The following is a 71,909-nucleotide window of genomic DNA, read 5'->3' on the forward strand; positions in this document are numbered from 1 at the left end:
TTCCATTTATAATTGATCATTATCAGCTGATCAACTCAGTGAGTTCAGTGAACTGAGCTGGGCTGAGCAAGAGATAGGAAACAACATGAGCCCGTGAAGGTGACTCCATGCGCCAAACATGGCAGACCCTTTCGGGCCTCACACTTCTGGACATGGACCCCCACGAAACAGGAATTGTTATTTCTCATTTATTGAACACCTACAGTCTGCCAAGCATTTCCCATGCACTATCGCTCATCTTTGCAGAATCATTTGTTTTGCTATCCCTAATTTCTAGATAAGGAAATAGACACAAAGAGGGGAAGTGACTTGCACACTGACATGCATTGTCACACAGGAGGTCAGAGGCCCACAGACATAGTCACAGACTGACATGCAGAGACTAGCACACATCCAGTCACACACCCAGCATACAGCGTCACTCATATTGTCGCACACCCATAGACACAGAAGGCACACCTCATCCATTCCCTCCCCCACCTACCCACACGCCCTCATTCACACACAGCCTGGTCCCAAGTGATGTCTAGCGCCTCAGGGCTGAGACCATCCTTCTCAGCTCCTGGATCTGAATCCCTTCCCAGGGCCCTCCAGAAGCCTTCGACCCCCTTCCAGCACATTCTGCACCTCCCTTGGCCATCTGCCCAGCCCATCACAGCTCCCAGATCGCAGGTTTGAGGCCAGAGCAGATGTGAGAGGCATGACTGAGGGTGGATAGGACTCACTCAGCAGAAGTTTGCTACTATACAACCACTGGTAATGACTGCGCTCACACTTTTTTATGCATTTCCATATAAAATTACCTACTCTGATTCTTGGGAAGAATTCAAATGAGAACATCCCACAAACAATGAAACCGGCTGGGTAATGAGGAGCCATTGTCTATTCTCAGGATCTGAGTATTCCTCACCCCAGAAAATGGGAATTTAATTACGACACACAGAAGCCTGATGTTGCTATGGGGCGTGCTAGAAGCACAGGAATCAACAAGAGACCTGCGCACATGTGAGTGTGAGTGTGTGTGTGTGTGTGTGTGTGGGCACACACGCACGTGCGTGTGAATTTCTTATTCCGTGCGAGTCTATAAGGATGTGTGTTTGTGTTGTGTATGTGCTGATGTGAATGTGTGTATTCTACTTTTCTACATCAGTAGAATAGTGGAATAGACTCAAATTCCCCTCAAAAATTCGTGGCTTAAAGCAACAATCATTTTATCATAGCTCACGGTTTTGTGGATGGGCAATCCAGGCTGCCTTGGCTAGGAAAATCTCCTCTTCCGTGGCACAGGAACAGAAATGGCGATATTTAGTTGGAGGGTCCCAGATGGCTTCTCTCACAAGTGGGAACCTCGGCAGGGATGAGAAAAGCTGGCCTCTGCCAGAACTTCGACGAGAACCCCCTGCAGCAAGACAGTCTCAGCTGTTACACCTCTCCAAGATGGCTCAGAGCTCCCAGGGAGGTTCCTGATGGGGCGGACGCTGCAAAACTTCTTGTGGCCGAGCCTCGGAAGTCCCAGAATGTGGAGAGAAGCTACAGCGTTTGGACAGGTTCAAGCCTGGGACTAATGAGAGAGCACGATCCTCTCGTGGCTAAGCCACGTGCAAGTCCCAGCACAATTATAGCCAAAGGCTATAGTTGTAAGCTTGACCTTACGGTCTGAACCTGTGGTCCCACACGGCTGAGTGATATGGGCTGCGGGAGGTGCAGCAAGTACACAAAGCTTAATCAGGTGCATGTAACTGCGTAGATTCGAAACCCACGAGAACGTTGTAAACATCTTGACCACGCCCTTACTTTGCCTTGTGGAATCTGGCTATAAAATAAAGACTCAGCTTGCAGGCCATGGCACTGTCTCTCCATCAGAGAGCAGCATCCCACCTAGCCCCAGCTTTATTATCTTGTATGTCTTTTCTAATCCTTCACCGCCCCCACTCAGGTTCACCCACGGCTGTGCTAGCGCAGCACACCGGAGCATACATGGCCACATGCTATGAGTAAGAAGGTCTCTAGACCCACCCAGGTTCACAGGGAAGGGAATTAGGCACCACATTTCTCAATAGGAAAGGTGGTGGGAACTTCGCAGCTCTGTGATTCACACTGCAGAAGTGATCGTGGTGTGGTGGGAAGAACCTGTGTTTAAGAGAGCGTTAGAGATGGGTCTGTTCCCAGTGCCTCAACTCACCAGCTGCACGCCCTTAGGCAAACTACGTAATTCCTCTGAGCTTCAGTGTCCTGATCTGTCCAGGGCTGTTGTTGTGAGGGCTTACATGTAAAGTTCAGGCAATGGAGTTTAGTGAGCACCTACTATCTGCTAGGTGTCCAATGCATGTCCATTTCCTCCTGCTTTCCCGGTCCTCCTGCCCTGGGGCACACACCTGAGGGGACACTTGGGATGGGGGATGGGAAGGAGAGGCAGACACTCCTCTGAGGCCTGCAGTCGCATCAGGACATGACCCACAGCATCCTGGCTCCCGCCAGCCTTCTGATGGGCCTGTCTACACCATTGCCAAGGCCCAAGGTGAGCCCTGGAGCGTCCACCATCTGCTCCAGCTGGGCTGAGGGGCGGCTTCGTCAGCTCAGGGCTCCCTGGCTAACAATGGCGTTAATTTTTCATTTGTTTGTTTGATTTTCTGCAGTGAATGAGGAATGCTAGAACAACATCTGGCACCGCCCCAGGCTGAGGCACGCAGAGCAGCAGTGGCAGCGGTGACAGCTCAGAATACAGCACTCTCATGGCCTGCACATCCACACATCCACTCACATCCACAGACTCTACACACATGCACACACATCAGCATACATGAGTGTCTGTCCACATACACAAACATAGAATGTATGTGCCTATGTACACCATGTGTTCATGTACGTGCGTACACACCTATGAACCCATACATGTGTGGGCATGCTTACATGCGTAGGCACACATGTACCCACAAATATGCATGCTTAGGTACACAGCCTTGCACACATACACTATCATGGTCCATCACCAGGATTGGGCCAAGGGCTCCCAGTTCTGAGCCAAAGCCTGGGAAGCCAAGGTCACAACTACCAGGAAGCCCCTGTCACTCCTGCTCTCTGTGCCCGGTTCAAGACAGGGGAAGCCAAGCCTGACCTACAACCTGAAGTGGGAGGCCAGCTTCCCTCCCCTCCCGTGGGGATGCAGGTTCTGCTTCTCCCCTCCTGCCCCTGCCCTGCTCCTCCCCAGGTCTGACCCAGCCCCTCCCTCTCCTACAACCCGATGTGAACAGTGACCCTCTCTGCTCCCAGGACCCTGCTCACCACACACCCCATGCTTAGAGACAGGTGCAAGGGGACAGTCACCTCCCTCCATAAGTAATTCTTTTCCCAATCATAAGGGAGGGGGGTTCCTGGAGAACAGCGCCGAGTGCCCAGCCAGGGTGGACCCTCTCGGCTACCACATCCCAGCTCCCCTCAGGCCCTGTCCGAGTGGAGCTGTGGGGCTGTGTGTCTGCGTGTCTTTGTGCCTGGGTCTATCTGCGCATGTGTGCTTATGTTTGTGTGTCTGTGCTGCCATGTCTGCCTTTGCATGTCAGCGAGTGTCTGCATATCTATCTGTATCTATCTGTGAATCTCTGTGGGTCTGTGACTCTAGATGTACATTTGTTCTCTGCATTTGTGAGCGTGTCGGTGTGCCTATATATATCTGTGCTTGTGTGTTTCTAGACCACTGTGTGCCCTTACGTCTGTAGGTATCCTTATATATTTATGTGAATCTGCAAAGCTGTGTATGTCAGTGTATGTCTGTATATGTGTATCTCTGTGCTTTGTCCTTATGTATGCCTGTGTGTGTGTGTGTGTGTGTAAGAACATGTCAGTGGGGGTTGGGAGCTGGGGCCAAGGCAGGAGGCAGGTCAATGTCAGGCCTGATCACTGGTTTCTCCAGCTCTGACTCCACCTGGGCCCGGGTGAACTGCCAGGTAGGTGGGAAGAGGGCAGCTGGAGAGAAGGGAGCTGCCCAGACCAAAAGTGGGCCTCTGCCAGCTGTGCAGTGTGACCACAGAGGCAGAAGGCATTGGGGTGGGTCTGTGTCTCTGAGACCCCTGAACCCCACCTGGCCAGTGGGCACCGGGGAACCCTTGCACGTTGCTCTCTGCAAGTCCCCACACCACCTTTTGTGGTCTTCTTGCTGCCCCTCTCAGAGGGCCTCCTCCTCTTCACTCTCATTCTCCCTCCCACACATATGTGTGTGTCATTGATCAACTATGCTTCTCTCTCATTCATTCTTTCCCTGGCAGTGTGTGTGTGTGTGTGTGTGTGTGTGTGTCCACATCTCACACACGTGACCCACAGACCATGGGTCTATGTCCTATGGACACTCTTTATGAAATATTTTGCCACACATATTTCACTGGGGCTCCATTAGTCTTTCTTTCTCCATCTGCTCATCCTCCTTCCCCGCCCCCCCAGTGTTGGCAAGAGCAAAATCCTTGTCCTAACAGCTGTGGTGAAGGTTTTGGATTGCTAGTAATAGAGCCCAATGGACAAGCACAGATATTTGTAAAGCAGGATGTTATAAGAATCTAGGGATGTCTTGTGAAACTCAAGGGCTAAGCCAGAGCTCAACCTCAGAAGGACTGTAAAGCTGATGGGAGCCCGGCACCTTCTCTCTTTGTAGTCTTCTCTCTATGTCCCCTTCCGACTACTTCTCTTCCAGCCTCTCCATGCACATGACTAACCAAACTGCCCCAGTTCCAAAGATCACCCAGGCTGACCAGCGTCAAGCAGCTCCACAACTTTTGAAAGCAAATCTGAGTGACCACCCTTGAGTCATGTGTTCCCCTCTGGTCCAATCACATTGGCTGGGGGCGGAGTCACACAGAAACACGGTATGCCCAGCAGTTCTCTGACAAAAGGTCTAAGGCAGTGGTTCTCAACTGTGGCTGCACATTAGAATCACCTGGGAATCTTTTTAAAATCCTGATTTCTGGGCCTCATCCTCCAGAAATTCTGTTTCTTTGTTATGGGGTGGGGCCACAACATTAGTAACAAAGAAAAAGAATTTCTGGACGATGAGGCTCAGAAATCAGGATTTTAAAAAGATTCCCAGGTGATTCTAATGGGCAGTCAAGGTTGAGAACCACTGCTATAAGAAGAGATATCAGAGAGCTCGTTCTCTCTCTCTGTCTCTCTCTCTCTCTCTCTCTCTCTCTCTCTCTCTCTCTCTCTCTCTCTCTCTCTGTGTCTGTCTCTCGCCATGTGACAACACAGCAAGAAGACAACCATCTGCAACCCAGTAAGAAAGTCCTCACCAGAATCCAAATTGGCCAGAACCTTGATCTGGAATTCCAGCCTCCACACAATCTGTGGTATTATGTTATGGCAGCCTGAGCTGACTAATACAGTGGGTTTGTCCATTTAGGAGCCACCAAAATGTAAGGGAGGTTGGCACTACAAGAGCCCATGAGATCACCTGGGCTGAGGATGGGACCGGGGTATCACATTTGGAGCCTAGTCTTCAAGAGCACCCTGTTTCTGATTGGATCTGCACCCTCCACAGCCCATGGAACCTCAGCTCAGTGGCAGCCTTGGACCCTGCCCCCAGCAGCACCACCCTCCTCTGTCCACCTTCTAGGCATACACCTCCCACCCTCCCTCTACAGTGTGCCAGCCAGCCCCTGCATGCCATGAACCTCTTCCTGGCTTTGGTCTCACCTCCACCTATCCTGGCCCCATGCTCCTGTACATCACCATTTAAGAAATTCCCCAGATAGGGGGCCACAGATAGTGGTGCTCCTATAAGCACCAGTGCCCTCCTAGGCGGGTGAGCCTGTTAATGGGATCCAAACCACGCAAGAATAGGAAGAAGGGCTTCTTGCATTCATAGGTCCAGTCCCTGAATGTCCTTTCTTTAGATGAAGCAAGAACAATGAGAGACTCTGGTCCTGTTCATGGTCAGGAGCACAAACACATCAATCCCAGTTCCTCCGTTATTTTTACTTTAAGACACAACAAGGACCTCTCAGCCTCAGAATCTCTAAAAACAAGCTGGCTGATGGCACACTTTCAGTGTTTCCCTGAGAGCAGCCATTTCCAAGCACATGATCTCTTCAGCCTCAGGTTAAGAACTAGGTTCGCTGGTTTGCTAGGAATCATCTTGGCAACTGACAATAATAATTACTATAGCTGACATTTAATGAGCACTTACTATGTGCCAAGTACTGTGCGAAGCACTCTGCAGGCATCATCGCACTGATTTCTCAGAGCCTCCTTATAAGGTAAGTCGTCTTAGACCCATTTTCTACAAGATAATGAAGGCTCAAAGGTTCGGTAACTAGCCCAGTGACCCTGGGCTAATTAGTAGCAGAGCCAGGATTCAAACAGAAAGTCTGTTCAACTTCAAAGCCAGAACTCTGAACTTCTGTGCCCTGTCCTCACCACAACAGCATGCGCGTGTGGTTGGGACAATGGCCAAGGCATGTGACTGAAGGGCCTGCCCTCTGTTGCTAGCAGCTGACAGCTATAGGTATTGGGCAGACAAAAGCTAACCAACCCCAACAAAAACAAACAGTTCTGATCAACCAAAGGACTTATATGCATGCATATGAGCATAACCAATGAACACAGACAGTAGGGAGGTGAGGGCATTATGCTTGGGGGTGGGGGCGACTGGTGGGGGGGGAGAGTTATGTAATACTTTAAACAATAAAGAATTTGTATTTTTTTAAAATATATTTTATTGATTTTTTACAGAGAGGAAGGGAGAGAGAGATAGAGAGTTAGAAACATCGATCGGCCGCCTCCTGCACATGTCCCACTGGGGATGTGCCCGCAGCCCAGGCACATGCCCTTGACCGGAATCGAACCTGGGACCTTTCAGTCCGCAGGCCGACGCTCTATCCACTGAGCCAAACCGGTTTCGGCAAGAATTTGTATTTTTAAAAAAGAACAAAAAGTTCTGAGATTATCCAGTCTGTTCTCGTATACTCAATATTTCTGTACTGTCTTGTTCTCTGCTTCAAGTTCTATGTCTCCAGCTAAACTGTAAGCCTTTGGGGGGCATGCCCTGTGTCCTCTTGTCACCCACATTTCCCCGACTGCACAGAGGAAGGAGTCAGTGCAATGTCTACTGGTTGGTTCAGTGGGTGGTGCATGGGCTGTTTGCTTGGACTGAGATGGTCAATTAGTCAAATGTCGATAAGCTGATTGGATGATATCAGTGTATGGAATGAGGCCAGGGGTAGTCTCTGAATGGGAAACTTACCATTTTATCCCACAGGAATTTTCTTGGGGCCAGAAAAACATTCCCAGGAGGAAATATAGAACCCTCAAAGGCTTGACCCTCCCTCCCCTGCCCAGCCAAGGCAAGGCTTGCAAGGAGAACCAAGGGGGTTCTCCTTCCCCATCATTAGCCCCAGATGGTGCCATGAGGAGGACCTGGTCCCTAAGAGGGGCACTCAGGAGCCCAGCATGGTCACCCTGAGAAGCACATAGGTAACTGGCTGTCCTGGGTTGAATGTGTGGGCCACTGGGAGGTTCTGAAGGGCTGAGCTGCCGCAGTGTAGAGAACAGGGAGTCCAGCTTTTAGGAGCAGCTCAGCTCATCCTGCCTGGGAAAAGGTCATGTGCTCCGATATGAGTAATTAATTTTCTCTGAGCCACATTGAAAAGGTTAACCTGATTTATGGGACGCAATTGAGTGTAGAATGGGTTGTGTATCTTGTGAAAAGCCCGTTCTGGCATCTGAGTCTATAGACTCGCCCGCAGCCGAGCACCAGCCGGGAACTGGCCCTACCTTTTATGCCTTTATGCAAAACCCACATGAAAGTCCCAAAGAGAGCACTACTTAACCAGGAAGTTGCTTCCTGGACTCCACGCCCTAGTGAAAGGACATCAGAGCATGCAAAGGAGCGTGTCTTCTGCTCCTGTCACAACTTTCCTCTCGGCTGTATGCATCTCAGGTCCAAGAAGAAAAGCCCAGCCCCCAGCTGAGTTCTGAGTTCAAGGCTCCTCTCCTCCAGTAACTCCCTGGCCTTGGGTCTGGGCTACACAGCTTCCCCACCTCTGAAATAGGGTGACGATTCCTTGCCCTCTCTCCTTGCTTCTCACCATTTACTAGCCATGTGAGCTTGGGCAAGTTTCCTGACTTCTCTGTGCCCTGGATTCCTCATCTGTAGGTGGCTACAATCCCTACCTCATAGGGTTGTCATGAAGATTACATGAGCGAATATTGTAAGAACTTAGGATAGTGGCTATGTCATCATAAATGGTGCATAGGGTTTCTTCCACAAATGAATAAAGTCTTGAGATGAAAGGTGACCAGAGGCTCAGATGTCTGGGTGTCCTCAAGGAAGTGTCCAATGAGGCCATGGACTAAACAGCTGGGAGCCATGAACTGAGCCTTGGCTCCCAGCTGAAGAGAGCACCAATGGTCCTGCAGATCCAAGAACATGTTGAATTATGTTGGATAGAAAGGGAGCAGATGGAGAATATGTTGTAGCCAAATAAGTCTTTTCTTTCTCATGTCTGTCTCCCCTCACCAAAAATGTAAGCTCTGCTCCCCAGTGCCAGCCAGGAATCTGCCCATCAAACCCAAAGATGCTGGTCTAGCACCACCTAGTGGAAAGACTGAAGTCAGCACGGGGTGGCTTCTGGGCCCTTCTTGGGAAGGAAAGAGGGGCAAAGGTGACTTTAACTTATACTTATCTACTTGCTAGGCGCTGGGAGGAGAGGGAAAACACTCCACCAGAACCCTTCCTGAGAAATCGCTCCAGCTGAGAACGTCTTCACTTGTGCCCTGTAGCGCATGGTGTATGGTATTTTATAGCAGAGTGGGGGGAGGTAGGTCTGTACCCATGTATCATGTGTGTGCCTCCATATGTCTGTAAAGTTACTGATCAACTGGTTTAATATATATAAAGAACTTAGATCAGTACCTGCATTTGCTGGAGAAATTGGCTGCTTTAGACTCTTTTTCCAACCAAGAGTCTATGCCCTTAAGAACAGCAAAGGTGAGATGGCTCCTGTCACGAAGGCGTAGGCAGAGAAACATCTGGCTCCTGGTGGCACAGAAAGGTGAAGGGAGGGGTGCGGCAGCCGAGCTGAGCCCTCAGAGGCACTTAGGGTTAATTTGTTGTGTGCAGAGAAGAAATCTGGGGATGGAACTGTACGCCAGAGCCGGGGGTGTGGGGTCGGGAACGCAGGAACACATCTGTGCATCTCCCTGTCATCTCACATTTTATATTTACTTCTGTTGATGAGATTTCGTCATGCTCGATTACGATTCATAGACTCGTGTTTCCAGATTTTATGCATCAAATGCTCTGATTTACAGAGTCACCCTAAGCCTGACACTGGCCCCCAAAGTGCTGTTTCTGGGTGTGGGCACTGAGGCTTGTCCTAGGGTCACACAGGGCCTCGTTTCTGGATACAGTGGCCTGTGGAGAGTCTCAGGAGGGCTATGGTAGGTTGGAGAGACCACCAAACACCCAGGTCTGGGCCATGCCTGGGGGCAGAGGAGCAATGGGGCTATGGGGGCAGCCACCTGGCATCATAGATAAACCCACTCTGACCCCATACCCCACCTTTTCCTCTTCCTCCTGCCCTTCCTCAACCCCCTCCCATTTGACCCTGAAACCTTCTCTCCCTTGCTAAGCTTTGACGAAGCAAGGGTTACTTCTAACCCATAAAATATAGCAACAGTGACAGGGTGTCGCTTCTGTGATTACATTACATAAGAAGGTTATGGTGATTAGAAGCAAGTCGGAGGTTCTGCCCACACTCAAGGCGAGGAGTTTATGTGAGGGCATGAAGTCTCAGAGGGCGAAGGTATGTGGGCACCTCAGGGAGTGTCCGCTGCACAATCTTCATAGCAACCTGTGATGTCGGAACACTGCCCCCATTGTATAGCAAAGGAAACATTGCCCAAGGTCAACCAAGTAGAAAATGTCAGGTCTAGAACTTGAACCCTTGTCTTTGCTTCCACACGTGAGCTCTTCGCCATAGGACAATACCGCAAAAGGGAAAGCAGGTGTAAGCCCAAGCCGCCCTACCGGGCAGAGTCTGGCGCTTTCACACCGAGACTAGGTCAGTGACGGCGAACCTTTTGAGCTCGGCGTGTCACCATTTTGAAAAACCCTAACTTAACTCTGGTGCCGTGTCACATATAGAAATTTTTTGATGTTTTCAACCATAGTAAAACAAAGACTTATATTTTTGGTATTTATTTTATATATTTAAATGCCATTTAGCAAAGAAAAATCAACCCAAAAAATGAGTTCGAGTGTCACCTCTGACACGCGTGTCATAGGTTCGCCATCACTGGACGTAGGGCACCCTCAGCCTCCTCTACAACACGGGGTTCTGAGTCTGTTTGAGCTGAAAAGAGGCCCCAGGTACTTGGTCACTGATCTAACCTTGACTCCAAACTTCTCTAGAGGAGCAAAGGGTGAAAAGGGTTGGAAAAGCTCAGAGCACCAGAGTACAGGCTATAGGAGATGCCAAGACCTTTACATGGCAAGCCCAGGGGACATTTTCACCTCGTTCTCAGGCCGGCATCTTGATCATGGCTGCGAGGATGGGCCCCTGTGGATTTTGCTGACTTAGGACTCTTCTTGCCAGCTCTTCCCAGGAACAAGTGTCAGAGTCTGTCCCTTGGCTCCTGCCTACCTATCTGCATTTCAGATCTCATAGAAGACCTCTTTCCCCCACTGGATAGATTTTAGGGTGTTTATGAAGGAGGATTGCCTTGAAGGAATTCAGGATAAGTCACCTCTATTGGGTACTTATTGTGTGTCTTGACACATATTACCTTATGTGACCCCTTCAATATCCTTTCAAGGTAGGTGTTGTTATTTCCAGTCAATGTAGAAGAAAATTGAATCTCAGGGTAACTTGCCCAAGTTCGTATTACTAATAAGTGGCAGAATCAAGATTCACACCCAGGTCTGCCTGGTTACCCAACCAGTGTTTACTCTACTCTGCCAGTCACCTCTCTGTGCGGCTCCTCTCATCTACCTCTGGCTTCTCAATCTAGACCCCATGCTTGTGGGTCTCCTTCGGTCCTATGTCCACACCCCTACTTCTGATTACTTTTTCAAAAGTTATCACCATCCTTCACTACACTATTCATCACGATCACCCGGTAATTACTATCACCCCTCACATCACCACCACCGCCGCCATCAACTTAACCATTGCCACCAACAAAATCATCACTCTCATCACAATCCCCCAAAACCAACATCATTATCTCTGATTTCATTATAACCATCACAACCTCTCTTTCCTCATATCACCTCTAGTAATAGCATGTTTTCATAATAGCATAATAGGTAATAGCATAATCCCAACACCACGATTCACCTCCTCATCATCGCCATTCTTACTATATCCACCGCCGCCACCACCACCACCACCAAAGCTCTTATTAAGCACTTAGGCTCCAGATATCTTTTTCCCCCCAAGGAGTCCCTGGGGAGCGGGAGACAGGCCAAGGCACAGACACAGGGATGGATCTCCCTGTGAGCCCCTGCAATGAAACGTCTAGGGGGTCTCCCCTGCCACAGCGCAGGGCTCAGCTGTTCCCAAAACCAGGTCAAAGCCCCAAAAGGAGGGGTCTATTTCCAGGGGCTGCTGCTCCGATGACTACAGACTGGCCTAAAGGAACAGGAACATGTCCTCTCCTGGTTCTGGGGCCAGAATCTGAAATCAGGGTGTCTGGGCCTGTGTTCCCTTAGAGGGCTCCAGGAAAGGGTCTTTCCTGCCTCTTCAGCATCTGGGGGCTCCTGGCCGCATCCCTTCAACCTTCACATGGCCCCTCTTCCATCCTCACATGACCACTCTGGAGTGATCACATGGCCCCACCCCCTTATTTACATGCCCACTTCTGGCTGATCGCATGGCCCCGCCCCCCTGTTCATGTGCCCATTTCTGGTTGATCATGTGGCCCCACCCCCTTGTTCATGTGACCACTTCTGCTTGATCACATGGCCCTGCCCTCTTGTTCACATGCCTATGCTCCTGTGTTCACGTGGCCCCACCCCCTTGGGACCTTGAATGGTCTCTGTTTCTGGGGTGCCACCTCTCTGGTTGGCTATCTGCCCCTGCTCTCATACCTGTCAACAGTCCCTTTGCCAAAGTCCTTTCAGAAAGTCGGTTGCACATGCCATCTCTTTCCTGCTGGACTGTGACAGCTGGGATTGAAAAGGAGACAGGAGAGCAGTGGCCCATTCAGAGTCCATGCAAGGGGTCCAGAGGGGCCTGTGCAGCCCCTGGAAGGCTGGGGGAGGGAAGGGTGGTGGGGCAGGGGTGCTGATTAGGAAGTGGAAAGCCCTCAAGGAAGGTGGGGCACACACACAATCACCCCACACTCCTGTGAGGAGCAGCTGTGGCCCATTGTACAGATGAGGCTACTACAGCACAGAGAGGGTGGGCGACTTCCTCGAGGGCACACAGCAGTAAAAGGGCAGATTTAAAAATGGAACCCTGGGCTGCCCATAGCCTATGTCTCCTTTACCTGTGACCTCTGGGTAAGCGGCCCCTCACCCTGTGCCCATTTGCTCTAATGGGCTTCACCCTTCCCCCAACCCCCCTCTCTACCCCCAGCAGATTGAGGTCCTTTCATTGCAGCATTGCCTCTGGGTGGCTGCTCTCTGTCCCATGTTCCCTCCCAGCTGGTAACCTTGGCAGAGTCCCGCTGCACTGGGGCAAGGGTCTTAGGTGGAGAACGCCCCACCTCCCCTCGTCATCTGTGGCTTAGATTACAAATACCATTATTTTTCCTGGGTCTGGCTTCTCTGCCTGCCTCCCCTGGCAGATTTTGTTTTACCTCAAAAAGAAATTGATTCGGGGTCTGCAAACCAGCTAACTTCCTGCATTTGCTCTGTGAGACATGGCTGTGCCCCCAGTGCCTCCTGGTGCAAGTCCCTGATGCCACCCCACTTTCATGGCAGCATCTCCCATCCCCTGGAGGCCCCATTCTGCATACAGCACCCTCAGTGCTCCCCTGCAGCTCCAGGGACCTGCTGAGCCCAGGCCCCAGCTGGTCCCTAGTCCCCCAGGTCCTGCCTGCAGCCCCAGGGTCCTCAAACCAGTTTGGAGGGGCGGTGGTGGGTTGACCCCTTGGACAGAGGGGTGCAGACACCAGGTGGGCACTCCACCCCCCATCCCCACACACACACACCCGGAAATGTCATGAGCACTGAGTCTGTACTGACGTCAAGCTCCTAGAGGCCTTGGCCTGCGCAGTGCGGCCACCCGTCTGCAGAGTGGCAGGCGGAACAGGCCTCCCAGGGCAGCTGGATACCCACCTGGCCAGCCTCCCGATATCTTAACTGGGAACCGGACTAAATTAGGAAAGCAAACACTCCATAAGCTGGTGCTAATTTGTCACTGACCCAAGATTAATTAGCCACTCCGGTGCTTCCCTCATATCCATTCTCAACACTTCCCACAGTCCCCTTGGCTTTCTCTCTGTCCTCAAGCTCATAAAATACCTGTCCTTTCTGGGGCCACTGCCACCCTCTGCCCCTGAGCCTTTCTGGGAGACAGTGGCTCAAACACCAACTTCCTTCCCTCCAAACTCCTCCTCTATCTGAGTTGGAGGCCTGAACCCCAAAACTCTATTCCTCCCAACTCCCCTTCTATGAGTAGGAGGTATGAACCCCCAAGTTTTCTCCCTCCCAGCTTCTCCTTATCTGAGCTGGAAGCCAGGCCCTCCTGATCCCGGCTGTTGGTACCATTTCCAGGCTTTCCTGGAGCCCAGGGAAAGCTGGCCTCTGCCACCCCCACCCTGGGCAGCCAAGGGTCTGGCATTGATCAGCAGCCCCACAATTACCCTGCAGGCCCTGGCAGGGATTTCAAGGCTGGTTGACTTCAAATGAGAAATCCATGGGGAACTGAAGAAGGCGGGGGACCCTCTGCTAGGGGGAAGGGCGTGGGGAAAGCCACCCTCGCCTGCATGGACCTCTGTGTCTCGACTCTAGAACCACAGCTTTGGCCAGGAAGCATCTACCATCTCTCTGGGTCGATCCTGGAGGCCTCACCTGGGACCTGGCCAAGCCAAGCCCCTGCCCACAGTCACACCCGCCCTTAGAGAGGAGCCGTCCTGAGAACCTGGGCAGGCCTGGGGAAGACCCTCCCCAGAGCAGACAAATCGAGGCCTCTCCTCCCTGGAGGCTTAGGATGAAGGCTTGGAAGGATGAGTGGCAATTCAGTAAAGCTACTCAAGGCATTAAAAGAAACTGTTCCAGGAACCAAAGGGATTCAGAGGTGAGGCCCACCGGGAAATGCCTTCTGAAATGAGACACATAAATACACATCCTCTGATCCCATGCATTTCCTCGGGGCACCTGCACACACACATTTTCTCTTGTGGACATGCTCTCACCTGTCTCCTACAGCCATGCACTCACACACTCAGAGACAAAAATAAACACAAAAAGGCCATCACTCACACTCACTCACACTCACACACACACACACACACACACTCACACACACACACACACTCACACACACACACACACCCCTTCCCCATCCTAGCACATACTCGCTAACACATTCCACACCATCCCACACTCACCTCCTCTCACACACATATGCTCATCCATCTTCAAACACATTCTCACATACTCAGAAGCCAACTACCCAGGGAAAAAGAGAGATGTCACCTACACACTCAGAAGCTCTCTGAGGAATTGCGGACGAGGCGAGCCACTTGTTCTTTCCTCCCTCTCCCCCTCGCGGAGGGAATTTCATTTAGAAGTTGCCCGAGCCCTAGCTTTCAGATTACAGTCTAGACCATATAGGTTTCCTAAAGATAAGGCTGAGAAATTGATTTCAATTACCGAAGTGGAGAGGCTGCCCTGCTCAGCCTCCCGAGCGGAGCGTTAACCCTGCAGGTCCGGGAGCTGGAGCAGAGGCATCCCGCGTGGCAGGCACACGTGGGGCCCGCGCACGCGCGCTTGGAGCTCACCTGGCCCTTTTCAAAGAGAAGCAGCAGGAAACTGCCTCAGCACCTCCTTCCCAGGGCCTCCCAGTGGGCTTTGCAAAAGTGCGCCAGTCTGCCCGGGGCTGAAGACCCCTCCGATGAAGGGGAGGGAGGCCACCTCATGCGTGTCGTCCTCTTCTGAGTTCAGGAGCTGGAATATGAGCAACTTGCAAACGCAGGGCCGCATCCAGGGCACGGGGCAGAGTTGAGAGTCCCCCTGGGGAGCGCCTATTGTGGAGGATCTGGGAGGTTCCCCACAGTACCAACCCCTGGGAGGCCAGCAGGGTCCTCTCGGAGAGCCAGCCTGGCACTGCTCAGTGCCATGCCCACTTCTCTTCTCTTCCCCAGAGCGTTGCTGACCATGACCTCATCTCTCTTCATCGTTCCCACCACCCCCCATGGAGGCTGACCGCAGAGCTGCGTGGCCCAGGGGCACTGAGCTGTGGCCATGTTTCTCCAATTCCTGGGCCTGCTTTTACATGTGGGCGCTTACCTTGCCAGCCACACCGAGCACTGGCTTTCAGGCCCTGCCCAGGGCCGAGAGCCGGGGAAGCGGGGACTCCAGGGCTCAGCTCTCCCTCCTGAAGCATGAGAGGGTCTCCCTCCCGTAAGCACTTCCCATCCTAGGGAGGTTATGAGCCAAGAAGGCTTTCCTTGCTTTCATGGTAGAAATTCAGGCCCAGGAAGTGTGTTTTCAGGCTGTTCTTGCTGCTTACCACCCTCCCTCCTGCCCACAGCCAGGGCCAGGCTGGCTTGGGATGGGCGTTGGTGGATAGTGAAGAATGGGCATTTCTGCTTGGAGCAAATTCTAGCTGGGACCCAGACAGCTGGATCCCTGAGAGAGGTGTTCATCTTTAGTTCCTCCTCCTCTGCTGTCTGAGCACAGTGGCGTCCAGGGGCCTCTGCTGCTGCCCTGGGAGGGGTGTTGGGGGAGGCGAAGGGGGAGCCAAGAGCCAGGGAGGACGCAGTGTTCCCTTTCCGCTCCTGTGCGCCTTAATTAAGTGCTTTCATTTTCCTCCTTTCGCTCCACACAGGCCCGGCTGAGATAAGGCATTGATCCCCTCCCGGAGGAGGAGAAGCCGGCGGGAGGCCTGCAGTGCTCTCTTTGTGGGACAAGACGGATGGCTTATTAGCGAGCCCTTAATTGTGTCGTTTGTAACTTGGGGAAGTTCAAAGGGAAAAGAAAAGAAGGCTGAACTGGAGGCTGCCTGGGGTTCCATTCCACCCTTCAAGGGGGGTTCTGCTCAACATCCCAAATAAGAGAGACCAGCCCAGATCAGCCCAGACCAGCCCAGATCAGCCCAGACCAGACCTGCCCCCACCAAAGGGGGAGCTAGGAATCAGGATGCTCCTGAAGGACTTCATCTCACGTAGCCAGAATGATGCTCTGCATTGCCTGATGCAGCCAAGAACAAGGCCCTGAGCTGGGAGTCCAGAACCCCGAGTTTAGGTACCAGCTCTGCCACTGGCTGGCTGCATGACCTTGATCAAGTTTACACCTCTCTGGGCCTCAGTTTCCCTTTTCCTCAAATGTGAGGGCTGACCTGCATCCATGTGTTTCAATTCTGGGCGAGGACTGTGTGGCAGGGAGGAACCAGAGCCCCAGCTTCTTCAAGGCCCATTTACATCCTCTCTGTGTATTGGAATTTCATGTCAGCTCTGTGACATCACCCACTTATTTAACCTCCAGTCTTTGTGCTTCAGCTGCAAAATGGGCTTCAAAACAGTTTCACAGGGTTGTCGGGCATTAATACAGTTCCTTGCACATAGTAAGAACTTCATTGTTATTGCTTCTCTTTTGAAGTTTCTTGCTTTAAAAAAAGATTGGATTCGATCTCACAAAAAAGGCAGGTTAGGTCATTGTCCCTATGTTACAGGTGAGGAGACTTAGCTCAGAGCAGTTCATTATCTTGACACCAGACACACAACTGCCCTCAGTAGCCCTGGACAGAGACCCTGAGTCCTTTCCCTTCCAGGGTCCAGAGGGGAGGGATGGCAGTGTCCTCTGGACCAGCTTTCACCAGTGTCTCACCAAGGGGGGACCCTGACCATGCCCAGCTAGAGAGAAGGCACCTCCCAGAGTGGATGTCAACCCACTCAGAAGCTTGGTCTCCTCTTGACCACGTCTTGTGAAACAGGACAGCTGCCCTGTCCATTCTTAGTCAATGCCCACACGCTGGGAGGAGAGGCAATGAGCAGCATCCCAAATCCCTGGTCAGTTTCAAAACACCTAGAGTCCAAAGCTCCCAGTTTTCTTCCCTGATGAAGATGCTGAGAATCAAAACAACAGCTTTCATTGTAGGGGTTTTCAACTGGGTGCAACGAACCCGGGGGTTTCTTAGCAGAGTTGTAAGGGTCAACCAGGGTAGATGATGTCAGTAAACTGGGCTCCTACTCCTCCGTCCCCCTAGTGACCACACTTCAACTGGAAAATCACTTTATCTGTTTTATGTTGGGTTTCCCTGTGAGATGTCACTTTCTGAATGACTCCAGCTTTTTTAAAGTTTGAAGATCCCCTTTCAGGGGGAAAAGCATGGAGTGGGGAGCCAGAAAGACTGGTTTCAGCCCCAGCTCTGTGCTGTGAACCTGGGCACAGCCCTTCCTCTAGGTGGACAAAGGGAGTTTGTGTCCAAGGGGTACTTCCTCCTGTGGGTCAAGTCCACCTGGACTCCCTGGGCTGCTCTGTGGGTGGGATGAGATCAAGTGGGCGGGGAGCCACATCCCCAGCAATCCTCGCTGCCTACCTTGCCGAAGCCGCCAGAGGCCTAATAAAGCCCGGCATTGTTTTCTTCCTCGGATCTCTCTGAAAATATTGATACTGGCTTGCCAAACAGAAAAGCAATTCTTTTCTCCTTATGGCGGGAGGAGGACAGGAAAACGAGCTTGCTCATTAGTTAGGCAGCGGAGATGTCTCCCTCGCTCCCCTGCTCGCCAGCCTGGCTGGGAGACTCGGGGTAAAACACAGATGAGAGAGATTCATCTGTTTGCATTTAATTTGAGGCTGAAGTTCCCCGCTCTTGACAATGGGGAGCTGCATTCCAGCATGCAGAACCAGGATGAGGGTGATGGAGGAGTGATTACTGCCTGTGAGGTACAGTAATTATAGATCAAGGGCTTCTTGGTACTATCTGGGTCCCATCACTGTTTCCTTGGTGATTAAAGCAGCACAAGTAAGGGAGGGCCGGGTGCCGATGTGAAGCGGCATTGGTGAGGACTGGCACTTCTGAGACCGCCAGAGAAACCATCTCCATCACCAATAGAACACAGTGGCCGCCCTTCATCAATTGTCAACACTAAGCTAAAACGTGAACTCAGAGCACTGGGGACTTTCTCTAATAAATCCCCCACAACAGCCCTGAGGCAAAATGGGGAGAGTGAGAGCTTCATTTTACACCTGTGGAAACTGAGGCTCAGAGAAGATTAGTAAATTGCTTAAAGTCACAAAACTTGAACAAGATTCTAACCAGATCCTCACCCCAAATTCCACAGCCTATGCTCTTAACCATTCCCCTGTTCCCTCCCAAGTTTCAGAGTTCATAGATTAACTAGAGGCCCAGTGCATGAGATTCGTGCACTTGGGGGGGAGGGGGGTCCCTCAGCCTGGCCTGCACCCTCTCACAGTCCGGGAGCCCTTGGGGGATGTCTGCTTGCCTCAGAGGCAGGAGAGGCTCCCACCACCACCGCTGCACTCGCCAGCCTTGAGCCCGGCTTCTGGCTGAGCTGCACTCCCGCTGTGGGAGCGCACTAACCACCAGGGAGCAGCTCCTACATCGAGCGTCTGCCCCCTGGTGGTCAGTGTGTATCATAGCGACCGGTCGTTCTGCCATTCAGTCTATTTGCATATTACCCTTTTCTTATATAGGAAAATAATAATAATAATATTTACTGAGTGATTACTGGGTGCCAGGCACACTGCTCTAAGTGTTTTTACCTCATTTCTTCAACAATCAGTGGGGTAAGTACTACTATCCCATTTTACAGATGACAAAACTGAAGCACGAAGAACTTAACTCAGCTGCACAAAGTCACACACCTACTTAGGAATGGAGCTGGGATTTAGTATTCTGTAGTTCAGCCAGGTTGACTATTTCCTGTCCATCTGACAGCCCCTGGGTGGGGAAGGGTTGAGCTGGGGCCCGTGAGCAGCTGGACATGTTGCTGACTCCCTTGGTGACAGGCAGGAGACAGAACACCCCTCTTACTCATATAACGGGGAGCTAAAAAGGAGGCTTCACAGAAACATCGCGATAGAACACATGCTGCCTGCCCAAGTGAGGGGCCTGACCAAGACTCCCTCCTGGGGTCTAAGTCCCATTTGGGAACCGACCAAAGACTGAGCGGAGAGGCAGCAGCTGCCTGGAGGTGGCCTGCGTGTCCAGGGTGTGTGGGGCCAAAGGCTGCGCAAGTGTTTACACTTGCGACAGAGAAGAGCTTGGGGCCCGTCAAGTCCTGCCGGGAGGAGCAGGGACTCAACAGCAGGACTTTGTGGAGAGGCCCAGGGAGACGGGAGCCGAGCAGAGTCAGGAGGCGTCCACCAGCCGAGCCTCATTCAGACCCGCACCCGCTTCCCCAGCCCTGGAGGGCTCCGTGGCAGCAGCCCCATTTCTGTCCCCTACAACCAAAAGCTGCTCTGGCTGGAGGAGGGAAGAGATTTGACACTGACTCAAATTTGAAATGAGAATTATTATCTGGGACTAGACATTCTAATTTTGGAACAGAAACCTGTTTCATACCTGAAGGCTCTTTTAAATGGACTCGTTACCTAAAAGGGAGGCAATACGCCACGGGGAGAATATTTAAAAGGACAATGGGAGACACAAATAAGATCGCATTTTGTTTCCATCCCATAAGTTGCCATTTTACATTGTTCAGTGTATCAGTTTTACCTGCCAAATCCAGGATTCTGTGGGATGAGCAGCCAAGCGTGCAGGGGGAGAGATTCTGAAGTCCAGCCCAGAGCAAAAGTAAGGCAGGATTTATCTGCTAATGGAACCCTGCAGACAAGCCGGACTCTCTGGCCCAGCCCTGAGCCAGTGCGTGTCAGGAGAAGCAACAACATCAATACCAACCATTTCAACAGCAGCGCTGTCAGAGGGCCCGGGAGCGGCCCGTCCCCAGCCCCAGCCTGCGTCTCTCCTAGAGACCTCTGACCTCTCATAGGCCCTAGGGGCTGAGTCAAGAGAACTTTGGAATTCATACAAAGCCCACGCCAGGCAACTGTAAAGTCACTGAAAGTGTTTAAGCAAGAAGGTAGCCTGGGTCTTGCCTGGGACCCTGGGGAGCAAGCAGGCTGGAGAGGGGGCCATGGTCTCTCGGGAATGGCTTCTGGGCCACACCCACCCACCCATTCACCCTCTGGCTGCAGGTTAGACGCTTTTGTAACTTCCCACAGCCAAACGTTAGATGGGCCTGGACTTCCCAGGACCCAGGAACAGGACACAGAGATGCCAGAACCTCAAGCATGCTATTCTGATGCAGCCGCCCTCAGCCCCTGAGACCTCCCAGCCCAGAACAGAACCACCGCCCTGACCTGAGCATCTTCCGAATGCCCCAGACAGTCTCTGGGCCTCAAGGCAGGCCTCGGTGAGCCAGGAGAGGTGGCGCATCTCCCGGAGCCCATATCCCTGGAGACTCCATGGGGGTGAGCCTGGCGTCTCCCCTATAGGCCTGTTGGACACAAAGAACAGAGACTGTTCTCTCTGGGCATGAGCTCCAGCCGCTCCCAGCCGCCCGGGGCAGGTTAGCTCCACGGCCACTGTAGCTCCAGCTCCTGCTCTAGCACCAGGCCTGGAGCCAGGCTGCCTGTTCAAATCTCTGATCTGCCACTTAGCCCTGTGACCTTACGCCAGTGACTTACCCCCTCTGCTGTCACTTCCCTCCTCTTCATACAGACGTGGTAACAGAACCTACCTGCCAGGTCCTGCGTGGTGAGGCGGCTGGGGTGACAGAACAATGCCTCGCTAGCCTGACTCCAGCCCTCGCCCTCTTTCCCAGCTTCCTGGGCTCAGAGGGCTGACTTAGTGCGCTGCCTCCCTCCCCACTCCAGGGTGGATTGGTTTGAATGCGAACTGTAATCTCCTGAAAGGCCCCGGAGGGACCCATTGGCTCCTTCTAAGGAGCATTAACTCACACTGTAACCAGCTCTCCGCCCGCAGGAGGCCAGGTCCCCGGGGAGCCCTCCTGCCGGCCCTGGAGGAGCTGGCAGCCCGGTTTCCAGCCTGGGAGTGAGAGTCGCCTGGCAGCAGCCCCCACCCAGCCTTATGCGTGTCCAGGAGCCCGCTACCCCTCAGATCCCGCCTGCGGCCAGCTGAGTCCTCCTTGCAGGGCCACCAGGAGGAGAAAGGGCTGCAGGGCCACTCAGGCAGGCAGGCAGCACAAGATGGCCCGGAGCCGTCTCCTTCCTGTGGCTGAGAGCAGCCCTCAAGCTCCCACTGAACAGATTCCCTGTGGGTTTGATCACAAGTCCAGGACCCCTGCCCAGGAGCCCTGCCCAGGAGCCCCTCCTCCTCCTGGGGGGGAAAGATGAGTCCCTAGCAACTAGCTCCCTGGGGCCCTCATGGCCCTGGCTGCTGTCCCGGGGCCACCTCTCCAGGCCAGTCACAGGTCCTGGGCATCAGAGCAGTGGGAACCCCCTCATGAGCTCCTCCCTCACCAAGACCAGCGGCCAGGAGTAAAAGAGCAGCAAATCTCGGGGTACAGTCCCCATCTATGTGGTCCTGCCTGAGCCTTCGGGGTGTTTACAGCCTTAGCCTCATTGACTCCTCAAACCTCCCCGTGCGGGGAACACAATCATGTCAGCAGGAAACAGTGAGAGCGCGGAAGCTGAGGTGCAGGAGCAAACGCTACGTAAACTCCATGAAGGCAGATATGTCCCTGTTTAACTCACTCCTGTATCCTCAGGCTCCAAAACCATACCCAGTATCAAGGAAACACTCAAACCTTTTCTCTTGTATGAATGAATGATCAAAGAAACAAATGAATAATTGCTTCTGGGGTCAGCAGTCGACAGATTATCTCCCATCAGCCCGAACCGCCAGCAGCCCCACAGCTGGAACACAAAGTCCCAGCCGGTGGCCCCGGAAGGTCTAGAAGATGGGGGTCCCTGTGCTGAGCTGGGGACTCCATGGATCTGAGGAGTGTGGCTGAGGCAGAAGAAAATGCCGTCGAACCAACGCCCCAGAAGTCAGTCTAGCAGAAAAGCAGTGATGCCAGGACCCCAGCCTCTCGTCTGGGGTGGAAGAGGGCGAAGGATCTCTGCCCACCAGCAGGTAGGCCTGTTATGCTGTCTGCCGGCCTGTCCGCCGACTCCCTGGCCAGGGCCCGCCCACCTCACCCAGCTCTCAGCAGCAGGAGGTCACAGGCTGAACCCGGAGACGCCTCCAGTCAATCCCCCACTGTGTCCAGAGCTCGCTGCCTCTTACCCCTGGGTCCTGCTCAGCCAAGAAGTGACTGAGCCTCACATAGGAGAGAGAATAAAGCAAATGATTCTCTGCCCCACCCCCTCCCGATACTCACAGATGCAGGTTGCCACTCAAAAAGCAATCTCTCCAAATGTTTAAAAACATGCCTGCAATTTATATCTTGTGCTTGACAGAGCACCTCCAAGTCATTTCCTCGCTCATAGAAGTACAGACTCCTAAGCCCAGGGGGCTGTTCTGCCCCGCTAGGGCACTAGGTTGGATACCCCCATGGGAGGGGGGAAAGAATAAGGTGGGAAATCCCCTTGGATCTCCTTCCCACCTCGGAAGCCATCAGAAGGGAGTCTCAGAGGCCAACAGCTGCAGTCCCAGCCAGGACTCCGCAAAGGTTACAAAGCCAAAGAAAAAAATGGGTGTGTTCTTTGATTCTTCAGACATCCTATATAATAAAAGCCTAATATGCAAATTGCCCTCATGACCGGGAGTTCGACCGCTCGCTATGACATGTGCTGACCACCAGCGGGTGGCGTGGTGCTGGCAGCGGGCAGCAGTGGAGGCGCTGCCAGGCCCCAGTGGGCCCCGACAAGAGCAGGATGGTGGAGCAGGTGAGTGGGTGGGATGGTGGAGCAGGTGGCACCAGCTCCCAGGTGCTGAGGGAGCCAGGCAGGGCCCGATGACTCAGGCAGAGGGGGGCACGCAGGGTCCCAGGTGCTGCCCAGGGCCCAGAGGTCAGCTGGGACCTGCCCTTCCACGCCAGACACTCGTGCTGTGATCGCCGGCCAGGCCTAGGGACCACACCTGTGCATGTATTTTGTGCACCGGGCATCTAGTTTACAAATAAGCCCCCTGCTGTGGGAAGCAGGCAATTCTAATGCAGTGTGCCCTGTGCTCTAAGACAGGGAGCCTTGGAACCAAGGGGCTCAGAGGAGGGGATGTCAGCCTTCCCTTGCCAAACTGAGACAGAGAAAGGAACTCCAAATGGAGGACACAGCATGGGCAAAGGTCCAGGGATGTGAGAGAACCTGAAGTGTAGAGTATAAAGCCCTGGGGTAGCAGGAGATGCTGTGGGGGGCGGGCGGGGGGGAGGGCGGGATGGGAGGGATTAGGGAGTCCCCTGGCTCCAGGAGCTACCTGTGACCCTTGAGGTGTGTCCAGCGGGCCTTGAAGGAGAAAGGGACATCGATGGTGGGACAAAGATGGGCGAAGAGGCCAACCTGAGAGGAAAGAAGCCACTCAGAGAAGAGAGTCACTATGGAGACCTGGAAGATTGTGAACATCCCCTCCCCTCCTCTCCCCCAACCAGGGGCTGGGGCCTGAATTCCCACCTCGTCTCCTTCCACCCTCTCCTTGCACACACTCACCTTCGTTTGGTCTGTTTGTACAACCTGCCAAGCTCATTCCCTCTCCAGACCTTCCCCCCGCCCCCCAACCACGTCTCCCCTGCCTGGAACACCCTTCCCCCAGCTCCTTGGATGGATGCTCCTCCTCCTAATGCAGGTCATCATTCAAATGCCACCTCCCGGGGGAGGCACCCTCTGCCCTCAGCGTCTAACATCACCTCCCTCTGCTCCATCAGCCTTTGTCATTGTCTTCAGAGCATTTACCATCTGAAATTGGCTTATCATGGCTTTATGCCATTATTCTTCGTCATCTGCTTAGAATTTTAAACTCCGTGGGAGCAGAGCCCTTGCCTGGCTGTCCCCAGAGATAGCCCCAAGCACGGAGACCAGTGCCTGCCACATAGTAGGTGTTCAATAAATATCTGCCCAATGAATAAACAAACAAGCCCTTCATCACAGCAGCTGAGATTCTGGCTCTGTTCAGAGTGGGGCCCTCCCACCTACCCACGCTAGCCGGGCTGCTGTCTGTGTAGTGCTTTCTGCAATTAATCATGTTCTGTCAGTGGTACCCTTTGTGCTGTCATTGGAAGCTGCACCTCATTCATCTCTGTCTCACCATAGGGCCCTGCGCATAGTAGGTGCTCAATCAGGGGTTCCCCGTCATTAGCCCTCACTACCTCCCCAGGTGAGTGATTGGGGCAGAAACAGTGGGGTTGGGCAGACACCCCCGCCCCCTTCTCCACTCCCGTAGGTCCCTTTGGGCAGAAAGGATAAGCAGAGAAGGGGCAAGTCACAGAGGGGTGGCTGGGAGGAGTGGCTCAAAAAGGGACTTACCATCCTGCCCTGAGGGAAGACTCCCTTGGGGGCAGGAAAGCAGTTGGTGCAGCCGGAAAGGCACAGCTCTTGTTCTCAAAAAGACCTGATTCCAGCAAACAGCTGCCCCACTCGGGAGCTGGGTGACCTTGGGCAAGCCGATTCACCTCTCTGAGCCTCAGGTCTCATCAATAAAGGCGGAATTGTTGCGGGGGGCGGGGGGGGGGGTCGTCGATAGCCAATGGCTATCGGGAGCGCCCTCAATGGGAGCCACCTTTCAGTGTGTGCTGCCTTCACAGCAGCCCTGACACAGGTACTAATTAATACCCTATTGCAGGTGAGGACAGGGGGATCCAGAGAAGTTAAGTAACTTGCCCACGACCACAGAGCTGGCAAGTGGAGGAACTAAGATTAGAACCTGGGAAGCCTGCCTTCAGAGCCCACCCATCCTCCTAAGTTTACTCCTATTCTTGCTAGAACAATGCAAAACGGAAGCATACCCTTATCTCTCTACGCCTCAGTTTCCTTGTCCAGAAAATGGGTGTCATTACACTGCGTGCCCGTAGGGGTATTGGAAGGATTCAGGAACATGTAAGAGGCGTCTGGCCCACAGTGGGCACTGAAGAAATGTCAGCGGCCGCCCCTGCCCCTGCCCAAAGGGCCAGCCGCCCACGGGAGCGCTCTGAGCAGAAAGGCACAGGGAGAGCAGAGCCAGCTGATGAAACAAGTGTCGGCTGCTCATTTGGTAAATGGGATTTGGTTAGAAAGATGAACGCTGCCACTTCTGGCTAATGTGTCATGTAAATTCTAATGATAATACAGCTCCCGCACCCGCACCCGCCCGTGCAGCAGCCTCTGCCGCTGCCGCTCAATTATCTCCCGAGGCTCCTGGCAGAGTCCATGCCTCACTGGGATCCTCGCCCCAGCCTGCCTTCCCCAGCCGCAAATAATGAAAACCCGCCTCGTCCCCAGATTGCTCACTTACATTTTCTATTAATTTTTTCCTTTCAGAGGAAAAATGAGAGGAGCTGGAGAGGGAGGAGGCAAGGGAGGGGGCGGGGGTGAACTGCAGCCTCTCCAGGCCCAGTCAGCTCTGTCCCAGAGACCAACACACAGGCAGACTGGGGAGGGGTGGGCAGACTGGGGAAGCTGCCGGCAGCGAACGCCTGGGACAGAGGAAGCGCCCTAGATCAGTGCGGCCCAGAGGGCAGAACCAGGACCCTTGCCTGGGGGGAGCACTGGACTAGGAGTCAGGAGCAAGGGTTCCAATGCTCTATTCATTGCTGTGTGGCTGTGAGCAAGTCGCCTAACCTCTCTGGATGCAGTTCCTTCATGTGTAAAAGATGGGTTGAGTTGGTTGGCTGGTGTCCGGGGCCAATCTTGGGCTGACTGGCTATGATTTTCCATCTCAGAGACTTGCAAGCGCCTCTTTTCCCTGCAAGGAAGGACTTCTCAGGTGAGAGGAAGGGGCTCTGTGAGTGCTAGTGAGTTCCCCGTCAGAGAAGGTGTTCAAGCTGTGACAAGGATGTGCAGAGACTCGTTGCTCTCTCTGGCAGGGTTCTGAGTCCACTTATGCAGAACCTGATGGTTGGGGCAGCATGGAGCGTGGGGGAGGGCAGGGACAGTTGTCCCCATTCTAGAGAAAGGAAAGGAAAGGCTTGGAGAAGGACAGCTCTGCCCCAGGCCCCACCCGAAGTCTAGCATCTGTGTGGGGTTGTCAGGAAGCCGCAGTCCTATTGGAACCAGTGTCTTCCGTGTGCTAGACATGGTGGCTGCAGCTTAAACCTGGCTACCGTCTTTGATCCCCAAGGAGCTGTTTGCAGTCCAGCGGTGTGGGACAGACCCACAGACAGGCCATGGCCCTGAAGGGTTGCAAAGAAAGTGAAAAAAGTCACAAGGGATCCTACCAGCAAGAGAAAGACACCCCCATAGCCACCCCCGGGGAGGCTCCCACAAGGGGGTGGTGTTTATCCAATAGCTCTGGAATGGGCAAAGGCTGCCTCGAGGGTTCATTCACAGGTAATAAAAAAGCTGCACACAGTGGACACTCAATAAATGTTGTGACCCCACTCCCCCAACCCAGCAGCCCAGGACAGCGGGCTTCCTGCGTCCACGCAGTGAACACTACCCTGCCCGGGAAGAGAAGAGACCATCGGGGCTGCCCCAGACCCCGTCTGGCCTGGACTCTGGTCCCTGCACACACTGCCAGTCCATCAGGGAGACACCAGCACCACCTCACTGCCCTGGATGAGGCCAGCACAACCTCTTCCCCCCATCTCTGCCTCAGAGACTGCCTGGTGAGGCCACTGTCCACCAATCCCATGGACAAGTGGCCTTCTCCAGAGACACCAGCTGCTCTGAGCGTCTAGGGTGGCCTCCCCGCCCCAGCCCCATTAGGGCATTCACACAGGGAGGGCCATGCAGGCGCCCGAGGCCCAACGCGGAGCCAGACACAGAGCAGAGGCTCAGTATGGGCCTGGAGAGTGAGTGGCAAAACTGTGTTTATATCCAGAATGTGATCCTGTTTTCATAAAGGAAAACCCTAAAACCTTCCAGTCTTATTTGCATGTATCTGGGGAAAGGTCTGGAAGAACACACACGAAGCCGCCGACCAGGGCTGCCCTGGACAGTGGGCCTGGAGGAGGGAAGGATGTGCACTCTACTCTGTAAACGTCTGTATGTGTCGCATTACTTTTGTGATATTAATGACTTTTCAAATGTGAGAATGGCCCTGGTCGGTGTGCTCAGTGGGTAGAGCATCAGCCCTCGCCCTGAAGGGTCTCAGGTTTGATTCCCGGCCAAGGGCACATACCTGGGTTATGAGTTCAGTCCCCGCACCCGGTCGGGGAGTGTTTGGGAGGCAACCAGTCAATGTGTCTCTCTCACCGCGATATCTCTCTCTCTCTCTCTCAATCTCTCTCTCTCTCCCTCTCTCTTTCTCTTCCCCTCCTCCCCTCCCTTTCACTCTCTCTGAAAAAGCAAAGGAAATAATATCCTCAGGTCAGGATTCTTTTTTTAATGTGAGAAGTGTTTAAGCATTGTACCTAATTAAAAATTAAATCAATCTCAGATTTTCCCGTCCTCCTTTCTCCCATCCAGGAACTGCCCTTGCCAGGAAGTCCTTCCCAGCGTCACGCCTGAGTCCCTGGAGACACAAAGCTCACTTCGTGGCTGTCTCCAGGTGAGAGGGAGAAGAGCCGGCAGGATCTCTGCCCAGCCACGGCCTGATGCACCGGCCGACAGGGCCCCCAGCCCCACGGGAGGGGAGAGGAGGGGGTGTGGCGTGGCCTGGCCCCACCCTGGGGAGAGCTCTTCACCTCCAAGGAGGGATTTTCCTGGCAGAAGCAGCAGCCCCTTCAGCTCCCAGGACGCGTGGGATGCCTTCAGGCCCAACATATGTGGGATCTTCTAAAACAGGGATGGAGAAGGAGGCAAAATAAAGTCTGTTCCCCCAGGTCTGTTGTCTCAACACACAGAGGCCGCCAGAAACACTTCCCACAAGAGGCAGTGGGGGCCAAGATTCACAGGCAGAGTCCCAGTGTACAGATGGGCAAACTGAGGCTGACTGGAGGAGGGAGGGTGAACTCCGGATCACCCAGCACAGGGGGTTAGAAGCAAAGCCAGGACTAGAACCTAAAGCCCTCGGATTGGACCCTGAGGAGAAGGAGATGGCGGGCCTACGAGAGAATGAGGATAGGGAAGGGACAGGTGGGGAGACCCGGAGTTGCAGAAACAGAATTGGGAGACTGGATTGGAGAGGGGAAGAAGGGCTGCCCAGGCTGGCACGCTAGAGGGCCCTTGTGGGGTTCCCTGTCTCACGCAATTAGCAGAGAGTAGAAAAGATTCACTAAATGTTTCCAATTCTTCCCCTTCCTGGCAAGGGTAGTTGCACTTCCTGTTGTTGGAAGTGAGGCATGAGACTAGTTCTGCCCACCATTTGTGGTGCGCTCACTGCTGGGCCAGAGCACATAAGTGCCACCGCACCTTCAGAGCTCTCTTTCCCTCTGCCCAGCAACTGGCATAATCCAAGGAGGCAGCTGCTCTATCAGCCAGGTGACTAAGACGGGTGGAGTGAGATGGTGAACGGAGGTGCTGCTGACCCTCGTTAGCCACTGAGACCTGGGGATTGTTTGTTATGGCTGCACAACCTGGCCTAGCTGACTGATAGACAAAATATGAGCTTTGGAACCAGATGGCCCAGGTTCAAATCCTGCCAACGCCACTGATTCTCTGAATTGCCTTAGGCAAGTCCTTTTCCCGTGGTTCTCTGCCTCCCCTTTTATAAAAATACAGGACCCATGCATTAGGTTCCTTCCAGCCCCCAGAATTCCAGGCCTCTCTCTACTCCGTGTGTTAGAAATCTCCCTACCCCAGCCAAGATCACCAGGGTCCTAAAGAGAGGAGCCTCCCAGGAGAGGACACACTTCTGGGGATCCCCAGAGGGAGTCTTTCTAGGGCAGTGGGATGTTCTCCGTCAGGGGTTCCCAACCTGGCTGCTCATCAGAATCACCTGGGGAACTTTAAAAATGCAGATTCCTTAGCCAGACTCCCTGTGATTCAGATGCGGGAGGTCTGAAATGGCGCACCTGAGGCCAGATTTGGGAAGCCCCGAAGGATCTCCCCAAGTCTGGCAAGGAGGAGACTGGGCTGAATAGGCCAAGCCCAGCCATGGATCCCCATAGAGCCCACTGCCCCTTGTCCTCCCCCTCCTGGAGCCCTGGAACAGCCACCTCAGCCAGGCCTGGCTATGTTTTAGATGAAAGCAGAACAGGGCACTCAATAATGTAGCCGATCCCAGCTCCCCTGCACGGCCACCTCCCAGGTCCGGCTAGGTAAGTCTAGCCTGGAGGCCTGCCTCCTTCCACAGGGTCCCTGACCATCTCCCCATCCCTCCCTCCGCTGTCCTCCCCAATCCCCCAACAGGGCCAAGGGGAGAAAAACACCCAGGTTTGAATTTCCGATTAAAAACCAACCTCTGCTTATTGCCTTGGCTGTTCTTGCAAGAGAAAGGGAAAGTGTACATGTGTGTGCTCAGGAGAAAGGGAAAATGTACATGTGTGTGCTCAGGCATGTGTGTGGGGTTACTGACTGGGGAGGGGGCTGCAAATAGGTATCTGTGAGCATCTGTGTGTCCATTGGAGCCTGCGGTGTGAGAGTGTGTACAGCCATATGTCCGTGTGTAAGTACAAGGTTTGGTTGAGTGTAAGTATGGGTGTATCTGTGTGTTTGGGGTGTGTGGAGGCATGGGTGTGTGTGTGTGCATGCAAGTGTGTGTGTACATGGATACACTTAGGAGGGTATGTGACAGTGAGTGTGTTCTTAGTGCAGGAACAGCCTTCTGGTTAAGCCAACACCATTAGTTTGGGGTAGTGGGTTAATCACAAAGGCTGGTTCTGGGAGACATCATTAACAAAATTGCACACCTTCACAGCTCCACTTTTTTTTTCAACTTTCAGCATCTAAGTTGTTTGCCTTTTTTAAAAATATTTTTTAAAAATATTTTTTATTTGATTTCAGAGAGGAAGGAAGAGGGAGAGAGAGGTAGAAACATCAGTGATGAGAGTCATTGATCATCTGCCTCCTGCACGCTCCACCCTGGGGATGGAGCCCGCAACCCGGGCACGTGCCCTGAGCGGGAATCGAACCATGACCTCCTGGTTCATAGGTCGACGCTCAACCACTGAGCCACGCCAGCTGGGCAAGTAGTTAGTCCTTTTTGTTTTCTTTGGTGCCGTCTCCGCTCTGCTGATGGGGCTGCTGATGGCAGCTGGGTCATCTTTCTTGGGTAAACTAAACCCAGAAGACACCATTCCCAGTTTCCTGTTTCAATTTCTCTAAAGTGGAGCGTGAACTTAAAACACTCTTGTAAAGTAAGGTGAGTGCCGCATCTAGAGTTTCACAATATTGTTTCCAATCTTGGCTTACAGTTGCTTATCCACATCTAATTTGACAGCAATTTTTTTAGCAATTCACCTTAATAGAGTCTTTCTAAAGACCTCGATTTTGTTTTATAGAAACAAGAACTGTTTGTGTGTTCACAATATTTGGGTTGACTCATTACTTACGTAAATTACACAATTTCAATGACAACTGCCACTGGCATAAACAGGTTTGGAAACAAGGGCAGCTGGCCCTTTGAAAGCTCACAGCCCCGCCTGTGCGAGCAGAAGCCCATGGACCAGAATATGAGAGAGAAGCCTTGCTATGGGCGAGGTCTTTGCAGGGTGCACGGCAGGCTGTGCATTTCACAGAGGAAAGGGCGGACCCAGGCAAACCTCCTATCCGTGTGTGTGTGTGTGTGTGTGTGTGTGTGTGTGTGTGTGTGTGAGAGAGAGAGAGAGAGAGAGAGAGAGAGAGAGAGAGAGAGAGAGAGAGAATCTGTGTCCAAGTGTTGGTAGGAGCACATCTGAGTGTCCCTGTCACTTAGCCCCTGCAGGCAGGTCTCCACCCAGACCACGGGGAACCACAGTTCTCCACTCAATCATGCCCCTACGGCAGATGGCAGTGATGATGGTGGTGGCCGGCTCCTGCGTGTAAGTGAGCTGGCCTGGGCTGTGACATGGCCTGAACCCTGGCAACACGACAGAGCTGGGGTGGGTCCCCGCCAGTCCATCCTGAGCATCACTCTGCCATTTATTTGCAGTCTCCCCACAACCTGTGAGCTAGGATCCTTCTACCCCCACCACCGATGTGGACACTGAGGCTCTGAGAGATGGGGGTTTGGAAACATGCTGCTGCCAACACGCCGCTCAGGCCCATCTCTGGCCAGGGCACCGCCCACAAGGTTTAGGAGACCACTGACTCCCTGTGAAGCGTGGCTGAGCCCTGTCCTCATGGGCTTCTGTGGAGCTGGGGGTGGGCAAGGAAAGGGAGGCTTACTGGTGAGTACCAAGAGATGGGGAGGGGCCTGGGACAGGCTGACATCCACTACTAACCCCATCAGGGCTTGTCTTGGCAAAGGTCTCTGGATTCTTCAAAGCCACCCACACCCCCTTGGGCCCTGGATGCTCTCATTCCCCTCAGGAGGAAGGATGAAGGGGTTCTTCTTCCCCATTTTACCGATAAAGAAACAACCCAAAGAGGCGCCCCTAGCACAGTGATGGCGAACCTATGATACGCGTGTCAGAGGTGACACTCGAACTCATTTTTTTGGTTGATTTTTCTTTGTTAAATGGCATTTAAACATATAAAATAAATATCAAAAATATAAGTCTTTGTTTTACTATGGTTGCAAATATCAAAAAATTTCTATATGTGACACAGCACCAGAGTTAAGTTAGGGTTTTTCAAAATGCTGACACGCCAAGCTCAAAAGGTTCGCCATCACTGCCCTAGCAGCTAGTGAAACCTGGGCAGGACCCACGCTCTCATGGCTGGCAGTTAGTGCACAATACAGTGTATTCTACTGACCACGGTTGCCAGATAAATCTTCTAGCACAGGGATGTCCCAGACAGTGTATGGGATATACTTACACTTAAAATGTTTACAGCTTCATATTGAATTTAACAAAGCATCTTATACTTTTTTCTCTTTTTATATATATTTTTATTGATTTCAGAGAGGAAGGGAGAGGGAGAGAGAAATAGAAACATCAACGATGAGAGAGAATCATCGATCAGCTGCCTCCTGCATGTCCCCCACTGGGGATCGAGCCTGCAACCTGGGCATGTGCCCTTGACCGGAATCAAACCCGGAACCCTTCAGTCCACAGGCCAACGCTCTATCCACTGAGCCAAACCAGCAAGGGCGCATCTTATACTTTTATTGGCTAAGTCTGGAACCCTACAATGACACACACCCCCTCCCGCTCATCCATTTCCAAGCCTCCAAGGAAACATCAGATAAGAAGTGTCAGCCCTCTCCACCACCCCCAGAAAGAGAGCTGATGACCCAGCAAAATGACTGGGGAGTCCTCGGCCTTGACCTCAGACAGCTCTGGGCCTGAGCTCTTGCTCCCCGGTGCGTTCTTTTGGCCGAGTCACTCACCCCCTCTGAGTCTCCATAGGCTGGTTACAAGCATTAAGTAAAATTGCATGTAAAATGCTGTGTCCTACTTCAGTGTTCAATGGAAGGGAGCCATTATTTTCATTAGTGTTGTTGTTTTATCGTTATTTACCAGGAAATGAAATTAAGACTGAGAGAAAGTGACTTGCTCAAGGTCACGAGGAATCAGAAGCAAACCAGACAGATGCCCATGCTCAGGCCTCCTGTGTCCTGGCCCTCGCACTGCCCGCTGCCCAGCTGCTTCACTGCTTCGTGGCCAGAGCGCTGGGCTGATCTACCCTTGAACATCCTGCATCTCTAAGCAGCTGCCTCCCCAGCGCCCTGGGGCACAGCAAGCAACTCAGAGCCCCCTAGTCTACACCCACCCTCTGCCCCCGCCAAACACCCACAGACTGAGGGTGGCCCTCAGCCTCTCCCCCCTGCGACCCGGGGGTGCCTCCCAGCCCCCACCACCACCCAGGAAGTTCAGGAGGTGCTGGGAGGACAGCAGTGAGGAGGGGCATCCCGTCCAGCTATCTCCGGAGGTCAGGAGGCCTGTGGCTGCTGACCCCACCCTCACCCCCAGGTTTCCTTCAGATGCAACTGCCCAGAGAGCCTGGGCTTTTCGTGGGCTTGGGGGGAACTGAGAGAAGGGAATGTGGGGCCTGGGGCTCCAAGGGGCCTGGCCCAGAACTCTGCCCCCTCCAGCTCTCTTCCCGCCTCCCCTACCCCAGCCCCTCATCTGTAACCCTAAGGAGCTGCTGGGCTGCCCACAGCCCCCCTCTGCTCCTGCCTAGCTCCCTGAGGAGGGAGAGAGAGGAAAGGACGCGGAGAACGGCGGAGCAGAGAGAGGGCGGTGGGCTTTCGGTGCTCGGCCCTGGGCCCTCAGCCTGGGGCTGCTGGGCATCTCTGGCCTCCATGGGAGCCCCTTGCCCTGCTGCCAGAGGCTTCCTCTCACCCTCACCTCCCAAGGGTGAGAGGGTGTTTGAGAGAAGAGGTTGCAGCCACTTCCTGTCTTGCCTGGACCCCTAGACCCAGCAGCTGGAAATCTTTAACCCCCAGAGGAACCACCTCAAGAAGAGAAGGGACAAGCCTTCCTCCCCAGCAAGGAGTTCCTGAGGCATCTCCTCATGCCCCACCACTCTCCCCCACCCCAGCGGCTCTCAGACCGCGGGGAGGGGCAGGGGCTTGAGGACCAGAGGGCCCTGGCCGCCCAGCCCCCTCCGTCACCTCCTGCTCGCCAATGCTGCCATCTAGAGGGGAGACGGGGCACTGCAGGGACTGACGCCTGGCCTGGAGTCCGGGGTCCTTCTCTCCCCGCCCACATGGAAGGAGGATCCGCAAGCCGGACGCCTCCCTGGAGGTGCGGGGAGACATCGCATCCTTGCCCGATTCCAGGCAGCCATGTGGCCAGGAGCGATTCCCTGGCTCCCTGCTCACGGGGTGACCCCCTCCAGGAAACCCAGAGCCCCCCAAGAAGGGAAAACCATGTGCTGGGCGCTTCTTACACATCACCTCCTCTGAGAACCCACAGAGCCTGACACACAGTAGGTGCTCAGCCTGGTTGAAACATGAGTGAGTGAGTGGATTTGGGGCTGTTCACCTGGGAGCCCCCAGCCATATCAGGTCAGATCTACCTCCCCCTCCACCCCTGGCTGCCCTCGCCCCGATGGCCAGTGAAGCCCAAGGGGGGAGGAAACCCGGGTTCTAGTCCAGGTTCTGCTTCTCACTCGCTGTCTGAGCCATGGCAAGACTCCACCCTCTGGGCCTCAGTTTCCCCGTGTGTATGCAGGGGTGTTGGACGAGCCAGGAAGCCTCTAAAGCACGAGGAAGGGCCCTGGTATGGGACAGGAGGCCTGAGCCCACCCAGCCACCCTGGCTCTCCTGCCCCTTTCACCCAGGGTCAAAGGTGAGGCCACGAGCTGGTGCCCATGGAGATTCAGAGGAGTTGCTGCCGATGCACATGTGTGTACCCCCACATCTACAAAGCAGGCACATGTGTACATACACGCATGCACATGCGTGTGTACAAGCGCCCACAGACACACACCTGTGTCCACACACCGCACACTCCCACACGCGCCCTCTGCCAGCGCTGCAGAGCCTCCGGAGCCAGTGTAGGGACGCACTAAAGTTATGAAATTGATTTCTCTGGGAACAGTTGGAATTAGTTTTAATTATCTTTATCTTTCTTCCAATTGTGCTCTCAGCCTTCTCCTTGCTGTTTAATCCATTGCTATTGACTTCCCCGCAGGCGCTGGGGAGGGGAGTTGCAGGGTGGGGCGGGCAGTGTGTTCATTTTCAGAAAAAATAAACAACAGCAACAACTACCCACCACCCACCTCTTCCTCTGCGCCAGCGTGACCAGCCTCACCCTGGCAGTTGGCAGGGCTTCCTGCACACACACACACATACACGCACATGTACACATGCACACACACGCGCACACATGCACACACACACATACACACACGCACACACATGCACACGCACAAAAAGCCAAACCTCATTCTCCAAGGAAGCCCCATCCAGAAGCCATCCTTAACCGAGACAAGGAGCTGAGATGTGATGTGTTCGGATCTCAGCATCTCACAAGTTTGGTGCTTCACAGTGGTCCCCTTGGAAGGGTGAGTGTCATTCAGGAGTCTCAAACCCCTTTCCCTCTCACTCTGCAGGCTCCCTTCTCTGAACCCATCTCCAGAACACGTGGGCCAAGGCGGGGAGGGGCGCCTCCCTGGCCACGGTACTTACCGTGGTGATAGCCATGCCTGGGTCAGATTCACCTGTGACACCAGGCACATAGTAGGCGATCAGTAAATACTTGCTGAATAAATGAATGAAAAGCTTCTCTTTGAAACCTGCACTGAGTCTAGCACAGCCGTGGGCAAACTACCGCCCGCAGGCCGGATCCTGCCCGTTTGAAATGAATAAAACTAAAAAAAAAAAAAAAAAAGACCATACCCTTTTATGAATTGATGTTTACTTTGAATTTATATTTTTCACACAAACACTCCATCCATGCTTTTGTTCCGGCCCTCCGGTCCAGTTTAAGAACCCATTGTGGCCCTCGAGTCAAAAAGTTTGCCCACCCCTGGTCTAGCACATTCGCTCATTCATTCATTCAGCCAATATTGAGTGCCAATGAGGCTCCAGGCACTGGGTCAGGGGCTAAAGATACAGAAATGCTGCCACCTCATCTGTTCTTAGGGACTCCCCACCGAGGAGACTGGACAGGTGGGTAGCAGTCCCCAAACTCAGTGAGGGTGAAGGATGGATCTGGAAGAGGAAAAGACAAAGGCGAAGGCTTTTATTTAAACACCCTCGATCAAGGCAAATCTCCATTTTTGAGGATGAGTTGATTTCCTCACTCCTGCTCCGCCTCTAGAACTGGGGGTGGGAGAAAGGCACTGATCCTAGGAGGCCCTGTTCTCCAGGGACTCCCCCAGCCGCACCCAGGCCTGGGCCAACTCCAGGGCAGGCTCCTGGAAGCGCTGCTGCAGGTCTGCGTGTGTGTGGAGGGGATACGGCCCCTCCTCCACGGGGCTCTCCCCTGGGAGCCGCCGAGGGGGCGGAGGGCCATGCCTCACCAGCAAGGTGTCCGCGCTAAGTGCCCTGCAGCGCTAATATTTTATGATTAAAAACCATTAAGGTTTAGACCGTGAAAATCCAAGGGACACAAAATCAATGGCCCAATATTGCTTCCCCTGGTAAGTTGTGTAAATATTGTGTCTTTTATTGTTTGGCCGATGGCAAGAGCAGAGATACAGGTACAGATTATACTAATGAATCCCCTCCCGCCCCAGCCCTGATCTGGTGGAATTAGCCCTGGCGTGGAGGGCCCTGGAGAGCTGGCCACTGTGGATGCCCAGCCCCTCCCTCCACCCCCTCCCACAGACTCCCCATCCGCTCAGTCCAGCCCCAGCCGCCCATGCTCCTCCCTCCCCCGTGCAGTGTCCCCCACGCTAACCACACAGACACACACACAGGCTCACACACCACAGGGCGACATGCTCTCCTGACAGCCCGTCCATCACCGAGCTCCGCCATCTGCTTGAATTTGCATATTTAATCAGAATCTGTCTTCTCTCCTCTGGGGGTTCAAATTAGGGTGGAGACGATGATTTCAGGGGTTGTTCCTGTCTGTGTGGGGAAGGGGATGATGAGGGGTGTCTCTCTGTCTGCCTGGGGTTCCTCCTGCCCCCCTGGGCTGGGGCGGGGGGGACAATGCCAGGGTCTCTCCTTGCTCTGGAAGGGGCTGGACGTGATGCCTCGGTCCCTCCTGTCAGTGGGGGGCTGGGGCTGCCTGAATTCTCTCCAGCTTCTTCCAGTCTCCCGGCCCTGCCCGCTCAGAGAAGAGCAGGGTATGACCCTAGGATTAGCGGTCACAGCCATGTCCCTGCTTCCCGCACAGACGAGGAAGTTGGAGCAGAGTTGGGGGGACGCTCTAGCAATGCCAGAGAAGCCACCTGGGAGAACCCAGTGTATGCCTCCCTCTCCCCGAGAAGGCTCAGAGAAGAGAACCACTGACCTAGTATACGGGAGAAGAGCCGGCTGATGGGGGCGGGCAAATGGGCTGATGTGGGGGGGCGAGGACACACCGCTGTGGAGAAGAGCAGCCGGTTGACCTGCGGAGGAGCGGCTGGGCTGAAGTTTGGGGAGAACATCTGAGCAGATGGGGGGACCTGGCCTGATTGAGGGCACAACCACTGGTCTAATAAGGCTGGAGGCGGGGTGACATGGGAACATCTGACTGTACAAGAAACGGGGAGACGTGAGAGCGACTAAGCTGCTGCTGGGAAGCAGCTGGGCTCACACGGGAAGGGCATCTTGACCAACGCTGGGAACAGACAGGCTTCTACTGGAAAGGTAGTTGGTTGAAGATGGGCTGAGGTGGGGGGACAGCTGGGCTGAGGTTGGGGACAGCTGGGCTGAGGTTGGGGACAGCTGGGCTGAGGTTGGGGGACAGCTGGGCTAAGGTGAGGGGACAGCTGAGCAGAGGTGAAGAACAGCTGGGCTGAGGTGGGGGGACAGCTGGGTTGAGGTGAGGGGACAGCTGGGCTGAGGTTGGGGGACAGCTGGGCTGAGGTGAGGAGATAGCTGGGCTGAGGTGAGGGGACAGCTGGGCTGAGGTGAGGGGACAGCTGGGCTGAGGTGGGGGGACAGCTGGGCTGAGGTGGGGGGACAGCTGAGCTGAGGTGAGAAGACAGCTGGGCTGAGGTGGGGGGATAGCTGGGCTGAGGTGGGGAGACAGCTGGGCTGAGGTGAGGGGACAGCTGGGCTGAGGTGGGGGGACAGCTGGGCTGAGGTGAGGAGACAGCTGGGCTGAGGTGAGGGGACAGCTGGGCTGAGGTGGGGGGACAGCTGGGCTGAGGTGGGGGGACAGCTGAGCAGAGGTGAAGAACAGCTGGGCTGAGGTGGGGGGACAGCTGGGCTGAGGTGGGGGGACAGCTGGGCTGAGGTGGGGGGACAGCTGAGCTGAGGTGAGGGGACAGCTGGGCTGAGGTGGGGGGACAGCTGGGCTGAGGTGGGGGGACAGCTGGGCTGAGGTGAGGAGATAGCTGGGCTGAGGTGAGGGGACAGCTGGGCTGAGGTGAGGGGACAGCTGGGCTGAGGTGGGGGGACAGCTGGGCTGAGGTGGGGGGACAGCTGAGCTGAGGTGAGAAGACAGCTGGGCTGAGGTGGGGGGATAGCTGGGCTGAGGTGGGGAGACAGCTGGGCTGAGGTGAGGGGACAGCTGGGCTGAGGTGGGGGGACAGCTGGGCTGAGGTGAGGAGACAGCTGGGCTGAGGTGAGGGGACAGCTGGGCTGAGGTGGGGGGACAGCTGGGCTGAGGTGGGGGGACAGCTGAGCAGAGGTGAAGAACAGCTGGGCTGAGGTGGGGGGACAGCTGGGTTGAGGTGAAAAGACAGCTGGGCTGAGGTGGGGGGACAGCTGGGCTGAGGTGAGGAGATAGCTGGGCTGAGGTGAGGGGACAGCTGGGCTGAGGTGAGGGGACAGCTGGGCTGAGGTGGGGGGACAGCTGGGCTGAGGTGGGGGGACAGCTGAGCTGAGGTGAGAAGACAGCTGGGCTGAGGTGGGGGGATAGCTGGGCTGAGGTGGGGAGACAGCTGGGCTGAGGTGAGGGGACAGCTGGGCTGAGGTGGGGGGACAGCTGGGCTGAGGTGAGGAGACAGCTGGGCTGAGGTGAGGGGACAGCTGGGCTGAGGTGGGGGGACAGCTGGGCTGAGGTGGGGGGACAGCTGGGCTGAGATTGGGAAACAGCTGGGTTGAGGTGAGGAGACAGCTGGGCTGAGGTGGGGGGACAGCTGGGCTGAGGTGGGGGGATAGCTGGGCTGAGGTGGGGGGACAGCTGGGCTGAGATTGGGAAACAGCTGGGTTGAGGTGAGGAGACAGCTGGGCTGAGGTGGGGGGACAGCTGGGCTGAGGTGGGGGGATAGCTGGGCTGAGGTTGGGGACAGCTGGGCTGAGGTGGGGGGACAGCTGGGCTGAGGTGGGGGGACATCTGGGCTGAGGTGAGGGGACAGCTGGGCTGAGGTGGGGGGATAGCTGGGCTGAGGTGGGGGGACAGCTGGGCTGAGGTGGGGGGACAGCTGGGCTGAGATTGGGGAACAGCTGTGTTGAGGTGAGGAGACAGCTGGGCTGAGGTGAGGGGACAGCTGGGGTGAGGTGGGGGGACAGCTGGGCTGAGGTGGGGGGACAGCTGGGCTGAGATTGGGGGACAGCTGGGCTGAGGTTGGGGACAGCTGGGCTGAGATTGGGGGACAGCTGGGCTGAGGTGGGGGACAGCTCACATGTGTGTGTTGCGTATAGGTGTGCACATGTGATATACACATGTATCATTAACTTTTGTGTCAGTGCTGGACACGCCAGCATCACTGCTGTGTTTGGACCTGGCAGCATGAGGCTCTCGGGGTGGCATGTCGCTGTCACTCAGATGCGGCTGCCGGTAGGTGCAGAGTGTGTCTATAGGATGTGGGTCAGTGAGCGCGTGTTTATATGTGCACCAGTGTGTGAGTGTGTCAGCACTGTGAGCAGGAATGCATCAGCATGTGTGTATGTAATGTCAGTGTATGTGTGTGTATCGCATAGAGTGTGTGCCAGGATGTGTGTGTTGGCAGCATTTGGGGTATATGTGTGTCTACAATGAGTGTGTATTTCAGTGTTGAATATTTGTGTAGATGTGAGTCAATAATGGGTTCATTTGTGAATCAGTGATGGGTGTATGTGTTTCAGTTTGTCATGTGTGTGTGTCGGCATCAGCAGTGGGCATGTATGTATGCCAGTATGCTGTGGTGTGGGGGGGGGGGGTGTGTGTATAATGGATTTATATATGTGTCAGTATTGGAGGGGGTATAAATGTCATAGTGCCTGTGACAGTGTGCATACGTGTTTCAGTGTTGGATATGTGTGTAGATGTGTCATCTTCTGGGGCACATGTGTGTCAGTGCTGTGTGTGTGTCAATGTTGAGTCTATGTGTGTGTCGGCACTGAACTCACATGCACACCAGTGCGTGCACGTGCATCTCTGCTCCCTCACCCCCACCCATCCACCTTGAGGCAGGAGGTCAGAAGGGCTCTCTCAACCCTGCATCTGAGCCTCGTGCCCCTGGGGCCTGGCCTGCCAGACCTGGCACCTGCATCCCCAGCCGCTGCCCCACCCCAGCCTCTCCCTGACTGGCACCCGAGTTAATGTGCTGCTTTTCTCCTATTCTACTCAGGCCTGTGATGGAAAATCCTCGGGCTGGAAGTGAGCCCCGAATCGATAGTCCATTCCATTTAACAGGGTGGCTGTCACCATAACGAGATAAAAGTGGATTGGCTTCTGTGCTGCTGCCGCGTCCGCAGGAAGCCCATCTGTTCCCTGCACAGCGGGCCAGGCTCAGAGTGGCAGCAGGGAACAGGACCTGGCTGCAGGTCCCGCCAACGCCTGGGATGCGTGGAGTGCGGGTCAGAGATGGCTCAAGACTGGGATCCAGGTGGGGTTCAGAATGGGGCGCAGGACGAGGTCCAGGCAGGATCAGGGGGGCTCAGGATGGAGACGGGACCAGGATGAGGCCAGCACAGGATGAGGGACCTGTGTCCAGGCTGAAGATCCCTTGAACCCCCTAAGAAGCCTTAGCTCTCCTGGACTTCACATGTGGATGAAAAGACCCCCAGGAGCCCTGTATAGTGTGTGACGTCACCTCAAGGAAACACCCTCCATTCCCTACGGACTGAAGGAGAGAAGAGACTCCCACTGCAGCAAGAAGGATGCAGGTCAGACACCAGGAAGAACTTCCGGATCATGAGGGTGAGCACTTTGACAAGCAGAACACAGATGTGCGCTAGCTTTGGATGGCTTTTTTAATAGCGGGTGTCAGGTGCAAACTGAAATGGAGATTGATTCCATTACACCCTACTCGACTCCTTTTTTTCTGTGGTACATACTACCCGTGCATTTTCCCAGTTGCTCTGCCTTTTAACTTTGAGGTTCTTTTAATGTTGTCAGTTCTCACAGTCGTGTCTGTAGTGTCTTCCTTTGTTTCCTTGGGAAGGCCCACCTCATCCTGAGATAATCACCTTCGTTTCTTCTAGTTCTTTGTGATTTCATTCTTCCTATTCACATGTTCACCCACCTGGAATTTGCATGAGGCAAGTCTCTTTATTTCTTCCAAATGGTTAACTAATTATCCATCTCCAGTTCATGACTAACCTGCCCTTTCTACACTAATTTGAAATGCCACGTTCGTCATTTATTGGGGTCCTATTTTGGACTTCTCTGCTCAGTTATTAATTCTTGTGCTAACCAATCAAGTTTTATTTAGAAAGCTCGGTGATATATTTTGATACCTGGAAATGCCTCTCTTTAACATCGATGGCCTTGTATCTGTCCTGTTTAATAGCTGTGTAAATGCACAGCTTTATCTAATGAAGCTTCCAGAAAAGCACACTATTGGACGCCTATGGTGACTGCTTTTGAAATGTACGCAGCAGTTCCTCATACTGTGTGTGTTCAGGTTCTGTGGGTCCAGGTCCCCAGGTACCAGGAAGCAGCCCTCTGGCTGGAGCAGCCCACGGAACCCACTGGCAGCCCTGAGGACACACCCACCCGCCTTGCATCTGGAGCAGGGGTGGGCAAACTTTTTGACTCGAGGGCCACAATGGGTTCTTAAACTGGACCAGAGGGCCGGAACAAAAGCATGGATGGAGTGTTTGTGTGAACTAATATAAATTCAAAGTAAACATCATTACATAAAAGGGTACGGTCTTTTTTTTTTTTTTTTTTTTTTTTTAGTTTTATTCATTTCAAACGGGCCGGATCTGGCCCGCGGGCCGTAGTTTGCCCACGGCTGATCTGGAGGGAAGTCAAGGTATCAGACCTGCATACCCCGAGGCTCCCTCTCGGGTGTACAAGATGGACAGACCACAGTCCTGTCCTGATCGGGCTCCTAGAAGCCGACTCTGAGACAAGGACTTTAGTGCAAGCCTCGTCTTAGGGAGGCGATGGCTGGAAACCCCCGCAGGGGCGTGGGGCATGAGTCAGGGAAGGGAGGAAGGGAGGAAACGGATAAGTGTGCCTTTATCAAGCCACCATGGGGAATTGGAGCTTTATTCCACTGGGACCTTGGGGATTTGTGTAGCCTGTGGGCCTCAGTTATCCTGCCCACAGCGGGGAAGAGCTGGGGCATGTATACACCAACTCCCTCGGAGAAGCAGGGCAGGCCATCACCTCTGCGGCACTGCCTGCTGAGTGCATGGAGCAGGCTGCAGCCCCGGAGACATTCCCGGGCATTTGGAAGTAGGGCCGGTATGTACTGCATGGATCTGGGCTTCACACCAGCATAGATGTGGTGTGGACATAGATGTGGACATAGATGTGGACATAGATGTGGACATAGATGTGGACATAGTGTGGACAGAGATGTGGTGGCCCAGTAGGAGAGGACAAGACCCAGATGAGGGCAGAGGTAATGGGAACGGGATAAAGGGAGAGTCAAGAGGCTTTTGGGGAAGCAGAATCGGTAGAGTTTGGGAGCCAGAAACTGAGAGGGGGTAGAAGCGCAAAGGAGGCCACCCTCAGATTTCTGGCCTGGGAGACAGATGGGTGATGGGCAAGGGGACTCGATGGACAGCCCGAGAGGAAGAGCCTGGGTGGGGTCTTTGGAGCATCAGAGAGGAGCTTTCCTGGAGGCAGGTGGGAGTGTGGGTCCGGGCAGAGCTGGGAAGTAAATGGAGAGTTGGGGATCGTCACCAAAGCCCGGGAAGCCAGGATGCGGTGATGTAGGTCCATGTTGCAAAAGGATCCAGAGATGGGGCGTGGGGGGCCTCGGGAACATCCCACAGATGTGCAGGGGTGGTGTGGGCGAAGCTGGACAGGGGCCTGTCTCCTCCTGGTTCCCCGGCGGCAGGGAGGGGGCACTCAGAGAGGGAGGGTGGGAGGAAGGGAGGAGACGGGGTGAAATGGATTCCAAAGGAGCCGACAGCTGTCAAATAATATAAAACCTCATATGTTAATAATTCTTACAATTTTGCCAAAGACTTAATGGCTGTCCTGTCAAGAGCGGTGACAGAAGCTATTACGGAAACAAGATGGGAATATATTTGGAGGCAGCATCAACAGCAAGGCCCCGTGCCGGGCCTTCTGCTCAGCCAGAGGGACTGGGTCATTGAGGATTCAAGCCATTCACTGGGGATTGGTCACCTGTGAGGACATTTTAATTAAGAACGAGATCTTGGAGCTGCCCATCCTTCCTGTCCCCGAGCCCTCTCTGATCTGCAGCCACCTTCACCCCAACACACAACAGAAGCAATCAGCCAACAGCACAGCGAGAGGCACCGCAGGGGGTTTCAGTGGTAAGAGGGGCAGATGAGAGGGCCTAAGGGGTCCCTGTGGTCTGATCTGGGGTCCTGCACTGCTCATGACCTCAGGCCCCAGGACTAGACCCAGTGCAGCGGCTGATTTCACTAAACAAGCTTGGACTAATCGCTTGGTTTTGAAATGCCTCGATTTCTCGTGTTTAAAATGGGAACAAGGAGAACCAAGATGGCGGCATAGGTTAACGCCGGAGTTTGCTGCTTTGAACAACTACTTCAAAAGTAAAACTAAAAGACGGAAGGGACATCACCCAGAACCGCAGGAACACTGGCTGAGTGGAAGCCCTACAACTGGGAGGAAAGAGAAACGCATACAGACACTCAGAGGAGGCGCAGTGCTGAAGTCAAATTCTGAGGTGCGGAGTGCGCAGAGCGGGCTGGCGGCGGAGGGCGAGGTTGTTGTTTTCAATCGGGAGGGAGTCGCAGACTCTGAGCTCCAGATACAGGCGAGTCTTTAGGGACCCAGACTCAAACGGGACTGTCTGGCTTCAGTCAGAGCGAGTGCAGCTTTCTCTCCCAGCTTTGCAGCGGGTGCTGGGACTCAGAGAGGCAGAGCCCCTGGGGACAGGACTGAGAGCCACCATAACTGCTCTCTCCGGCCCACCCTGTTGATCCTGTGTGACCCACCTGCCCCGCCCAAGCCCTGCACAGAGGCATTTGCCAGATAGCCTCAGGCAAAGGCTAGATTGGCACCTCCCTAGAGGACAGAAGTTCTCTCACTGCTGACACAGCTGATTCTCATAGCCACTTGGCCTGGAGGTCAAACCCTCCCTGGGATTAGCTACAACAATCAAGGTTTAACTATAAGACTGCGAACAAAGACCACTAGGGGGTGCACCAAGGAAGCATAACAAAATGCGGAGACAAAGAAACAGGACAAAATTGTCAATGGAAGATATAGAGTTCAGAACCACACTTTTAAGGTCTCTCAAGAACTGTTTAGAAGCCGCCGATAAACTTAATGAGATCTACAACAAAACTAATGAGACCCTCGATGTTATGTTGGGGAACCAACTAGAAATTAAGCATACACGGACTGAAACAACGAGTATTATACAGACTCACGACAGCAGACCAGAGGAGCGCAAGAATCAAGTCAATGATTTGAAATGCGAGGAAGCAAAAAACACCCAACCGGAGGGGCGGAATGAAAAAAGAATCCAAAAATGCGAGGATAGTGTAAGGAGCCTCTGGGACAGCTTCAAGCGTACCAACATCAGAATTATAGGGGTGCCAGAAGATGAGAGAGAGCAAGATATTGAAAACCTATTTGAAGAAATAATGACAGAAAACTTCCCCCACCTGGTGAAAGAAATGGACTTACAGGTCCAAGAAGCGCGGAGAACCCCAAACAAAAGGAATCCAAAGAGGACCACACCAAGACACATCATAATTAAAATGCCAAGAGCAAAAGACAAAGAGAGAATCTTAAAAATAGCAAGAGAAAGAAACTCAGTTACCTACAAGGGAATACCCATACGACTGTCAGCTGATTTCTCAACAGAAACTTTGCAGGCCAGAAGGGAATGGCAAGAAATATTCAAAGTGATGAATACCAAGAACCTACAACCAAGATTACTTTATCCAGCAAAGCTATCATTCAGAATTGAAGGTCAGATAAAGAGCTTCACAGATAAGGAAAAGCTAAAGGAGTTCATCACCACCAAACCAGGATTATATGAAATGCTGAAAGGTATCCTTTAAGAAGAGGAAGAGGAAGAAAAAGTTAAAGATACAAATTATGAACAACAAATATGCATCGATCAACAAGTGAATCTAAGAATCAAGTGAATAAATAATCTGATGAACAGAATGAACTGTTGATTATAATAGAATCAGGGACATAGAAAGGGAATGAACTGACTATTCTTGGGGGGGAAAGGGGTGTGGGAGATGTGGGAAGAGACTGGACAAAAATCGTGCACCTATGGATGAGGACAGTGGGTGGGGAGTGAGGGTGGAGGGCGAGGCGGGAACTGGGTGGAGGGGAGTTATGGGGGGGAAAAAAGAGGAACAAATGTAATAATATGAACAATAAAGATTTAATTTTAAAAAAAATAAAATAAAATAAAATGGGAACAATAGCAGGAAGCACATGCCACAGCTCTCTGAAACACCTTCAGCTTCATTTTTTTAAAATATATTTTTATTGATTTCAGAGAGAAAGGGAGAGGGAGAGAGAGATTGAAACCTCCCGCACCCCCCACACCAGGGATCAGGCTCGCAACCCAGGTATGTGCCCTGACCGGGAATGGAAGTGTGACCTTCTGGTTCATAGGTCGACACTTAACCACTGAGCCACACTGGCCGGGCCGGCTTCATCTTATTTAGCTCTCCAATCAGCTCCAGGAGATGGCATCGTGACCTCCGTTTTACCGATGGGGACCATGAGGCAGGGAGCCAGGCTGAGGCGGGCACACAGGGCTAATTGGCAGAGCCAGGATTGGAGCCCCATTTTCCCTGCAGCGCCAGAATCTGCCTGACGTTAAAGGATCCTTTAGATCAGCAGTTCTCAACCTGTGGGTCGCGAACGCTTTGGGGGTCGAACGACCCTTTCACTGGGGTTGCCTAAGACCATCGGAAAACACATATATAATTACATATTGTTTTTGTGATTAATTGCTATGCTTTAATTATGTTCAATTTGTAACAGTGAAAATACATCCTGCATATCAGATATTTACATTACGATTCATAACAGTAGCAAAATTGCAGTTATGAAGTAGCAGCAAAAATAATTTTATGGTTGGGGGTCACCACAACATGAGGAACTGTATTAAAGGGTCGCGGCATTAGGAAGGTTGAGAACCACTGCTTTAGACTAAATCATGACAGCTCCCACCTTTGAGGGCCTACCTGTGCCAAGAAGTGTGCAAACCAGAGCTTCTCAAACTGGACATGCACGAGGAACCCCTGGCTTCCTGCTGACATGCAGATTCGTGTTCAGCAGGGCCGGGACCTGAGAATCTGCATTTCCCTGTGCACCCAGGAGGCAGCGATGCTGCCATGCTTTGAGTGTCAAGGTGCTACATACTTTACCGCATGTAATTGGCACAACACCCCTATGAAATACGGACTGTTATTCACCATCCTTGTTTCACAGAGGAAACTGAGGCCTAGAGAGGCAGGATCAGGCCACAGCGCTCAGCAGAAGAACCAGGACTTGAAGCCAGGTCAACCACTATCCTGGGTCTGCCCCCGCACCCCCAGAGCTCTACCATCTCCCCAGCACAGGCTGGGTTTAGGGGAGAGTGTGGGGGAGTGCTGAGAGAGGTTCGAGGGAGAGCAGCACGCTTACAGGGAGAGGGATAATGATGAGAGACGCATACAAAGGGAGCAGAAGTGAGGCTTTTAAGATGCAATGCTGCTTGTTGTGAACAGACTTTGCCTTCCTGCTCCTCAAAGGACTTGAGCAAACATTCAAGTGGTTTTTCCTTCTGGGGGGACCCCCAGACTGTCTGTCTCTGATGTGACAACAGGCAGAAGATGAGCCATGCAGCTGCTTGGTTTTGTACAAGTCCCACAGGGGGGCCAACCCACAGGAGGCTGAGGCCCAGGGAACTGCCGGCCAAGGGCCAGGGCCAGGGCCAGGAGGTGGCTGCCCGACCTGGGTCGAGCAGGGGAGACCATGTCCTGCCCATTCCACTTGGAGGGCCCCCGGCTGCCAACAAGTATATCCCATACTCTGAGCTACCAAAGACCCAGAGGCAAGAAAAAGAGGCCATTGGTACGGAAAACAAGTGGCCGCTGGAAATACCACAGGACACCTGCTCCCGGGTGGTGTCGAAGGCCCCTGTTCGCAGGTGCAGGTCTAAGGCCAAGGGTCTGAGCAGACAGAGGAGCAGGATGCAGGTGGGAAACCAGCCTGATGAACAGACTTGGAGGAAGAAGAGGACGAGAGGGAGGGAGAAGCTGACATCACTGAGCACCGGGCACGGCTGGCGTCATCTCGTTTCATCCCCACAACGCTTTCGGGCCCTTCATCTTATTATCCCCACTTTGCAGATGAGGAAACTAAGTCTTGAAACGATAAATGTGAATGGTCCAAGGGAGTGATCCAACAGGACTGATTCTAGGCCTGTCTGGTTGCGGGACTCAGGTTCATAGCAGAGTTTGGGGCCCTTTCCTGGTGTCCTAGTCAACTCAGGCTGCTCTGACAACTGACCACAGCCCAGCTGGCTTCAACAAGCATTTGGTCCTCACCGTTCTGGAGGCTGGGACACTTAAGATCAAAGTGCTACACCTCCCGTGTGGTGAGGGCCCCCTTACAGGTTTGCAGGTGGCAGCCCGTGGTGGAGAACAGAAAAAGCAGGCACAATCTCTCAGGCCTCTTCAAACAAGTGCACGAATCCCATCCTGAGGGCTCCCTCCTCATGACCTAATTACCTCCCGAAGGCCCCATCTCCAAACACCATCACAGGGGGTAGGGCTTCAACGTGTCAATTTGGGGAGGGTGCAGACATTCAGTCCATGGCGCCCGGTATGGGAGGCAGGTGCTTCCCTCCGCAGAGGCCCTCAGGGTCCGCTTTCCCACAAAGAACAAAACCACAGAGTTCCAGGCAGTCAGACCCCAGTGCTCTGTTTCCCGTCGCCAGGAAGCGCACAGACATCCTGGCTGGGCCCTCCTGGTCCCCACCCAGTCGCTGCTCCCAGGCCACTGGGCTGCGAGCCCACACTGCCGATAGCCGCCCGCCCAGGAGCATTAATTGAAAATTAATCCGCTCGGTGCGTGCTGATGTGCAAATCAAAACTAAGTGTCTCAATTAGGAAGAGAAATGGAGTCAGGCACTCGTCTCAGGCACCGGCTTATTTATGGGGATAATATCATTTTTAATGAGGGGAGCTAATAAAAGGCACAACAAATGCAACATTTAATAGAAAAAAATTACAGCATTCCATCAGCTGAACGCTGGCGGGAGGGTGGGTGCCAGGGACACTCAAACTCCCGGAAATCTATCTATGGTTGTGTGGGTGCCTCTGTGCACCAGCATCTGTGTGTGACATGTGTCTGTAGGAGCTCACATGTCCATTGCACACACATGTCAGCATACATGTCCACATATGAATATGTATGTGTGTGTATATGTGTGCCTGCATCTGGGGGAAGGGTGGACATCCCTGGGTTTTTGCTACAGAAGGTAGATTTCCCACCTGCTGCCTAAAGTACCCCCATTCAGCATCCTGGGCTAGTCAACGAAGGGGCCTGGTCCATTTAGCCCCCGGAGAATTGTAGGTCTCTGCCACCCACCTCCACGGAGATCATAAAGGGGGAATTAGACCCGTGGGGCCCAGCTTTCTCTGGGCTCTCCCTGCCACACGTAGGCCATGGTTGTCCCAGCCAGCCACATCACTGACAGATGCAGGACAAGGCCCTCTGGGCACCATCCCCTCCCCCAAGATGGCACTTAGGCCCGGCCTCCCGCTTCAGGCTCAAGAGCCAAGGACTTTGCTTGCCAGGCTCAAGTCCAAGTTCCCACCCCCACTTCCCCATTCCTGCACCAGGCGCAGCACAGCCCCAGACCCAGGCTCTGCAGCCCCGGCCCAGGATGGCCTCAGCATTAGCATCTGTGGAATGGGGAGCAGTGGAGGTGGGCAGCTCAGAACCCAGCCTGCCTTCCCAGCACCCCCACACAACATGCACATGTTAACCTCCCACCTCTGCTCCTGTGGGACCCTTCCTGGGATGCAGGTCCAAATACTGCCCTCAAATCCATGCCCAGAGCAACCTCACACCCCCACCCCTCCCCTCCTCAGCCTCCTCTCAAGAGGGCAGTGTCCTCACCCATCAGTTGGAAATTGCAACAGGACTTGCCTCCCAGGCAGGCGGCTTGCCCTGAGGGATGCATGGGACATGTACGTAGTACACTCAGTGTGCCCCCCTCAGCACACGGGCCAGAGCAGCTCACCCTTAGGTCTAGCTTTACCACTGTGATCAGGGCTACAACAGCCACCTCTGCCACCTCTTCCCAGCACCGTACAAAACCTGGGAGGCACGGAGTGTGATTTTTATGCTATTTCTCAAAAGAGGAACCTGGAGCTCAGAAAGGTTGACAGACTTGCCTGAGGCCACACAGCACGTGTGGAACATCAGAAGTTCTGCAGAGGTTCCAGGGGGCACTGGAACCCAGGCCTCCTGGGACCAAGACCGGGCCCTCCCAGCTCAGAGGGGCCTGGGGGCTCTAAGCCAGGGGATTCAGATTTAATCTGGCTATGCCTCCCACCCACTCTGTGACTTTGGACTCATTACTTAACCTCTCTGTGTTTCTGTTTTTTCATCAATAAACTGAAGTAATAACGCCACTTCCTAGCAGGATTGTGTTAGGGTTAAATGAGCTAATACCCATAAAGCACTTAGAATCCGCCTGGCACATGATAAATGATCAGTATGTATTGAGACGTTGTTACTAATATGAGTCCACCCCACCCCAAATCATTCTCTCCCTGGTCAGGCAGCAAGGCCATCCATCAGGCAGCCTTCAAAGTCCCCAAGGCAGGGCCTGGCCCTCCCCCACCTGCCCAGCGTGGGGCTGACACAGATTCCCTGGCCTGGGCACTGTGCCTTCCTGTGCATGGCCATCGTTCATTGAGATGCATGCTTGTGTTTGTGCCTCTTTCTGGATGTGTGTTATCCTTGAATTTTTCAAATGTAAATAACAATAATCAAATGAAACTAAGCACGGGAGGGGGGCTTGTACCCAGTAGAGGGGTACCAACTGGGCAGGGGTATTGATGGTCACTAGTACCTTGACTTTATGTAGGAACAATGTCTGCCTCCTTCCCTCAGTACCCCCAGCAGTACTTGGATGTTGTAGGTAATCAATTACCACTAAAGAGAGGGAGGGGCTGAGAGGGGGGAGGGGAGGCGGAGATCGGAGTCCTTGCGCCCTCAGTCTCAGGAGTTAGAGACACCCCCCCACCAGGCCAGACACCAGAACTGGAGACTTGCCCCTCCCTCCCAGACCCCAGGCACCTCCAGACAGACGACATTTGAAAGTTAACTTCCCACAAAAGTCACTCTCCAGGATTAATATTTATTTCTTATGAAATTTAAATTTTTCAGTGTAATTAAATTTTTATTCGTCGTGAGTTATAGATAAAAATATTTATAACGTTCCCTTTTGTGCCACTGAGGATGAGCCTTGGATGAAACCAATTACCCGGCCTGCTCCCGGGGACTGCTCCCAGGTCAGGGGCAGGGAGAGGTCAGAGGGGCTGGTGGGGGCAGCACAGCACCTGTCACCCAGGCAACCGAGTCAGCTCTGCCTCCCATATCCAAGCAGCGGGGGTGATCGGAACAGGGGAGGACTCAGACCCACCCCACCCCAACTTCCTGGCAGATAACTCCGTGGGAGTTGGGAATGAGGGCCAGAGAGGGAGGCCAGCGGAGGCTGGGAGGGGACGGGAAAATGAGACCAGAGAAGGAGCCAGAGAGAGAAGGGGAGAGAGGGCCCACCGCCTCCCACCCAGCACGGAACATGGTGGGACCGCCTGTCAGAGGCCCGGATGTTGCCAAGGAGATTGCGGCTGTTGGCTCCGGGGCCTTTAATCACTTGTGCCCAGAATCACGGCGAGTGTCCTCTTGGGTGAGGAGCAGCCGGAAGGGCACATCCTCCGCAGAGGGGAGGCGTGGCGGGGTAGCCACGGGTTCAGAAGCCAGGCAGGCCAGCGGTCAGACCCCGGCTCTGACGGACCCGGGGCTGCTCCGGAACCACGCGGCACATCAGTTTCCTCATCCGTAAAATGGGGCCCTGAAGGTCCCATCGATGCTGTGTAAAGGGCCTGGCGCCCAGCTGGGGCTCCACTCATGGGCGAGGATCCTGGCCGAAGCTCAGCCTGGCTGAAAATCCATGTCCTCATTAAACCTGAACCCTACACCCTCGAAAAGAGGGCTCTCTGGACCCCCTCTGATTTCATGGGTGTTGCTGTGAAACACAATCACCTCAGGCGCTGGGAGAGCAGAACCCACCCTCAATACCCACCACCCAGGCTATCAGCACAGCCTCAAATCCGCCCCCAAACTTGCTGTCCCACCAGGGGGCGGCCTGGGTCCCACATGGCCCTCCCCGCAGTAATGTTACAAGCGCAGGCCAGACAGCAGCCATACAAACAGCGACCTGGTGAGACACCACACCCATCCACAGGGCTGCACAACAATGAAAGTCAATCCGGCCCCTGCCCCGCCCTCCTCCCCCTCCTCCCCCTCCTCCCCCTCCTCCCCTGACCAGAGCCCCAGGCTGAACAAGGGCCAGGACTGCCTCCCTATCACACGGGGGCAGGGACCGGCCTCCACCGTTCTCCTCACCTTGCCGAGGCCACGCCGGGCTTTCTAATTAGACCTGTCACCGGCCCTGAATCACTCCCGGGCTGGGCTGGGGAGGTCATTAAGCCAGAGATGGATAAGTGCTAAACCGGCCGCTCTGGAGATTTACAAGGCTCGGGCTGGGAGGATTTATAAGGTTTGTTAAATTTCTAATTGAGTTTAGAGTGCAGTGCCACGGTCTCGGTGACCAAGCCGCACCAACGAGAATTAAAACAAGTGCACCCATCCCTCACGCTCTGGGGAGGCGGTGGCCTCCTCACCTCTCCCCCCGCCCGCCAGCCTGGCTGCACAGGTCCAGTGGGCAGCCCCAACCCAGCCCCCTCAGCACCCCCTGCCCAGCTCCAGGCCCGCAGACCAACCTGGCAAAGAGCTGAGGCTCAGTGTCTGTTTGCGGTTGGTTGGTTGTCTAGATTTGTTGTTTGTTTGTTCCTTTTTTTTTTTTTGAAAAGCTAATACACCCACATAGTTCAAAATGTAAAGAGCATAAAGGATATCCACAGTAAATCTCTCTTCCACCCTGTGTCTCACAGCCACCTGGTTCCCTTTTGTGGAAAAAAAATAAAATAGCCCGGCTGGCATGGCTCAGGGGTTGAGTTTTGACCTATGAACCAGAAGGTCATGGTTTGATTCCTAGTCAGGGCACATGCCCAGATTGTGGGCTCGATCCCCAGTGTAGGGCATGCAGGAGGCAGCCAATCAGTGATTCTCTCTCACCATTGGTGTTTCTCTCCTCTCTCTCTCTCCCTCTCTCTCTCTCTCCATCTCTGAAATCAATAAAAAATATTTTTTTCATAGTGATGTTACCAGTTTCTGGCATATCCTTCAAGATTCACACACACAGCAAACATATACATACATATGTATCCTTTGCATGTACAAACATTCTTCACTTTGATATACACCCTTAGGTACCTTGCTTTGTTCACGCAATACCAGGTCCCAGGGAGCTAGATTAGAATGCCAATTGGTCTGCATCACACAGGCCTGGGTTTGAATCTTAGCTTTGCCCCATGATGTGCAAAAGCTGACTCACACCTGCTCACAAAAGCCAATGTGAGCATCTCTTCCCAACTTCAAGTTCAGTATTGTCATGTTGGTAGCTTGAACTTCTGCGGCAGTATTTACACCAGAGAAATTGGCAAACACCACAAATGGAGGCATTTTTTGGTTTGGAGACCTGGCTCTTAAACACTGAGCAGCACGCTGCCCACTTTGCCATTTGAGAGCTCTGTGACCTCAGGCAAGTCACTTGATCTCCCTAAGTTTGTTCATGTCTAAAATGGGTATAAATATAAATATAGAAATAAGTATATGATATCATATCATAGTGAGGATTAAATGAGATATAATGCATGTGGGTACTTAGTCTAAGTGCTGCTGTCAATGACTAGGTGATCTCACTCTGGGCAGCCCTAGGATGAGGTAGAGGAGGGCAGGGGATGCTGGATGAGCATCAGATTGGAATGATGTAGATGGCAAATTTGTCCTGAGGGATCTTTGAGAATAGAAATCAACCCAGTTCTAGACCCAGTTCATCGGTATCACCACCATATCTGTGGTGTGCCTGTGCCCACGCTGGGCATGAGGGATGCAGAAATGAACAAAACTCCAGGTCTGCCCACAAGGGACTCAGATCTAGTAGAAGGGGCCAGACATCTAAACAGACAATGCCATCGTGCTGTAGGTACAGGCCAACAGGGTGACTCCAGGGGAAGAACCTGACTCCCCAGGTGGGGGTGGGAGGGGGTTACCCAGAGGAGATATCCTTTGTGCTGGGCATTGAAAGATGTCCAGGAGCCCCAGACAGAAAAGGTTGGGCCTGGAGGGCAGAGCTCCAGAGCCAGTCCCAGGAAGCGGAGTTCACGTCTTAGCTCAGAGAGAAGAAGCCACTTGCCCAAGGCCACACAGCATGGAAGCGACGGAGCCAGGATTCTAATTCACAGCTCCTTGGCCCAAAGCAAGACCGACCCTCCTGCTGCATGGGCTGCTCTCCGCCCAGCACCAGGCCATGCTGCGAGTCGGCTGTCATGGCACTGAGGTCTCAGGAGCACTTGGCACCCCACACAGTGAGGGGCCGGTGCACTCTGCTCCTCTGACGGGGCCCGTGCGCTGACAGGGAGCTCAGGGGCTCACACAGGGCAGCCCCCGCGGACAGAAATACACACACACACACACACAGCCTGCGTTTGGAAAAGCAAAGGCACCCACTACCTCTGCGGTCCCCGGGCCCCCTCCCCAGAGACCACAGGGGCTGCCCCACCCTCAGGGCCCACTGCTCCCCTCTTTCTTCCTCCCATATCTTGGCTTTGGTTCTTAAAGCAAACGCTCCATGGCTTCCTGTCTGAGACACATGCCCACTCGTGGGGAACAGATGAGGGAGCAAGGAGCCCAGAGAGGATCGGGCACGTCTGCCCCAGAGTGTCCCGGAGGCTGGGGCCTGCAGGGGGTCCCTGTGTGAGTGACAGGCAGCTCTGCGTCCCCCTCATGCACTTAATAACACCCACGGGAGCCTCCTACTGTGTGCCATGCGGGAGACGTGGCCCATTGGGGAACATGGCAGGCAAGGTCCCTGCTTTATGACACTTTCATTCTAACAAAGGAGACGGAGCATAAACCATAAACCAGGAAACTGGCTAATTCCAGGTGGTGGTCATTTCTTCTGCTCTAGAAGAAATTATCTAAGCTAGTGAGAAAGAGAGGGTAGTCAGGGGGTCTTCTCTGAGGAAATGACATCTGGCCTGTCACCCGAATGACAGGAAGAAACCAGCCACGGGAAGATCTGAGGGAAAGATGTTCCCGGCAGAGGGAACAGCAAGTGCCAAGGTTCAGAGGCTGTTTGAGCTGAAGGAGGTAACTCTGTGGAAAGGGAATGGCCCCGGGGGCATTGGGCACACCCACAACAGAGGGCGCAGTAGAGCCAAGCACACCGAATGCTCGGCTATGACCTCTCTGGGCCTCAGTTTCCCCATCTGTGTATGATTCAAGAGCAAAAACATTCAAACTGACTGAGAGAATGAAATGAGCTTGTGTGTATATGAGTCACCCCATTTCTGAGCTTGCCCTGCTAGGGCTCTGGGAGGCTGAGGGGCAAACTGAAGTCCAGGAGGGGAGCCTTCCCTGACCTGAGGAGGGCAGTGAAGGGCCCAGCCCCAAAGGAGGACAGAGGGCTGGGACAGGTTGGCCCGTTTTCTGGCTCCTTGGAGGGACCCCAAGGATAATAGGGTCACCCTGCTCAGTGATGCCAAAAGGTTTTCCTGTCCAAAGGCACAGGTGATTTGGGGGTCTAGGCCATGTGAGAAGCCACTGAGCACTTTCCATCTCAGTGGGCCTACCTCCTCCCTCCCCCAGGTAGACACGGGTGAATCATTTCCTGAGGTTGAGCCATGGAAGGATAAGCAGCAAGAGTTGAGAGCCACCCCTTGAGCCCCAGAGTCAGGACTCCTAGAACCGCCTTCACATTCTCCACACACATGTAAACCTCCTGCATACAGGAGTCCAAATAACAATGAAGCACAGCACTTCTACCCACCCAGAGAGAAGCTAGGGCACAGCACCTCTGGTCCAGAATCTGAGCATCACGCGCCCCCTGGTGGTCATCATGACAATCCAAAGCCTGGAACCATCGAACTGGATGGAGAACCCTGGCCCAGCCCTGCCTGGTGAGGAAGTGAAGGGCAAAGCCCAGGGCTCACTGGGCACAGTACAATGTTCCGGGCAGGGGATGCTCTGGCTTTCAGCCAGCGCTCACGAGAAAAGGACATGCCCTGAGATGACACAGCAAGTAGATCGTACCTGGTGTCATGAAGAGCTCTCTTTCATTCATTCATCGATCCTGCTTTCTGTAGCATCTATGGTATGCCAGGCACTATTCTAGGCATAGGGAACCCAAGAGTGACCCAGAAATAGTTCCTACCCTGTGAAGCCTGCATTCCACTGAGGGCAAGGGATGATAAGCACATGAGCAAACATATTCAGAGGGTCAGGTAGGGATAACTTGTATAATGGGAAATAAAGCAGGGTAAGGAGAGAAGAATCCAGGGACTCTCTTCGGTCACATAGTCATGGAAGGGCTCTCTGAGGAGACGGCATGTGAGCTGAGGCCCAATAAGGAGATAGGGAAATACCTAGGGAAGCATCCCGACAATGGAAAGAGGATGTATTCCCTGAGTCAGAGGGGTCCTGGCATGATCCAGTAACAGAGAGAAGGCCTGGGTGGCCAGAGTGGAGTGAGCAAGAAGAGAGGGGAGAAGATGAGGTGAGAGAGGTGGGGAAGGCCGTATCATATAGAGTCCTGTTCCCCTTGTATGAATCCTGGATCTTATTCTAAGTTGTGTTAGGAAGTTGTTGGAGGGCTGTGAAGCATCATGATGGAGCTAACATCTATAAGGGCTCCCCGGCTGCTGAAGGAAAAAGAGACTGCAGGGGAACAGGAGTGAGAGCAGTTGGTTTGGAGTTAGGAGGCTACTGAAGATCCAGATAGATAATGACGGTGGCTTGTGGGGGTGGGGGATGAAAGGGTCTCAGATTAGAGATACATTTTGGATGTCAAGTCAAAAGGAGTTGCTGAGGTACTGCTTTAGGAAGTGAGGAGAAGAGAGAAAGACGATGAAACGAAGGCTTTTTGCCTGAACATCTGGTGAATTTTCTCTGGGTAAGGAGATATTTCGCAGGGGAAGGAGGGGGAGATGAAGAGTTGCATTTTGGATGTGGTGAGCTGGAGGTGCTAGCCATGAGTATTCCCAGTTGGATATAAGAGTCTGAAGTTCAGAGGGGAATGTGGGAGTCATTAGCATATAAATGCTATTTAAAGGCATAAAGAGACTTCTATGTCCATCCAAAATGAAGAAACTGAAAACAAATTGACACTTCCACCTAAAATAACCAAAATAAAACATGCAAAATATATGAAACAATGGTTTTCAAAGTTGAATACCTTCTCCCTAAAATTAGGAACTAGGTAAGTATGTCTACTTTCACTTCAAATTACCATTATACTAGAGATTCTAGCCAGTGCAATAAAAGAAGAAACAGAAATAAAAATATTTGGAGTGAAAATAAATAAATAAAATTGTCTTTATTCACAGATGATATGATTATCTATATAAAAAGTCCAATGGGTCTACCAAAGAAAGGCTACTAGAATGAATGGGTATATATATAAAATCTATATATATAAAAGCCTAAGTGACTGTTATGACCGAACGACCAGAATGACCAGAACAACTGGTTGCTATGATGTGTACTCAACACAAGAGCTGCCCCCTGGTGGTCAGTGCACTCCCACAGCCAACCTCCCCAGTCAGCCAACCTCCCGTGGTCCTTCCCCTGGCCAGCAGGCCCTGATCACCCAATCAGAGCTGGGCCCCAGGCTGGGACAGGGAACTGGGGGTAGGTGGTGGCAGACATGGCTCCTTTCCCAGGGGGGCTGAGGGCCAGCTCCGTCCTCGGGGCCAGCGGTCAACCTCCATGCTCCAGCCAGCAGGCCCCAATTGGCCCACCATCTGACTGCCGCAGTGGTGGCATGGCTGTGAGGGAAAGAGGAGGAGGGAAGGAGGGAACCACGCAGTGGCCTAGGGACCCCACCCATGTACGAATTTTATGCACCGGGCCTCTAGTAAATACATGAAAATCAATTATATTTTTATATACTAGCAATTAACTATTGGAAACTAAAATTCAGATATTAATACCAGCCCTAGCCAGTTTTGCTCAGTGGATAGAGAGTCAGCCTGCACACTGAAAGGTCCTGGGTTCAATTTCAGTCAAGAGCACCTGCCTGGTTTGTGGGCTCAATCCCCAGTAGGGGGCCTGCAGGAGGCAGCCAATCAATGATTCTCTCTCATCATTGATGTTTCTTTCACTCTCCCTCTCCCTTCCTCTCTGAAATCAATAAAAATCTATTTTTTTTAAATGCTTTAAAGAAAAGAAACAAATATCAACACCACTTACAATAACATTTTTAAATTATTATATACTTAGGAATAAATTTGTCATAAGGTAAAACCTGTACCATGAAAATACAAAATATTACTGAGAAAAATTAATGAGAGCTTAAATATATCAATATACCTTGTTCCTGGGTTGGAAGATTCAATATTGTGACGATGGCAATTCTCCTCAAATTGATCTATAGAGTCAACATACTCACAATGAAAATCCCAGCAGGACTTCTTTGTAGAACTTGAAAAATTGATTCTAAAATGTATATGGAAGATACAAAAGACCTAGAATAATTAAAAAGAACAAAGTTGGAGGACTAACACTGATTTCAAGATTGGTTATAAAGCTACAGTAATTAAAACAGTATGGATTAAAGATAAATATATAGACTTATAGACCAGACTAGAGTTCAGAAATATATATACCAATATCCTGCATGAATATAGATGAATATATACATATAACTCAAATATATATAGATATATATAGTTATATAGATATATAGTTTTCAACAAATGTTTAAAGTCAATTTTGTGGAGAAAGTCCAGTCTTTTTAAGAGAAAAACTAGTCTTTTGCTTATCTAAATACAAAATAAAATGATCTATATTTCAAACAATATATAAAAATTGACTCAAAATGTATCATAGATCTAAATGCAAAACCTAAAACGATAAAACATCTAGAGAATAAGGTAGGAAAAAAATCTTTGTAACCTTGGATTAGGCAAAGATTTCTTAGTCACAACAGCAAAAACATAATCTATAAAAGAAAAAGTCGCCAAACTGACGTTCACAAATACTTGTGGCTATGTCTGTCAAGGGATTTTTATTTTTTTTTTACAACAGCATTAATTGCCACTTGTTTGTTTAACGAGTGGGCTGAGTCCATAGCAATGCAGCTGTGAGGGTGAGCCCCCAGCCCCAGGAACACCCTGGTGGAAGGTCAGACCAACAGGCCTCAGAGAGCGGCCCAAGGCCCCCCTTCCCGGGCCAGAGTGATTCCTGGGGCTTGGCCGCACTCAGGGACTGAAACTATCAGAAGGCCTGGGGGTGTTAAATGTTTCCCTGCCCCAGAAGAGTCTCAGTCCCCAACCACTGCTTAGGGGCCACTGTCCCCCACCCCCAGCCCTCCCCCCAGCCTCAGTGAAACAGTAGCTCCTCCTTTAGGAACGTGCCCTCAGAGACAATGAAATCCCAGTGGAGGCAACTAATGCAGATCACTTCCTCAGGCATATAAATGTCTACTCACTATATGCCTGAAACTAATATAACGCTGTAAGTCAACTGTAATTGAAAAATAAATTTAAGAGAGGGGGAGAGAAAGAGAAAGAGAGAGAAAGAGAGAGAGAGAGAGAGAGAGAAGAAACTCCAACTTCAGCTCAGTATCAGCTCTACTCTCACTGTAGGACCCTGGGCAAGTCCCATCAGCACCCTCAGCCTCCATTTTCTCTTCTGTAAAATGGGGGAGTAATCCCATCCTCCCCGCGTGGTGGTGAGGATGACAGGAGATAGCACACCTGCTGCTCCAGGCACAGAGTCTTTTCCCTTCAGCCTGCTCCCTGTGGCTCCTGGGGACGGGGCTCTCCTCCTCCCCTAGCTACTCCCATCTGGGGTCCCTATTTGGCCCTGGGGGCTCTAGTTCTTCCCCTGCCTTTGCCCTGATGTGACAGTATCCCCTGGCTGGGCCCAGCAAACCCATGGCAGCTGCAGGGGCAACAATCACTGGCAAGGTGTGCCTGACAGAGGATGTCTCCCAGCTCCCCAGTGTCTCCGGGACCCCAGTGAGGGTGGGTGGGAGATGGGGAGCCCCACCCCAGGGGATGTTTGGCGGAGTGGTTAAGGTGCTGGCTCAGGACCCTGGTTTGGGTCTAAGCTTCTCACCTCCTGGCTGAGACCTGGGCCAGCCACTTCCCCTCCTGAGGGTCTCGGTGCCCTGCTCTGTAACATGGCACCTACTTCAGAGTTGTCCTGAGGATTAAATGAGATGATGCATGAATGTGCTGCACCCAGTGCCTGGCCCATGGTGAACACAGTACTATGGGCTGTTGTTGAGATTATTTCCCCCTCCACCCCCACCCTCGGCTCACCGGGAGGCTGGTGCCCCTCACCTACTCGACCAAATCAGTTGAGTTTCTTATGAGCCTGGGTTCATAAGGCCAGAGATGGGCACGGTCCCATGATGCTCCCTCCCCAAACACAGTCACAAGCCCATCCCTCAGCTCAACCAGGGCTTTAAAATACTAGAAATCCTGCTCATCGCCTCTCTGGTGTCTGGATTAGCTCTGACATCTCCAGCCCAGCTGCTGCTCCCCTCCTGGCCGGACCTCTCCCACCTTGGCCTGCTGCTCCCAGACTCTGTCTGTCTCCTGAGCATAAGACTCTGCAGCCCAACTGCCTGGCTCTGCCTCCTCCCAGCTCTGTGACTTTAGGCAGGTCACTTGACCTCTCTGTGCTTCAATTTCATAATCTATAAAATGGGGCTAAGAATCTAACCCTTATAGGGTTACTCTATGGCTTAAGTTAGCTAAATGTAAAGTGCTTACAGTCATGCCTTTTAAGTGTCATTTAAGTCTTTGCTATTATTGTTGTTATCTTTATCCAGCACGTAGCCAAGGGCACAGTCGATTTCAGGGCCGGCTCATTGAAAGAATGGATAGAAGGGTGGATTAATTAACGAACCAACCAACCTCTCCGGTTCCTTAGTTCACTGGAAACGAATAACAATGGCTATCGGTTTGAGCGTCTAGCAGGTGCCAGGTGCTTCATAACACGTGACCTAACCGACTCCTCACAACCATCCAAGGAAGTGAATCGTATGCCTGTTTCACAGATAAGGAAATCCTGACTCTTAGAGGTTAACATGTCCAAGATCACACCGTCATTTTTTCCTCCCATTTAATTTTGAATTATACATGATACAAAATCGCTGAAGAAAGAATTTCAAAGAGAGGCAAAATAAAAACAATAAAGATAAAACCACCGGAGATTCCACTCCCAGAAATCTCCATTGCTAAGTGTTTGTAGACTATTGTGTAGATTTTTTATGCAAATGTATATATATATATATATTTTTTAAAACAAAGATGAGCTTGCATTATGCATACACTGCACTACAACAGTGTGGCTCTCCTTCTGTGTCAATAAATCCGTCCACCGGCAGCAGCAAGTATTCGGCCGTAGAGCCAAGTCACAATTTATCTAGCCAATTTGCTGTTGTGGGATATTTAGGCCGATCCAATTTCTCACGTTTTATGTGATGAATATCCTCCTTATCCACACAACTTTCTGAACTTGTCCAATTATTTCCTTAGGATAAATTCCTAGAAGTGAAATTTCTGAGTCAAAGACAATACATTTATTTAGGGCTTTTCATATATACATGCTGCCAAATTGTCTCCAAGAAAGGTTGTGCCAATTTATGCTCCCACCGGTGGTGAATAAGATATGGGCCACTGCTATTAAAGACTTACAAAGTGGATCAGAAATGGTGCATTAGTCAGCAAAGGCTAAGCCAGGCTGCAGTAACAAATTAACCCCCAAATCTCAGCGGCATAACACATTGAAGATTTACTTTTGGGCCCACATTGCAGGCTCAGTCAACCTGGGTCAGCAGAGGGTCTCCGCCTTGCACAGTGAAATGCAGGCACCCACGCTGATGGAGTTGCACCATTGCCCCAGAACTGGAAGAGTAAGCACTCAGATTTTCAAATGTCTGGGCTCACAAGTGACACACATCACCTCCACCCCCATACTGTCCCTCTTAATCTCACTCCCCTAAAGTAAACCCCAGGATAGAAGAAACCTGAGGAGCTCTCTTCCAGGCATTGGAAGATCCCCTATTTGCAATGGGGATCAAGCCGCATTGAGGTTGGAGGCAGGCTCAGTCCACCCAGACACGGGGCCAGATGGAAGTTGCCAGCAATCCAGGTGCCAGTTTCCCTTTGCCTTGTTTAGGAGATTAGAGGTGGGGAAGAAAGAAGAGAAGGAAGCTGGAGGGCAGAGAGGGAGGGGAGGGAGAGCCATGGTCCGGGGGAGGGAGCCAAGGGCCCAGGAGGCTGGCATTCCCTAGTCACTCAGAGAAGTACCAGGCCTGATGGGAGTCAAGGCTGTGTGGCCTTGCTCAAGGTCATCCAAGTAACGTGAACAGTCTCTTCTCCTCACTCCCCTCCCCCTGCCCCTGCCCCCAGCTGTGGAATATATTGGGCAAGGGAGGGGGAGGGGCATTTCCCAATGTCTGCTCCTCCCCAACACCTAGATGGAGAGGGACCTGGGAGTGTTCCCTTGGGGACTGTGGGGGAGGGGGCTGTTTCCTAATAAGGGTTCCTTCCCTTCCCCTCAGCGCTCTCTCTCTCTCTCTCTCTCTCTCACACACACACACACACACACACACCACAGAAGCTCACACAAACACACTTACCCCTTAGAGACAAGCGAGTCTGCTAGGGAAAAGAGAAGCCTTGAAGCCAGATTCCGGTTTAAATCCAACTCTGCCCCTCACGGCGGGTGACTTCTCTCTGAGCCTCCTCTCCCCCGTTTCCTCACCATGGACTGTTGTGAGGGTAAATGAGTTAATCTGTATAGTAGCACCTAGAACAGTACCCAGCACATAATAAGTATGAGCTGTTAGTATGTCCACACAGGCTCTCACGGAGGAGCAAACCCCTAACCCCCTCCGCCCGCCCATGTGCCCTCTCACGGGTATGCAGACATGAACGGATCGACGCACACAGACACCAGGGCCAACAACACTCAGTGCCACTGCACACCCTCAAAGCAAGAAGGTGGGGGAGGGGGTCCCCCTGGGCCAGCAGCTGTGTCCCTGTCAGCCTGCAGAGACGCAGCCCACAGGGCAAACTCTCCCGCTGGCCGCTCACCAGCACCGTTGCCCAAATCCCCACTCCCACCCCAGGGTCGCCATCACTTCCCTCCATAGGCGGAACGGCTCCAATGCAGCCCACAGCACAGCCGCAAGGGGTGGGACATGGATTTTAGAAACAGCAGGCCAGGTGCTCACAGTCTTCAGTTCCATCAGCGTCACCAAGCCCTTTGCATACTCACCACCTTGCTGGACCCACAGACGCATGGATGGAGAGCAGAGAGCGCTCTGGGGGCTTTGGGAGAGGAGAGACCAGGGGGTGCGATAGGGACCTAGAGGCAGTGCTAATGGCCCTGGAGGCTGTCAGCCAAGACACAAAGACAAACAAGACTATGGCCAAGGTTGTGGACTAGGACCAGGGGGAAAATCCTACAGAATGAGGGCTCGGCCTTAGAAGATTTTGAGATAGTGAGCTGGCCCCGCAACACGCCCACTTCCACCCTCTGGCTGGGAGTAGGGAGGGTCCCCCCAGACATCCAGGTACCAGAGCTCAGCTAAGAATCCCCGACTGGAGTAAGCCAGCTGTCACCTCATCCTCCCGGCTCAGGGCCAGGGCTGGGCCCTCAGGGTTGATGGGAGAAGAGCAGAGCATAAAATAGGCAGGAAGGAATGTTCCCAGGGAGCCCCGAGGGCCGGCAGAGAGAGAAGCTGATCCTGCAAAGCTCTAGCCGGCTCCAGGTGGCCATCAGAGAGGGCCTGCAGGGACTCAGAAAAGTGTGATCGCATCTTCTCCAGTGACCCCATTCGCTATTCTGTGAAGGAGCCAGCCATCCAGAGAGCTCTTTACTCAGAACCTCGTGTTCTCCTGGGGGAACTGGAGACAAAGGGGATCCTGGCTGACGGTCTAGTAAAGCACCCCACTCCCCGCACCCCCGCCCCCCCCCCACTCCATCCCTGGCTCCTCTCTCCCTGGGCGAGTCCCCACCCTCCCCTCCTTAATGAAGTTCCCAGCTGACACCTCCTAATTCCTCGATGATTAACTTCCGGTGGAATAGGACCAGGACAGCTCTTTAATTAACACGCATGTCTGAGATTACTCGGGACTCATTAAGACTCCACAATTGACTGGTGCAGGAATTCAATTACTCATGACACTGAAATCCTGACCAGCGGAAGGGGGCGGGGCAGGCGGGCAGTGGCAGGGATGACAGATGCCCAGCCAGAGAGCCCCAGCCTGAGGGAGCAGACACACTTGACCCCAGGGGAGCCCACTCTGAGCAGGAAGTCACAGCTCTTGTCCCCGAGAGCCCCAGACAGAAGGGGAAGAGATAGCCTCTATCTCTGAGCATCTCCAAGTGTGAGAGGGGAGGTACATTTCTGACCCCCAAGGAGTAGCCTGAAGGGGAAGATCCAGCTCATGTCCCTGGGGACCCCTGGTCTGGGGCGGTGCAGCCTCTCTTTGGGTACCCCCATTCTGGGGGGCATAAGACAGCAGTCAGAGCAGGTAGACCCCTCCTTTTGTGGGGGGCAGGGGCTCAGGGGAAGGGAAAGACACACAGCCACCACTGGAGGCCCAGTCAGAATGGGGAGATGTGGCCAAAGCCTTGGGGAGTCTAGTCTGAGGTTCCAATCCAAGAAGTGACACAGGCACAAGGCCAGCGTGTCCATAGGAGAAACCCAGAAAGAGCAGCTACAGGAGGGACCGGGAACCACATGCTGGGGAAGGGACAGGCAGAGGCGGGTAGAGAACAAAGACAGCCAATCCCCAGCTCCCTCCCTCCAGGCCCGGCTGCCCCATGCACCCACTCTGGGAGCCCCACAGGGCGGGGCCGGGACTGTTGGCCTCTGTAGCCGCTGCCCCTCCTGCCCAGCCTGGGACCTGAACCACATCGCAGGGGACTGAGGGAACCGAAGTCTGACAACTGAAGCCGGGTGGCCACAAAGTGATGACAGTGAGTGCCTCCTTGACACGGAGTGTTTCCCACACATATTCTCAGTTATTCTCCCCACATTACAGATACGGAAACTGAGGGCCAGAGAGGTTAAGTGACTCGTCTGAGGTTGCACGGCAATGGCAATAAGGTTGAAACCTCGCTGAAATTCAAGTGGGCTGCATCATCACCCTTTCCTGCCCTGCGCCCAAGCCCCTTTAGTCCTCGTGGCCCGTGGATGGCCAGCTCACACCTGCTGCTGTCATCGCTGCGAATTAAAACTCTTCCCACAGAACTGCATTAAGGAAATTCAGAAGGGCAGACCATGAAGCCTGGTAAAGAGGAGACGCCATGAGGAAGCCTAGCTCATTATGCCAAGCAGGCCCAACAGAATGGTGGCAGAATCATGGTGCCAATCCCTGGCAAAACTCCACGGCACATTATCCCGCTGATAACACCCAACGCAGAGTGGGGAAGCGGAGAGGGTGGGCTCTGCAGCCTCCAGACCAGGACTCCAGGCACTACTCCGCTTTCTACAAGCTGTGTGGCCTCAAGCAAGGTACCTCACCTCTCTGTTTCCTTACCTGGAAATTGGGGGTGGTAATAGTACCTTTCTTTTTTTATGTATTTTCATTGATTTCAGAGAGGGTGGGAGAGGGAGAGAGAGAGATAGAAACATTAATGATGAGAGAGAATCATGGATCAGCTGCCTTCTACATGCCCCCTACTGGGGATCGAGTCCGCAACCCGGGCATGTGCCCTTGACAGGAATCAAACCCAGGACCTTTTAGTCCACAGGCCAACACTCTTTCCCAGGGGTCCTCAAACTTTTTAAACAGGGGGCCAGTTCACTGTCCCTCAGACCGTTGGAGGGCCGGACTATAGTTTAAAAAAAAACTATGGCCGAAACCAGTTTGGCTCAGTGGATAGAGCGTCGGCCTGCGGACTGAAGGGTCCCAGGTTCGATTCCGGTCAGGGGCGTGTGCCTGGGTTGCGGGCATATCCCCAGTGGGGGATGTGCAAGAGGCAGCTGATTGATGTTTCTCTCTCGTCGATGTTTCTGACTCTCTATCTCTCTCCCTTCCTCTCTGTAAAAAATCAATAAAATATATTTTAAAAAAAACTATGAACAAATTCCTATGCACACTGCACATATCTTATTTTGAAGTAAAAAAACAAAACGGGAACAAATACAATATTTGTATTTGCATGTGGCCCGCGGGACGTAGTTTGAGGACCCCTGCTCTATCCACTGAGCCAAACCAGCCAGGGCAATAGTACCTTTCTTATAAGGTTACCTGGTGTTCAGAGTACACCATATAACGTAGGAATGGCTGGCAGGTGCACAGCGCTCTCAGTACGTTAGCTGCTTTGGGGTCATGGTCATTTGTTAACATTACAGGAAAGAATTGAGAAGTCACCAGGAGCTAACAATGGTTCACTTTAAAAAGGTATGTCCCTCTAGGCTCCACATGGAATAGCATTTCTGAGACGATGAGCTGAACGGAGAGGGCCGCATGGACTCCTGGGCGGTGTGGGCTAAGGTGTCGTGTGTTGGCCGGAGCCGTGCTGAGGGTCCATTAAATGCTCTGGAGGACATGCCATTGGAGGGGGTCGTCGCAAATACATGTGTGGCTGACGCGGTGTCAGGAAGCTGCAAGGGCCAGCAGAGGAATGTCAGGTGACCCCTAAAGACCAAAACAGTGCATTCCCGCCAAGAAGACAGAGCACAACAAGAAAAGGTGAAAGGTCTTTTCTTTGAAAACTGATAGGAAAAGAATTCCACTGTGTGCTGTTTAGCAAACAAAGCACTAAGTAAACTGGTGGGTGGGGAGAAAAAAGTGTGTGTGTGTGTGTGTGTGTGTGTGTGTGTGTCCTTTAAAATCCTTTAAAATAGCCTTAAAATGTCTTTAAAAATCTTAAAATCTTAAAGCATCTCTGGAAATAGACATAAGAAAATTTTTTTTTCTTAGTCTGTGGGGAGGAGAACTAAGGCTAGAGAACAGGGGGGTGGGAGGGAAGTTTTTCCCTGAATAATACCCTTTTACAATTTTTAATTTTGAACCCTGTGAATGCATTGCCTATTCAAAAATTAAATTAAAATATGTTAACACTGGTTATCTCTGGTTGCTGGGGTGATGGGTGGTTTTCCTTTCTCCTTCATATTTTCCTGTATTGTCTGAGCTTCTAATGACCATGTATTACATTTCTAAATCAAGGAAAATAATAGAGCTATTAACATTTGCTTTAAAAGTCTGCCTCACTTGGATAGGCTAAGGATCTCGCTGGGCCACGACTCATGTGACACAACGGACGCTTTCAGTTCAAGGGAGACTCTTTAGAAACAGGAGCGGGCTTGCTGCATGGCCACAGAGGCAGGAGGAGGCAGCGCAGGCAGAATGACATACTGCAGCTCAGGGCCGCCGCCAGGAAGACTCTCTATCAGGGTTGCTCAGAGAGGAAATGAGCTCCCCATCACGGGAGGTATGCAAGCAAACCCTGGAAAGTTTGTCAGGGGGTTCCAGAGAAAATTCCTGCTCAGCAAAGGAGCTCTAGCGTCTAAGACAGCAGTTCTCAACCTGTGGGTCACGACCCCTTTGGCGGTCGAACGACCCTTTCACAGGGGTCGCCTAAGACCATCCTGTATATCAGATATTTACATTACAATTCATAATGGAAGCAACATTACAGTTATGAAGTAGCAACGAAAATCATTTTATGGTTGGGTCACAACATGAGGAACTGTATTTAAAGGGCCAGAAGGTTGAGAACCACTGGTCTAGGAGTTCTGAGTTCAAGCTCATCTCCTTGGGGACAGATGTAGATACAGTCTTCTAAGCCAATCAGTACTAAGCAGGAAGCCCACCTCAGAGGTTTGGGTCTTGCTCACAGTCCTGGCTGCCTGGACTTACCATTCATTACAGGTGCAGCACCACCTATAATGTAGCAAATGTAAACCGCAATAACATATAATGATCATCAACACGGCTAATGTGTATTGAGCAGTGACTGTGTGCCGGTTACCACCCTAAGCACTTCCATGGGTTTACTGGTCAATTTTCAAAACAACTCCATGAGGCAGGTGCAGTTATTACCCCATTTCACAGATGAGGAAAGAAAGCAGGGCTGGGTATAGGTGTTGTCTACAGAGAACCCAGTGTTATGGGCTGAATTACGTCTCCAAAATTTTCTGTGTTGAAGTCCTAACCCCCAGTACTTCAGAATGTGACTACATTTGGAGATGGGGTCTTTAAAGAGGTACGGAACGTAAAATGAGGTCATATGGGTGGTCCCCAATATATCTGACTGTGTCCTTGTGAGAAGAGGAGATTAGGCCACCGACACACACAGAGGGAAGACTCTGTGAGGACACAGGGAGAAGCCGGCCATCGACAAGCTGAGGAGAGAGGTCTCAGAAGGAACCAGCCCTGCCGACACTTCACCTCAGACTTCCAGCCTCTAGAACTGAGACAGTGGATTTCTGTGTGGCAGCCCAGTCTGTGGTGCTCTGTTATCACAGCAGCCCTGGGGGAATACACCGGTTAGTTATAAATGGGCATCGGGGCATAGCCTGTTGCTTAGCCTCCGTCAGCTGGGGGGGGGGGGGGGGTGCATTTGTATCACAATTTTACAGGTGAGGAAACAGGGGAAATGGCCTACTCAGTGTCATTCTATATAATAAAACCCTAATATGCAAATCAACCAAATGGCAGAACAACCAGTCGCTATGACGTGCACTGACCACCAGGGGGCAGATGCTCAGCGCACAAGCTGCCCCCTGGTGGTCAGGGCGCTCCCGCTCAGCCAGAAGCCGGGTTCACAGCTGGCGAGCGTAGTGGTGGTAGCAGGGAGCTGGCAGTACGACATCCCCTGAGGAGTTCCGGACTGAGGGGACCTCCCACCCCTAGTGCATGAATGTCGTGCACCGGGCCTCTAGTCCATAAGTATAGAGTGGAAATAGAAACCAAACTCAGAGAACCCAATTTCAACCCAAGAGTTTTCTCCCAAGGGTTTGCACGCTGCTCTTTCATGCCCAGATCTCAGCACACAAAGGTGTCATCACATACACACACACACACAGATGCCATCACAACACACTCATACAGAGGTATCTGTCACATATACCCACCTACACAGGTGTCCATCACAACACACACGCACATACACATCTGTGGGTGTCTGTCACACACAGAGACATGCAGATACTTCAACATAATAGTAGCTAACATTTTGCTGGACAATAGACTTAGTACTCTGTATGCATAATCTGCTTTCCTGCTCCCCAAGACCCTGTAAAGTAAGTGCCATTCTTATCTCCTAGACAAGGAAACCACGGCACGGAGGGCTAAGTGACTTACCCGAGGTCACCCGGCTGTTAAGCAGAAAATCCAACACCCCCTGCCCCCGCCTTGTGACCCTCTGCACTACGCCTCCTGAGCACACCTTCCACTTTCATTCGCTGGATGGAAGGATAGAATTATTCATCATACAATGGCCTAATATTAAAATGAAATTAGTGGCGACCGTGCCCAGACACTTTTCAACTTGGCTCCCTCCCCCATTCCCTTCCGGAGAGCCAGAGTGGTTTTAAATGATCATACATCTACATAATGGCTTTCTTTTGTTCTTTTTCTCCGACTCCACTAGACTCCACTAGCCAGGATACACTGTTAATCCCAGAGGCTCAGACACGGCTGGAGAAAGGTGGGAAGGCCAGTCTCCCTCTGTCTGATATGCAGCCCCGAGTTGGAGATATTCAGGTTTGGCTGAGGGCACGGAGAGGGTCATCTCATGGCCTATTGAAAAGATTGAAGGTTGGGCTTAGAGCCTCCAGGATGAAGAAAGAGAGTCACAGCCTCAAACAGCCTCTCTGTGGAGGCCAGGATGTCGGATTGGATGGAAAGGAAATTGGTAGAAGATAGGGAGGTTTTTTCCCTTTAAGGCTTATGAAGGCTGTGGAAGCCTTTCTCTCTGAGCCAAGGCTTTGGTTCATCCTGTGGAATGTGCCACCGCTGGTAAAAGTTCCAGAACATGCTGGCAGCAAGCTATCTCAGTCTTAATTTTTTCCATGCCGTTCACCATCCTGGAAGCCACAGCTATGGGAGGATGGATCCTAGTATCAACAAACACCTGTGAAACAAATATTTACTGAGCCGTTAGTATGTGCCAGGAGCTGAGGATGTCAGTGTGAAGAGGCCACGGCCCAGGCCCTCACAGGATTCGTGGTCTCACAGGCTGTAAACAGGGCGCACCCGCCCCATCCTCGCCCACCCCCCCTACCCCCCCCCCCCCCCGGCCCTGGGACAGGCGATGGCCTGCTTAGGAGCAGAGATGGGCTCTGCCCCAGGCCTCAGGCCCTTTAGGATTTGCTACGGGGAGGCAGGCTGTGGCCTCAGCACACAGCCTGGAATCCCGTGTGCACAGAGAAATGCAGGAACAGTCCCAGAAAGGGCCATGGACACCCAAATATGTCTCCAACACAGGAGAGGACCCGGCTTGAGGGAAAAGAAAGAGTCAGTCTGTCATGCCCCCCACCACCCTACCCTGTCCCTCTCTCTCTCTCTCTCTCTCTCTCTCTCTCTCTCTCGCTCTCGCTCTCGCTCACACACACACACACACACACACACACAACTCACACACACACACACCATCTCTGCTTCCAAGGACAGATGGCCTCCCCCAACCTAAATAGGTGAGACCAAGAAACCAAAGGGTCCCCCACGCAGCTTTCAGACCCACAGACGCCCCCACCCTCATTGTGGTGTTTGGTCCCCGCAGTGCCCACCAAGGGCCAGGCACTGAGCAGCGCTTCCCGTAGCCAGGAGGTGTCATAGTCCTCACCGCACACTCGGTGCACGCCCACTGCAGCCTGTGCTGCTGTTTGTTTGGGGTGAGTTTTAACAAGGCGCCCCCTTGGGCTGGTGGATTAGAACGGTGCTGCCTGGGAGGGCACACGGCTTAGTGGGCAGAGGCATGTTGGTGATACTAAAAGGGCATCTCATTCAGCCCTTTGGCCAGAGCTGCAGGCAGCACCCCGACTTTGCGGAAATTGTTCCTCTCGCCACTCTTTCCCTGAGGGATGAGGTGGAAGGGGGCCTCGCTGAGGGCACAGCTAGTAAGTCACCAGGTCTCCGAAGCCGAGGTCCTGCATGTGTGCCCATGCACACACCACCACAGATGCACGCACACTGTGGCAGCTGCAGGGTGCCCAGGGCGCGCCCAGGGCCACTGCCACTCACCTGAAGGGTCTCCCCATCTCAGAGAAAACATCCCTACCCTCAAGGGAGCCAGGCTTGTCCTCAGGGAGCCCAGGTCGAGAGCATGTCACGGGGGACATAGCCCTATTTGGGGTTCTCCATTCTGAGAAGGGTGACAAGACGAACATGAAGCAAAGAAGCCCTGACCGATCAACCCTGCCTTCACCCCTCAAGCAGGCCGTGGCAAGGGGGTCCCCGAGTCTCCCATCTGTGGGTCAGGAGGCGCCGCATCAGCCCCAGGGCCTGGCAGGGAGAGCCCGGCAGAGGCGGGAGGGGAGCAGCTGTCACTCAGCCGCGGCAGCTCCCCGGGGAACATTTACAGCTTCACCTATTCTGCATCGCCTGCTTGACGGAGCAGCCAAAGCAATTCCAGGACTATATTTCATTGTCACATTTATTTGCAAGGGGTGTCAGTCAGGCCCCGGAAGTCGGCTGCCCTGCTGCTCCTCACTCTTTGTTACACACACACACAGAGGCGCACCCTCGCGGAAACCCACGTCCAAGTGCACCTCGAGACACCCAGAGGACACCCAAAAACACACAGCCACGCTCATGTCATGGACACACAAACTTGGGGTCCATGAATCGGGGCCACCGGGTTGCACAACCTCAGGGAGCACCGTGGGTATTACTGTTACTCTCGTATGTGGTCACTAGATGCACACAGCAAGGCACAGTGTCCCTGTGCGCACAGGCGCACGCGCACACCGCAGAAGCACACCCTGAGTCACACACAGGCACTGCGAGAGCCAGGGGCCTCAGGCCAAGGACTGCCAACTCGCAGCCTTCCGGAGCCCTGAGACCAGGAGATACATGGGAGCAAAGAGCAGGGAGCTCTCTGGAGCCCCCTCTCCTTATCCTATGAGTCTCTCAAGCTGAGAAGACCCTCCTACACCCACACATGCGTGCAAACATACACACACAGCAGGAACCTCTCCAGCCAGCAGAGTTAAAACCCAGCCATTAGCGGTAATTAACACACTTGTTGGGAAAGGGTTTAATTAACTCTCCGCTGGGTCTCCAGGGGAGCCAGGGCCCAGGGCAGGCTTGCTGAGGCTGGGCCTCTCTCTCCTCCCTCACATGGCTTTTAGGCGTGGGGGGAGCGTCTCCAGTGAGCGGTTCACATGTCTGGACCCCTGGATATATGCTGACACCTATTTGACACATTCAGATGTATGCACGTGTGTGCACAGACATACATGGAAGCATCCCCGCAAACATGTGACCCCAAACTTCAAAAGATGGTAGATGACAGATAGACAGATAGTGAATGGATAGGATAGA

This window comes from Myotis daubentonii, chromosome 3, assembly GCF_963259705.1.
Source record: "Myotis daubentonii chromosome 3, mMyoDau2.1, whole genome shotgun sequence".
Taxonomy (NCBI): Eukaryota; Metazoa; Chordata; class Mammalia; order Chiroptera; family Vespertilionidae; genus Myotis; species Myotis daubentonii.